The sequence below is a fragment of the Miscanthus floridulus genome, chromosome 12, assembly GCF_019320115.1.
Source record: "Miscanthus floridulus cultivar M001 chromosome 12, ASM1932011v1, whole genome shotgun sequence".
Taxonomy (NCBI): Eukaryota; Viridiplantae; Streptophyta; class Magnoliopsida; order Poales; family Poaceae; genus Miscanthus; species Miscanthus floridulus.
This window is the reverse complement of record NC_089591.1, coordinates 35,151,394-35,223,482: the sequence shown is the minus strand read 5'-3', so window position 1 is coordinate 35,223,482 and position 72,089 is coordinate 35,151,394. Positions and strand designations below refer to the sequence as shown.

At 45.3% G+C, this 72,089-nt stretch overlaps 1 non-coding gene and 1 pseudogene across 1 annotated transcript; both read right to left on the bottom strand.

Moving 5' to 3' along the window:
• Positions 1–56,518: 56,518 nt before the first annotated feature.
• On the bottom strand, positions 56,519–57,434 carry LOC136495698 (crocetin glucosyltransferase, chloroplastic-like; annotated as a pseudogene).
• Positions 57,435–60,175: 2,741 nt separating this feature from the next.
• LOC136498802 (small nucleolar RNA R71) lies at positions 60,176–60,281 on the bottom strand. The gene has a single exon (XR_010769800.1). It is a non-coding gene; the product is annotated as a small nucleolar RNA R71 (small nucleolar RNA).
• Between the last annotated feature and the right edge of the window lie 11,808 nt (positions 60,282–72,089).

Sequence of the window (72,089 nt, the reverse complement as noted above, 5' to 3'; positions counted from 1 at the left end):
ATAGCCCACTCGTAGTCCTCCATTAGGAGAAACTCTAGAGGCGGGCTTCCTCCATCTCGTGGTGAGAGGCCGCCATCTCCTCCTCCAGCACTAGCAACAAGACGATAAGAAGATCAGAAGCAGTGAATGTCAAATAGGACGATGACAAGACAGAGAGAACCCTCACCCATGATATTGGCCTAGGCATCAACGGTCACTACCTATGTAGTAGTAGTCTACACCTCCATGGCGGTGAGCGCAACCCCCATAGCATCGAGGCAATGCTCCAGCCGACCCACCTCATGGGTGGCATCGGAGTAGCACTAGCGGGCCTCGTTCGCTGTAGGGATGAGCTCGTGGAACTCTTGCTAGTCATTCGAGGAAGATGATGACGAGGATGAACTCGACCCCTCCATTGGTAGGATCATAGCATAGGGGGCGTTGGTGGCCCCTCTAGATGTGACATGGGAAATGGCCCTAGAAACTTCACTGATCAGCGCAGGTCAATCATAATCTCAAAACATTGCTCGAAAACTTACCCTTGCCCATGCAGGTAGGCTCGAAGACGTGGCGGTGGCCCTTTGGCTTCCAGTGACTCCTCGCGATGCCGCTTGCTGAGATCCATCTTGGTGGGCAGAGAAGACGCTACAAGTGCACAAGAACATAAACAAGGAAGTGGCGGAGCAGGTGACTTCAAGCGAATGCCTCCCTCATCGTACCATTCTAGTGTATTTATAACCGCGACGGACACCTAGGTAGGTGAAGCGATCGGAGGGAAGGTAGAGCGATGGTTGCCCATGCACCGACATGAAGCCCTACGCATTAAGCCCACATTCTGTGGCGCATGACTGCTCATGGGTGGGCGCCATGACGCCACGATGTGACTAGCGAGGCCAACCGACTGCTGAATCCATGCATAGAACAGCCCATAGCGGAAGAGCGTCTCCGCGCCTTGCCAGTGCGGGTCGTGGAGGTGGCCATCATACTACGCCATTCACCAAGGTGCCACAGGGGCCTTGGTCACCGCCCAACATCAGTGTGGGGGCCTATGTGGGCTAGAGTCGGGGTTCCTGCCATGGTCGTCCTTTTGCGATTGAGAGGACCTCGTTGTCTACTTTCAGCCAGCGAACATGGCCGTCTCGGCCATGATGGATGTACCATACATCATTCTTAATGCTCCCCATGAGTAGTTGGATTGTAATATGCCTTGCATCATGTACAAAAATGTTCATACTACTACTATTTACTATGAGTTTGAACTTTGAACATATCTGTGTTTATTGTTGCCTAGAACATTCCATTTATGTGCCTTTGACACATATGACACCATATGACACAGTCGTTGTTATTAGGTGGTGGTAACATCTTCGTAGCACCCATTCACCACTGCTGGTAGCCTTCACCGCCGCCTATAGACGGTGTGGATGGTAACACTTTCATGTCAATTTCCAAGCCCACGCGTGAGTCCCACGTGTGTCATTTCATTTTTTTAACAGTTGCTATTTTCATGCAACTCACATTCCTATTTTTATTCTATGCATTAATTAAGGAAAAGCAATAGGAAATCAAAAGCTACAGAATACACTATATTTGAGGACAAATTTTAAAAGCCAAAATACACTAAAGTGTGAATTATATTACTAGTCTCTTAATCAAAATTTGCATTAGAAAAAAATGGATTTCTTGGCAAAGCCTACAGTCCTTGCTGCAATATAGAGCCCTAAGTTCCAATTCATCTACAATATTGTCGCAGACACTACCTGCGCATGGAACATCGCCGTGCACCTGTGCTGGTGATGACAATGACAACATGCCCCACGTTGATTGGTAGATGAGCTTGACGACCGGGTGGTGGCACAACACACACCCATTGTTGCTTAGCCAGCTACTAGTTGGTCCACCACCACTGCCCATGATCCTTCCTCGCCCTCAACCCATCTCATGTACCGCCTCGTAGTGTCATCATCACTGACAACGCTATTGTGCCTATAGAGCAATAGGGCGACTAGATAGGTGGTTGGATTGTGCCCGCCATCAGCGACGCTGGTGAGATCATCGAGGCATCGCTGGGGCTATGGTTTTCCATGAATAAGGTTCATATCCTGGTGAAGAAGCAGGCCTCCTAGTTGCTGAGTTAGGTCAGGATAGCATGGAGGGCTTTGTAGTCGATGGGGTCATCCCACGTTGTCCCACATCTGAACTAAACTAGTGATTGATGCTGACCAACGCTAGGATTGCCGCAGATGCTGCGCATGGATGAGCAGGTCACCCATAGGCTGCTAAGGTCATCCATGGGCTATTCTGAGGTCGTAGTGAGGTGGCCGGCGATCTCAATGGCTAGGTCAGTAGGGAGCACCATCAGCAATGTGAAGTGCTGCTTTGCCGCCATGATTGCCGACATCGACATTGCGTGTTGTGGGGTGCGATGAGGCCCACTGAGGGCTCGTGTGGTGGCATGATGGAGCTATGGCATGTGGATGGTGGTGAGTCAGAGGGTTGAAGAGGCGGAGCAGAGTGATCGACATAGTACATTGATTGAGGAGGAGGCGGGGAAGGCGGTCGAGCGGGGTGCTAAATAACCTCTGCAAAGTGGCGTGGGAACTCACAACTAGCCGCGTGGTGTAGTTAATTTTCTCCATCCAACTTTCAACACCGTTCTAGGAGAAGCATGCTCCACTAAGATCATGTGGGAGATGCGGCCTATTTAATGAAAATGAAAGTCCCACTGAGACATGGCCTATTTAATGAAAATGAAAGTTCCACTAAGATCGCTCGAGATCCAATGAGTGGGGATAGTTTGAAATGTGTAGGTGAATGTAAACCACCTCATTTTCCAGTTCCCATCATCTTCACCACGCCATCTCTCATGACCTGCGTGGGTGACCATGCAAGTCATGCATCTTGATGGTTCCTTCCCCGCTCGCTTCTTGAGGTGGGGCTATTTAAGCAAAGGTAAGGCGAGCCTCTTATGTGCACTCTGATCCCAACCTTCTACCTCCCTTACCATCGGACAAACTAGAGAAACCCTTTAATTGCTCCTAGTCTCCCATCTCCATGGCTACCCTAGACCTCCATCGACTCTGGCGCCGCTGGGAGATGGCCTTCAAGATCAGCTTCCGCCATCACCTGGGCACGGCTATGTCCGCTCGTCCTAGGTGTTAAAGGATGTTTCATGAAGGTAGGGAGGAATGCCTCCATGGTATGGTCCCGCTACTGATTGCCATCCATGGTTAGAGCATGCGAAATCAAAACCATGGAGAGTTTTCATTGGAGCAAGGGCCCTAGCACCGGTAGATCTTCTAGAGCTTTCACTGGAGCAAGAGCCTGAGCATCATATGGATTGGTTTCATGAGCCAGAGTAGTTCTAGCTCACCAATGCATTCTAGATGTCAGAATAGATATCCTTGTTGCTCTGCTTCTCCTCTTCCTCCCACTACTCTTAGGGGGATGTTAGAGGAAGTTTCGTGAGGTTGTTCCCCATCTCCATTCTCCTATTTAATTTAGTCTGGTATGGGTTACCCCTATACTTGTAAGGTCTTCGCAAATGGAAGAATATTGTTGCATCTAGCTCCATCATTGATTGAACGTATTAAGGAGATAGATGCAAATGACCCTTATCCAAAGCAAGGCAAGTTATGAGGATCGTTGGAATGCCGTATTTCAATTCCTATACCTATAGATTGTATGTAGGGTATAAGATATTGTTAGAAGATTTATTGTTGAATGTTGGACTTAGTTCCAGTTTATTTTGTACTTAGGCCGGTCTCAGTGGAGAGTTTCATTACGTTGTTTCTAATATGGCCACATCATGTAGAATAAAAATGAAATATGTATGAAACACCCCTTCTCAATGGAGAGTTTCATTCTAGACTTTAGCAGGAGGAAACCAAATAGGCCCTTAATCTAATATTTTTCTAGTTACAGTCGGGTAGAACGAGTGATGGTTTACAATTGGATAGAACGAGCGATGCCCTCAACCAGGCAGCAGTCGCCGCCGTCCGTGGCAATAGTGGCGTGGTGGCTCTTGGAACACCTTCATAGGACCCATTCACCATCACCGGTAGCCTTCACCGCCGCTTGCATACAGTCTGGTCGGTAATACTTTCATCAATTTCCAAGCCCATATGTCTTTTACAAAGTTGTGCATAATTTCCATTCCCGCGTCTTAAAGGTTTTCTTATAAAGCACGCTCCCCATCACCACTCCTTGCTCTGCAATGCTAAACTATGCGACTGCCGCTACTCAGCGGGGTGCAAGCTGCCACTCACCCCCGCTCCTTGCTCCCTAGTGCTAAACTGTGTGACCACCCCTACTCAGTGGGGTGCAAGCCGCCACTCACCCCCAACAAGTTAGTACCCCATGGTGGTATGCCTCACCAGCAAGGCCCGCACAGATCCACCGATGACTAGGCTGCTACTCGTCACCGCCGTGGCCGGCAATCCCACAAGATCCAAAGGCAATGGTAATTCTTTCGTACTTCCCTCCATATTTCTTAGATTTTTATTCCCCTCTTCACTCTTCTGAGTACAAAACAAGCTTCCATTTGTTTACTAAGGATCATCTGATCCAATCTCCACAGGCACTCCTTCTTAGATTGAAGCGACAACACAACCGCTTCCATTGCCGGCCCCGCTCCACCAAATCCTAGTCAAGAACTAAAGATGGAGGAGGAGGCCCCAAACAAGAGGAATGAAGTGGCCGTCCTCATAGACCATGTCTTCATCCTCATCCTCCAATGCCTCATCACCTGCACCTTGTGTAGCTGCATGTGTGTCTGTCGCTCTTGGAACCAGCTTATCTCTGAATCCGAGTACCGTAAGGAGTTGCCCTAGATTGTCGTCGAATTCTTCTAATGTAGCTGGAAAGGCAAACGCAAGTTCATTAGCATCAATGGTAAATACCCCTCCTTGACCTTCTTGCCCTTCCCCATTAAGGATGTTGTGATCTCAGATTGCTGTCGTGGGCTCACCCTATGCTAGTGCGTTGGGTTTCGCTATGTTGTCTACAATCTAGTGACTAACAAATGGTGGTTCCTGCCAGATAACAACCATTCTTTTGGTTTAGCTCACTTGGGGTTCGATCTAACAGTGTCCTCGCACTTCCATATGATTGAATATGGGAAGAAGAGGGCGGGTGAGTCCGTAGGTGTAAGCATCTACTCATCTAAGAGTGTAGCATGGATACTTAAGGAATCTGAATGGGGTGAGGGTGTTGTATGCACATATTCGACAATTGTGTTCCTTAATGGTTCTATGCACTGGCTAGAGTTGTCCCAAATAGTGGTTGTTGATATGCAGGAAAAGACATGGAGAAAAATTCGTAGGCCACGTGGTGAAGCAATCTCCATCCATGAAGCTCAGGGTCAGTTCTATTTATGTACTGCTAGTATGTTCAGGAAATATTAGCTTTGATTCTGGATACTAGAAGACTATGGTACTGATAACTTGACACTGAAGCATAGATGACCATGTTGGAGATATTTGAATGGGACAATATTCAATTTGGTTACGATGTTTGCGATGCGGACTATAGAGTGATTGCAGTTAACCTAGAATGGAATTTGATTTTCCTTGTTGGCAAAGACAAAAAACTGATCGCATATGACATGAACCTTAGAAAAGTTCTTGTCCTCCCTGCCCAGTTCATGCGGTATCATAGACCTACCTAGAGGCTATGTCTAGAGGGACCTCACGATCTTCCTTATGTTCCCTTGTTGATGGAGTCAGTACGAGAGCAGGAAAGTTGCATATGCTATTCTTTCTTCAGGTAGGGAGTTGTTTTGATTCTATATATAGTCCAATTTTGCCTTGGTAACAAAATCAATTGTATGTTGAATATTATTAATGCTGCTGCTTTGTGTAGGTTGTGGAGTCTGAGTGCTTTTGAATGATTTTCCTACAATAGCTAAAGGAGGAAGAAGAGGGGTTCCATGGTGCACTGGCTACCAAGTTGAAGGGAGGTTTGCCTTGCAAGCAGGAGTGCCAATCTGAAGGAGGGGAGCACATCTACCTCATTTTTGTTATGTAAGTCTATAGGGAGCAGAACTTTTATTCTCCTATCTATGTATCGCTTGTGTTAATTCTTGAGTTGACACAGTTGTTATGTTAGCAGTGCTTCTTATTATAAAAGTACTCTTCATTGTGGACATGATGAATGGTGTGTAATGATTATATCTATATGGTGTGTGTTCAGTAAGTTATTAAGGCCCATCTAAATTAGTAAATAAATTGTGAAAACCGGATGCAATTCTGTCACCATCGGATGTAAAGGCCATTGTCTATTTTGTCATCACCGCTGTAACACTCGCCATTGGTGAAGCAGACAGCCAACACCACCACTATTCATCTCATGCGGTAGGGGTCAATAGTGTATCACCACCGAATCATACTACAATGCGGCAGTGACTATTTTTGATGACCAGATGGTTCATATGCTAAAGTGACGGTGATGTCCACCTCAACACATACGCGTCGGGCACCAAAGCGATAGTGAACACGCACTGTACACAATCAGGTCATTGTGCAAGCTGACTATGATCCTGATCATTGGTCAAAACAATGGTGTTAGTGTACACCCACATAGGTGGGTCATGGTACAACGCAATGGAAACAACAACCTAATCATGGATGGATCATAAGCCAACATAGCAGTGTTAGTGTACACCAACACAGGCAGGTCGTACTCCACTGCCATGGAAACAATGACCTAATCATGGACATATCATAAGCTAATATGGCGGTGCTAGTGTATACCACCATAGCCGAGTCATGCTCCAATGAGATGAAAGTAAGGACCTTATCACGGATGGATCACAAGCCAATACAGTGGTGTGGGTGTACACTGCAGACGGTCTCAACTAGGGACATTGATAACTATGACTATCACTGCAGATGGCTTACTACCAAGGCCAAAATTGGACTACGATGGGGGTTATGACATGGCTGTGAAAGGTGCAAGTGTAGTAGTGCAGATCTATCCTCAAGATCCCGAGAAGCAACTCTGTATCGGTGCCAGCATGCCCTAGACATGGAAACAACCCTTATAGAGTTCCTGCACAACAACGCTGATGTCTTTGCATGGAGGCCCTCTAACATGCCCAGCATCCCCCGCGAGATCACCAGCACCACCTCAACATCAAAGCCGATGTAGCAGCGCCTCCGCCGCTTCGATGAAGAGAAGCGCAGGGCGATTGGTGAGGAGTTTGTTAGGCTTCTAGACACCAACTTCATTAGGGAGGTCTAGCACACTGACTAGCTGTCCAACCCCATCCTGGTCAAGAAGAAGAATGAGAAATGGAGAATGTGCATCGACTACACCGGCCTCAACAAGGCCTACCCAACCGGCCCCCTTCCTCGGATTGACCAGGTCATCAACTCCACTACTGGCTGTGAGGCTCTCTGCTTTCTAGACATGTAGTCTAGGTACCACTAGATCACAATGGATCACTCCAATCAGCTGGCTACATCCTTCATCACCCCCTTTGTCACTTTCTTCTACACTTCCATGTCGTTCGGCCTCCGAAATGTCAAGGCCACCTTCTAGTGGTGCATGCAGATGTGTTTTAGGGAGCAATTTGGCCGTAACTTGGAGGTCTACATTGACAACATCATCGTCAAGTCTCGAGTGGCTGCATGGCTAATCGATGACCTAGAGGAAACCTTCTCCAACCTTCACACCAATCACATCAAGCTCAACCCAAAGAAGTGCGTGTTCGGAGTCCCTGTTAGGAAACTCTAGGGCTTCATTGTCTCTGAGTGTGGCATCAAGGCCAACCCTAAGAAGATCTCCATGATCATGGACATGGATCCAATCAAGAACCTAAAGGGAGCCTAGCAGCTCACCGAGTGCCTGGCAGTGCTCAGCCGCTTCATATCCTGCCTTGGGAAATGAGGTATGCCACTATATAAGCTCCTAAAGAAATATAAGCATTTTGAGTGGACACCAGAAGCTCAGGAAGTGCTCACAAGACTGAAGGACTTCTTGTCCACACTATCGGTCCTGACTTCCTCCTCCATGGGGGAGACTCACTCCTCTACACCGCCACCACCCTGCACACTGTCAGCGCAGCTCTGGTGGTGGAACATGAGGAGAAGGGCCTATAACAGAACCGACCAATTATACGAAATTAAGTAAGAAAATCATCCGCCAGAGCAGATGATTTAGCAAACTTAAGCCCGTATAACCCGGTAGTCCATGAAATCACGAAGGATTTCAAACCAACTTCCATTCCAGCCAAGATCGTAATAAGTTTAGCGGTCACCCTCACAAATTATATAAAAGTTCGCAATCTCAGATACATCAGAGTTTCAACATAGTTATTACAAAACCAGTTCGAATAAAAGTAGCGGAAGTCATTTGTTCAAACCACACACACACTCACGCGGAGTTCAAATATAGTGCCAGCGAATGATCATCTCCAACAAAAGCATCAGACGAGATGTAAGGAATGACCATGCCCATGGTCCTAAGCATCACCCATCGTAGGATAAAGGCAGTTGATACAGTAGCCGTAATACATCTGCCCATCTGCAACAAGTGGGAATAAAACCCTGAGTACGAGAAGGTACTCAGCTAGACTTACCCGATATAACCAAAAATAAATGACACCAAGGATTATGAAGGGCTTTATAGTAGGGTAGCTGACTCATTTGCAAAAAGAAGCATTTTTAGCATTTCAAGAACCTTTTTAAAAGCATTATTGCCAAGTTAATTATTATTAACCTGTCGACTAGATTTGCACCTATACTAGAGTAAACATGTGATTAAGCAGATAATGATAACCAATGATCATTAAACAACTTCCATACTGTCATATTCATCATAACTGTCCAAGTGTTCCATAAACAATTACTACGATGAAGTAACTCAAGTCAAGTGCTCACTATCCAGGAGCGATGGCGATTCAAATTGATTCCTAACTAGCTGGTGATTTATTCCTTACACAAACCTCACTCACCTGCTAAAGTGAGATATTGATCAACGAGTCAACTTTCTAGGAATCTTGAGTTTGCCAGGAACCACATGTACCCGGGGGCCGACCGACTGCACTTTGGTCTTATCATCCCGCCCCCGTGTCCTACCACACCTGCTCGGGCACAGTGCGTTGCGGGCAATCTACTTGGCTCGAAAAATCTCCCAGCTTCGCGGTCGGAAGGTACTTTATCCGGCCAGCTAAATGTAAGGCATGCGTTCAACATGACTCGAGGCCCAACAACGGTCGATCCTTAATCGACACAGACGGAAAGCACTACAGTCCAAAACTCTGCAAGTCTCCGTCCGGTCTCAACTTCATTTAACACTTAGTTATACCATGACTTCATAGTCATCCAAGCAGATCCAAGTAACCACCTATAGCTCGCAGGTGACATGAAATCACCCGACTTCTACCGGTCTAAGCCAGCTAAGCATTGACTCGATTGCGGATACCAGGGTAATAAGGATATAGTATAACAAAGGTAAACAAGGTATAATGCAGCAACGGTTGCAAACAACTCCTGAACGTAATGCATCAATTAAAGTAAAGCATTTAATTAAATAATCGCAAACCGGGAGAAAAATACTCCGGGGCTTGCCTCTCTCGAAGGAGCTCGGACGGTGATCGGGGCACTCCGGAAGTTCCTCAACGTCCTCCTCGTCGGCTTTGGGCACTTCTTGCGGCTGCACCTCGAACTGGGTTCTCGGTTTGCGATCCTATATGATGCAATGTGTGTAAGTGCTTATGCAATCGGTGCATCGGATGAGATGAATACAATGAATATGTTTGAATGCAAGGCAGTCAACATCATCCAAGAAAATATACTACAAGCACATGTCATCTACTGCATTCTCTTCTACTACTAATATGTTAAGTCAACACATCTTATTAAATGCTTCAAAGATACACCAAAGCTAACATTATTAACTAACTTGCATTAAAGAGGATTATTTTATTTCATTTTAAACTAGGGCTACAATAGCAACCTATATTTTTGGTGCTTATAAAAATCTAAGAAAATTACAGTAGTATAGTACTACTCTAAGTAGACTACCATAAAATTTTCATAGTATTTGGATAAGTAAAATAGTCTACACAAAAATGACAAGGCATAAGTGCTTAAAAAGGCATAAATAGGAAACCTTAGTTAAAAGTGTCAAGCAATAGATTTCTCATTTTTCCTAGTATCACTCTATCATAAGAATAGCACTCACCAATTTTTACCTTTACTGGGTCCATAGAAAAATTATGAAAATTCACACAAGTATTAATCAATGATAAAAGGAAAATCTATAATTCAAAAACTACACATGCACTAGCTCTGAAATTTTAACCAAAGCTTCCACTAAGCAAGACTAGCATACCCATAAAATTTCATAATTTTTGGACCACAGAAACTCAAGATAAAATTTCAACAAGTTTGCAAGCATCCAAAAACACATTTCAAAGTCCTATTTAATTCATCCAAAATTTCTAAAACCTGTGCTCATATAATATTTTTATTAAATACTAGACATTACCAGGAACTCAACAAAATTGGAACCATATCATTTGGATCTACCAAACTTGATTTACAAAATTTTGAATCGTGCACACAAATCTGTGAAAAACAAAATAAACAAAACAAAGAGAAAACCTAATTAGCTACTGGGCCAGCCCGAACGGCTTAGGCGGCCCACGACTATGCGCGCACACAGCCCAGAACGGCACAGCCCAGCTCCGGTTCCCTCGCAGCAGCGGTGGCTGACAAAAGGGGCCCGCGCATCAGCGAGAGAAAACAGGGGACGGAGGGGGATCGACAGCGCGGCAGCTGCGGAATTCACCGACGGTGAGTTCTCCGGTGAACCCGACGGCACTGGCGTTCTCACCTCGGCCTCCCGCATCCATAGCACTCCTAAAACTAGACTCTAGTGGACTCCAGGGATGCCGGCCATGGCCCACGGTGGCTCGGCCATGGCGCACGGTGGTGCTCCTCCGAACCCCGATGGTTGGTGGCCATACAAGGCGCGCGTAAGCTCTTGGTAAACAAGGCGGACCTTCCTATGCTACGGCTACTGGCTATGGTGAAGCGGTCAGGCGGGACTACGTGAGATCATTGGCGGCGACCATGGCAGCCATGCCACTGTGGTGCATGGTTCGGCAATGTCGCTCACCTACAGCTTGGCTGGCTCCGTGAGGGTGCTGACGAGATCCGTGAGGCGATGGCGGAGCTACGGGTTGGATGGTGGTGGCTGTGGCACCGAGGCGAGCTCGAGCGAGCTCGGCGGAGCTGATGGTGTTGGCGGTGCGCTGCGGCTGTGAATGGGGAAGGCACGGAGGGTTGAATGAGGGTAGAGCACGTGCGGAGGGCAGCAGGGCGCGCTCCTCTTCAAGCCAGCCAGTGCGCTGTGTGGTCAGGGTGAGCTGAGCGCATGGTGGACACGCGGCGGTCACCATCTGACCTCGGTCGGCCATGAACTGTTTGAAGTCGGAACACTGTAGCTCGATTCAGAGAACAAGGAACTGACTGATAGCGCCAAATGATGGTGCTCTATCTCCTAATCCGTTGATCATTAGCGAAAGAATTCAAAACAAAAGTTGTACACCTACATGCCAGCTACAAAACTCATTTAGAGATCAATGTCTAATTCACAAAGGACAGAGAGTAAAATCAAGCCAAAGTCGTGTTCAAGAAACTAAAAAATGGAGTTTGTACTTAGAAATTTCTAAGTGTTGAACCTAACCCAATTTCTGACTTGTGGGACCATTTTGAGCATGTTGTGCACATTTTCATGACTTGGTCACAAAATAACTTTTGTTCCTTATATAATTTGCTACAACTTTGTTTTAGGTTGCTTAGACATGCAAACATTCTAAGTGGTACTTTTTGAACAGTCAAACCAAAGAGTCCTAGGGTCAAAACAAGTCAACCCATGACTTGGAAACTTAATTAGGCAAAATGATCAACATGAACATTGTTCCTAATGACTTTCTAAGCATGGCTAAGATGTTTAACAATATATTTAGCCATACCACACATTGGTCATACAATAATCAAGCACTAAAGGTACTGAAACGATGAAAAACAATTGAAATGATACTTTTGTTTTGTAGTCATGTTTCACATGTTTCATGATCTTGTTGCAATACAATAACTAGCTAGGTTCCACTAAAGTGAATTGGACATGTTGCACTTGGGTGTTGCACACTCTTTAATTCACAAAAACAACACTCATGAAATATACAGTATGTTGCAATGTTTCGATAACATGTTTCATGTGATATATGCTCATGAATGGATGAATGATGCTCATGATCATGAAATGCAAGTGCAATTAGGCAAGACTAACACCAGGGGTGTTACAGCCCTCCCCCCTTATAAAAATCTTGTCCCGAGATTTGGGTTATGAACCATTTGTTATAAAATTCTTCATAAGCTTTTTGCAGATACTCTCCTATTTCCCAAGTTGCATCTCCCTCATCATGATGATCCCACTGTATCTTGTATGTTTTCACCACACTATTCTGAGTAGCATGTTCCTTAGTGTCTAACACTCGAACTGGTTGCTCATGATACACCAAATCTGATTTGAGTTGGATACCTCGAGGTTCTATTCTTTCCTCCGGAACACGCAAACATTTCTTGAGATGTGATACATGGAAAACTAGGAAAATGATACTCATTGTCTCAGGTAACTCTAACTTGTAGGCTATCGGACCTCTTTGTTCTAAGATCTTGTATGGTCCTACGAATCTCGCGGCAAGCTTTCTTCGGACTCCAAACCTTTTCTTCTTCATTGGCGTGACTTTTAGATAAACATAGTCACCAACTTCAAACACAAGGGGTCTCCTTCTTTTGTCTACATAGCTTTTCTGACATGATTGGGCAGCTTTCATATTCTACTGAATAATATGAACTTTCTTCTTAGCTTCTTCTACAAAGTCAATGCCATAATACCTTCTATCACCAGGCTCGACCCAATTTAATGGTGTTCTACATTTTCTGCCATATAAAGCTTCGAATGGGGCCATCTTGATGCTTTCTTGATAACTATTATTATAAGAAAACTCAGCTAACGGTAACCATGACTCCCATGATCCCTTAGAAGACAATACACAAGCTCTTAACATATCCTCCAAAACAGCATTCACTCATTCAGTCTGACCATCTGTCTGAGGATGATAAGCGGTACTGCGAATCAAACTAGTTCCTAAGCCTTTGTGTAAGTGTTCCCAAAAATGAGCCGTGAACTGTGAGCCTCTATTAGATACTATGGTCTTAGGTATACCATGCAATCTCACAATTTCTGTGATATACTTCTTGGCATATTGAGATGGTCGATAATCTGTTTTGACAGGCAAGAAATGAGCGGTCTTGGTAAGACGGTCCACAATTACCCAAATTGAATCATGTCCCTTTTGAGTAGTGGGCAAACCCGTGATAAAATCCATACTGATATTGTCCCACTTCCAACTAGGGACTGATAAGGGTTGCAACATACCGGCAGGTTTCATGTGAATTGCTTTCACTCGACAACATGTGTCACATCTAACAACATAGGCTGTAATTTCTTTCTTCATTTTGGTCCACCAATAACGAGATCTTAGTTCTTGATACATCTTACTACTTCCGGGATGGATAGATAGCTTAGAAAGGTGAGCTTCATCCATGAGTTTATTCCTAAGCTCTCGATCCTTGGGAACCACAAGACGGTCGTCAAACCACAACACGCCCTATTCATCCACTTTAAAGTGTTGAGACGGCTTTTCTTTTATTTTCTCTTTGATGTGGAATATCCCCTTATCAGTTTTCTGGCCTTCTATTATCTTACTCTCCAAAGAGCAACTAATCTAAATACTATGTAACACAGTAGGATGCATTAGATCGAACCCATCTTCAAGTAATGGCTGCACATTCAAGTAATGTGACTTTCTGCTCAAAGCATCTGCCACTACATTGGCTTTTCTAGGATGATAGTGCACATTCAAGTTGTAATCCTTGATCAATTCCAACCATCTGCGCTGTCTCATGTTTAGCTCTGGTTGGGTAAAGATGTACTTAAGACTCTTATGATCCATGAAAATATTGCACACATTACCAAGTAGGTAATGTCTCCAAATTTTTAGGGCGTGCACAACTGCAGCAAGTTCAAAATCATGTGTTGGATAGTTGACCTTGTGATTTCTCAATTGTCGTGATGCATAAGCAATGACTCTCCTTTCTTGCATAAGAACATAGCCCAATCCAGTCTTTGATGCGTCGCAAAACACATCAAATGGTTTCTCGATATCTGGTTGTGCTAGAACCAGAGCAGTGGTCAACAGTTTCCGCAAAGTGTGAAAAGCTGCTTCACACTCCTCTATCCACACAAACTTATGATCATTCTATAGGAGACTCGTCATCGGTTTGGCAATCTTTGAAAAGTCTAGTATAAAGCGACGGTAATAACCCGCTAGTCCTAAGAAACTTCTAATCTCAGGAACTGTGGTCGGTGCTTTCCAATTCATAACTTCTTGCACCTTACTTGGATCGACTAAAACTCCATTCTCTGACAGAATGTGACCAAGGAAAGGAACTTCCTTCAACCAGAATTCGCATTTGCTAAACTTAGCATATAGTTGATGATCCCTAAGTCTAGTCAAGATAGTTCTCAGATGCTCTTCATGATCTTTCTCATTCTCGGAGTACACCAGAATGTCATCGATGAACACTACCACAAACTTATCCAATTCTGGCATGAAAACTGTATTCATTAAAAACATAAAGTATGCAGGAGCATTTATCAAGCCAAAAGACATGACAAGATACTCATACAACCCGTATCTGATGGAAAATGCAGTTTTCGGTATATCCTGTGGCCTAATCTTGATCTGATGATAACCAGATCTCAAATCTATTTTTGAGAACACCTTGGCCTTGGATAATTGGTCAAACAGAACATCAATATGAGGCAAGGGATACTTATTCTTGATGGTCACAGCGTTGAGTGGCCTGTAATCTACGCACATTCTCAACGTGCCCTCTTTCTTCTTCTTCACAAACAAGGCGGGACATCCCCATTTAGACTTGCTTGGCCGAATAAACCCCTTGTTTGATAAATCTTCTAACTGCTTCTTCAGCTCAGCTAACTCATCTAGAGGCATCCGATAGGGTCTCCTTGAAATCGGAGCTATTCCGGGGACTAGCTCAATTCCAAACTCAATCTCCCTATCTGGCGGAAGACCAGGTAGCTCATCCGGGAATACATCCGGGAATTCACATACTACCAGAATCTGATGAATAGGAATGACTGCCGTAGCACATGTAACACTTATCAGGTCTGTTCTCCGAGGCAATGGTACTTGGAAAGTACCCTCACCCAAGGGATCCTTAAGGGTAAGTACTCGACTTCCAGTATCTATGACTGCTCCCCAATCCTTCATCCAATTCATCCCTATAATGACATCCAAAACTAATCTAGGCATAACTATCAAGTTCACTCGGAACTTCCTGCTACCTAATTCAAGGGTTGCCCCTCGAACCATCCGGTTGGTCAAAACATCAGCCCCTGCTAAACTTATACGGTAACCATAACCCAATTCTGTGCATAGTTGTTCATGTTTTTGTGCAAATGCTTGACTCATAAAAGAATGCGATGATCCAGAATCAAATAGAACAACTACAGGGTTTTCGTTGACAGGAAACTTACCAGCAGTGACGGGCTCTCCCTCTGGAATCTCATCCACAGTTGTACTATGCACCCTAGCGTTATAAGTCTGCTGCTTCTTCTTGGGTGGGTACGGACAAAACCTCGAGAAATGGTCGGGTTGATCACAGTTATAGCAGGGTCCTCTCACTGTCTTGGCAGATCCCATAGCTCCCTTGGAACTGCCTTGTACCACAGTTGCGGCTGCTTTGTTGGGCTGTACTGCCATCTTGTATGGCTTCTGAGGTCCATGGAAATTCTGACTTCTTGGCTGAGGTGGCCGGAACCTAGCGCCAGGTGCCGATGGGCGATATGGAGGACAACCTCCCATAGGTGCTCTAGCTTGGGACGGACCACCATCAAAGGCTCTCTTGCGTGTCTTGGCTGTGGTGCTGGCATTGTTATTCTTCTCCTGCTTCAGACAGTCGCTGATGAAGTCATTGAATCTGATGTGGTTGTTGGTACCAACATGCTTCATCATTTTTGGATTGAGACCCCTCTTAAAACTAGCTATTCTTTTAGCATCTGTGTCAACCATGTCGGGAGCATAGCGACACAAGTTGTTGAAGGCATGCAGATATTGCGTCACGGTCTTGGTGCCCTAGTTCAACGCCAGAAACTCTCCCAACTTCATCTTGGTCAGCCCGGGTGGAATATAGACCACACGGAAGGCCTCAGCAAACTCTCTCCAAGAAATCTAAGCATTTGGAGGGAAGGTGGTGCGATGGTGCTTCCACCACATTCTTGTCGGTCCCTGCAATTGAAGTGCAGCATACTCCGTTTTTAGAACCTCAGTCATCCTCAACACATAGAATTTATCTTCCATCATGTTGATCCATTCCTCAGCATCGAGTGGCTCTATTGCTTCCTTGAATACTGGCGGCCTGGTGTCCATGAAATCTTTGAAGCTGCTATATTGGTTCACTCCCATGCCACCGCCTTGATTGTTACCACGTTGAACGTTGTTGGCGATGGTACGCAGAAAATCCTCCATGTTCTTCTGGGATTGTTCTGCATTGCGCTGACTCCCGAGCAGCTGTGCGAGGAACATCTCGGGGGTAAATGGGGGAGGAGGTGGCAAATGCGGTTCATGGGGAGGCTCATTGTTGTTGCCGTGGTTTCCACCACCACCACCACCACCGGTCCCCGCACCGTTAGCACCGGGCTTAGCGGCCTTATACGTGGTTCGGCGAGTGTTTGTCATCTGCATATTTCAGCAACAAGTAATGATTGAGTGAAGCTGTAATAATTGCGAGTGAAGGAAAAATTATGTCGTACTGAATTTACTGGAGAGAATAAATTCATACAATAAAACAGAGGCACAACAATCGCATCCCAATCAAAACAATAGCACTTAATCGAATTACTTCAATGGCAAACATCGCGTCCATACAACCAATTTGCCAGCATACATACACTGGACTTTTATGCGTTTAGATATCGCATTCGAAAATCAGTTCCAACCACATGCCAAGTCTCATACGTTCGAAGCAACATATAATAGGTTACATGCCAACAAAAGAAAGGTCATCGCGATAGGACCTAGATACTAGCGCAAGGCACCTAGCCTACTCCTCGGGGCCATCATCGGGATCGGAGACGTCACCATCGCCCCTAGGTGAAACTACCGGCTCGTCCTGGTTGTCGTCGTCGATGTCCATGCCAGCGGTGTTCGGTGGGGCATATGGGCCAACCCTATTGTAGAGCGCGTGAAACTCCTCGTGTAGGTTGCCGTTGTATTCCTCTAGCTCATCGACCCTCTGCAGTAGAAGGTTTCTTGCGTTCTAGGCTTCATTCCATTCCTGAACCAACTGTCCTATCATGCAGTCTGCATTGTTGTTGGCTTGAGTCAACGTATGCACCCGTTGCATAGCTCTATCACCTCTCTCAACCACCTGATCTCACTGTAAGTTCATATCAGCCAACTGCTCCTACAAGCTAGCTATAGCACGTGCCTGTCTCTTCTTCTGCTTTCTCCCCTTGAGCTTATCCTCACCACGCAAGCCAGTCAAAGTCCAGTAGGTACTCTTGAGACCCTCATATGCTCTAATGGTGGCGAACATAGCACTCATTGTCTGGTTGTTGCTAGCCTGTCCCTCAGTTGGACCTCTAACCAATGCACTACCCTGAGGCTGAACCCAAATGGCATCATGAGGATCATCCCTAGGAAAAGTGCCAGCTAGAGCTGCTACAAGCTCACTGGGAAATCTACTCATAATGTCCCTGATGACACGGAAGGCTGCTCCCTCTGCACCCTCAGCTGGAGTGCGACCCTCAAACTCCAAGTGCCAACCATCCCAATCTAGAGCATCACCGAGAGCAGGAACCGTGATCTCCACCACTGCGAGTCCATCCGCTGCTAACTGGCTCTCATTCCAAGAGTACACCGGCTCTTGACCCTCTGGGTACCCCACATCATGGAGCACTCTCCAAAGCAAAGTTGGCATGCCAAACTCGCTCAAGAAGGTGTCCGTGGTGCGGTGCTCCCTCAGGGCCAACGGACGTCAAGGTGCTCTTCCTTCGGTGGACTTACGGGCGGTCTACTTCGTGCGGGCCATCTATAGCAAAAGTTCTTTCATTACCTCGGGGAAACGTATTTTAGGTAATACAACTTTTATCAAAAGGAGATAATCAATTTATAAGGGGAGGAATGCATGACATGAATGAAATGCACAAGTAACATGATGTATGTACGTGCCGTACGTTCTCACAAACTTAGGAAATAAATAATTTCTAATGACGAATTCGGTGGCATACAAATGATCTCTCAAATACGTAGCTAATACGTTCTACACGATAGTGTTGTTATGTACCTACAGAAGATTCATTTCAGCCCAATTCCTAATGAATGCATAAAAGCAGTAAATTTTATCTACACGCTCTACACGAATCCCTAGATACGTGTACAACGGTAGTAACTACCCGAACCATTGTCCTATTGACGGCATCGCCTCCACAGATGGAAGACCCATACATGAGATACCTTTGTAAAACATGCGTAGAACATGTAATTACTCCAGCATCTTATAAGCATTCACCCTAGATCGGCGGTGTATCCGATCATGCTCTCACAACTCACACTTATCGAGGCGTAGAGGCAAATGATCCATACATTACCACTCAAACAAGTGACACTCATACAATAGCACGCCGTATGAGCGACGAAAGAGAAATATGATGCAAGAACCCCAAGTCGGTACTTAATTAAGCCACCTAGAGTCCTTAACTAGGCATAGAGGATATGATCACTGGCACACTTTATGGTTTGGAAATCACGTTTTTCAAATGCCTTTTTGTTTTAAATACACTTGTGAACAGTAACATGCTAAACCATGCTCTGATACCAGCTGTAACAGAACTGACCAATTATATGAAATTAAGTAAGAAAATCATCCGCCAGAGCAGACGATTTAGCAAACTTAAGCCCGTACAACCCGGTAGTCCGTGAAATCACGAAGGATTTCAAACCAACTTCCATTCCAGCCAAGATCGTAATAAGTTTAGCGGTCACCCTCACAAATTACATAAAAGTTTGCAATCTCAGATACATCAGAGTTTCAACATAGTTATTACAAAACCAGTTCGAATAAAAGTAGCAGAAGTCATTTGTTCAAACCACACACACACTCACGCAGAGTTCAAATATAGTGCCAGCGAATGATCATCTCCAACAAAAGCATTAGACGAGACATAAGGAATGACCATGCCCATGGTCCTAAGCATCACCCATTGCAGGATAAAGGCAGTTGATATAGTAGCCGTAATACATCTGCCCATCTACAACAAGTGGGAATAAAACCCTGAGTACGAGAAGGTACTTAGCTAGACTTACCCAACATAACCGAAAATAAATGACACCAAGGATTATGAAGGGCTTTATAGTAGGGTAGCTGACTCATTTGCAAAAAGAAGCATTTTTAGCATTTCAAGAACCTTTCTAAAAGCATTATTGCCAAGTTAATTATTATTAACCTATCGACTAGATTTGCACCTAAACTAGAGTAAACATGTGATTAAGCAGATAATGATAACCAATGATCATTAAACAACTTCCATACTATCATATTCATCATAACTGTCCAAGTGTTCCATAAACAATTACTACGATGAAGTAACTCAAGTCAAGTGCTCACTATCCAGGAGCGATGGCGATTCGAATCGATTCCTAACCAGCTGGTGATTTATTCCTTACACAAACCTCACTCACCCGCTAAAGTGAGATATTGATCACCGAGTCAACTTTTTAGGAATCTTGAGTTTGCCAGGAACCACATGTACCTGGGGGTCGACCGACTACACTTTAGTCTTATCATCCCGCCCCCGTGTCCTACCACACCTGCTTCGGCATAGTGCATTGCGGGCAATCTACTCGGCCTAAAAAATCTCCCAGCTTCATGGTCGGAAGGTACTTTATCCGGCCAGCTAAATGTAAGGCATGCGTTCAACATGACTCGAGGCCCAACAACGGTCGGTCCTTAATCGACACAGATGGAAAGCACTACAGTCCAAAACTCTGCAAGTCTCCGTCCGGTCTCAACTTCATTTAACACTTAGTTATACCATGACTTCATAGTCATCCAAGCAGATCCAGGTAACCACCTATAGCTCGCAGGTGACAGGGAATCACCCGACTTCTACCGGTCTAAGCCAGCTAAGCATTGACTCGACTGCGGATACCAGGGTAACAAGGACATACTATAACAAAGGTAAACAAGGTATAATGTAGCAACGGTTGCAAACAACTCCTGAACATAATGCATCAATTAAAGTAAAGCATTTAATTAAATAATCGTAAACCAGGAGAAAAATGCTCCGGGGCTTGCCTCTCTCGAAGGAGCTCGGACGGTGATCGGGGCACTCCGGAAGTTCCTCAACGTCCTCCTCGTCGGCTTCGGGCACTTCCTGTGGCTACACCTCAAACTGCTCCTCGGGCTCCTTGGGTATGACGACTGGGTTCTCGGTTTGCGATCCTGTATGATGCAATGTGTGTAAGTGCTTATGCAATCGGTGCATCGGATGAGATGAATACAATGAATATGTTTGAATGCAAGGTAGTCAACATCATCCAAGAAAATATACTACAAGCACATGTCATCTACTGCGTTCCCTTCTACTTCTAATATGTTAAGTCAACACATCTTATTAAATGCTTCAAAGATACACCAAAGCTAACATTATTAACTAACTTGCATTAAAGAGGATTATTTTATTTCATTTTAAACTAGGGCTACAACAGCAACCTATATTTCTGGTGCTTATAAAAATCTAAGAAAATTACAGTAGTATATTTCAACTCTAAGTAGACTACCATAAAATTTTCATGGTATTTGGATAAGTAAAATAGTCTACACAAAAATGACAAGGCATAAGTGCTTAAAAAGGCATAAATAGGAAACCTTAGTTAAAAGTGTCAAGCAACAGATTTCTCATTTTTTCTAGTATCACTCTATCATAAGAATAGCACTCACCAATTTTTACCTTTACTGGGTCCATAGAAAAATTATGAAAATTCACACAAGTATTAATCAATGATAAAAGGAAAATCTATAATTCAAAAACTACACATGCACTAGCTCTAAAATTTTAACCAGAGCTTCTACTAAGCAAGACTAGCATACCCACAAAATTTCATAATTTTTGGACTGTAGAAACTCAAGATAAAATTTCAACAAGTTTGCATGCATCCAAAAACACATTTCAAAATCCTATTTAATTCATCCAAAATTTCTAAAACCTGTGCTCATATAATATTTTTATTAAATACTAGACATTACCAGGAACTCAACAAAATTGGAACCATATCATTTGGATCTACCAAACTTGATTTACAAAATTTTGAATCATGCACACAAATCTGTGAAAAACAAAATAAACAAAACAAAGAGGAAACCTAATTATCTACTGGGCCAGCCCGAACGGCTTAGGCGGCCCATGACTGTGCGCGCACATAGCCCAGAACGGCGCAGCCCAGCTCTGGTTCCCTCGCAGCAGCAGTGGCTGACAAAAGGGGCCCGCGCGTCAGCGAGAGAAAACAGGGGACGGAGGGGGAACGACGGCGCGGCAGCTGCGGAATTCACCGACGGTGAGTTCTCCGGTGAACCCAACGGCACCGGCGTGCTCACCTCGGCCTCCCGCATCCATAGCACTCCTAAAACTAGACTCTAGTGGACTCCAGGGATGCCGGCCATGGCCCACGGTGGCTCGGCCATGGCACACGGTGGTGCTCCTCTGAACCCCGATGGTTGGTGGCCATACAAGGCACGCGTAAGCTCTTGGTAAACAAGGCGGACCTTCCTATGCTACGGCTAGTGGCTATGGTGAAGCGGTCAGGCGGGACTGCGTGAGATCACTAGCGGCGACCATGGCAGCCATGTCACTGTGGTGCATGGTTCGGCAATGTCGCTCACCTATAGCTTGGCTGGCTCCGTGAGGGTGCTGACGAGATCCGTGAGGCGATGGCGGAGCTACGGGTTGGATGGTGGTGGCTGTGGCGCCGCGGCGAGCTCGAGCGAGCTCGGTAGAGCTGATGGCATTGGCGGTGCGCTGCGGCTATGAATGGGGAAGGCACGGAGGGTTGAATGAGGGCAGAGCGCGTGCGGAGGGCAGCAGGGCGTGCTCCTCTTCAAGCCAGCCAGTGCGCTGCGTGGTCAGGGCGAGCCGAGCGCGTGGTGGACACGCGGCGGTCACCATCTGACCTCGATCGGCCATGAACTGTCTAAAGTCGGAACACTGTAGCTCGATTCAGAGAACAAGGAACTGACTGACAGCGCCAAATGATGGTGCTCTATCTCCTAATCCGTTGATCGTTAGCGAAAGAATTCAAAACAAAAGTTGTACACCTACATGCCAGCTACAAAACTCATTTAGAGATCAATGTCTAATTCACAAAGGACAGAGAGTAAAATCATGCCAAAGTCGTGTTCAAGAAACTGAAAAATGGAGTTTGTACTTAGAAATTTCTAAGTGTTGAACCTAACCCAATTTCTGACTTGTGGGACCATTTTGAGCATGTTGTGCACATTTTCATGACTTGGTCACAAAATAACTTTTGTTCCTTATATAATTTGCTACAACTTTTTTTTAGGTTGCTCAGACATGCAAACATTCTAAGTGGTACTTTTTGAACAGTCAAACCAAAGAGTCCTAGGGTCAAAACAAGTCAACCCATGACTTGGAAACTTAATTAGGCAAAATGATCAACATGAACATTGTTCCTAATGACTTTCTAAGCATGGCTAAGATGTTTAACAATATATTTAGCCATACCACACATTGGTCATACAATAATCAAGCACTAAAGGTACTGAAACGATGAAAAACAATTGAAATGATACTTTTGTTTCGTAGTCATGTTTCACATGTTTCATGATCTTGTTGCATTACAATAACTAGCTAGGTTCCACTAAAGTGAGTTGCACATGTTGCACTTGGGTGTTGCACACTCTTTAATTCACAAAAACAACACTCATGAAATATACAGTACGTTGTAATGTTTCGATAACATGTTTCATGTGATATATGCTCATGAATGGATGAATGATGCTCATGATCATGAAATGCAAGTGCAATTAGGCAAGACTGACACTAGGGGTGTTACAGGGCCTGTCCTCAAGGTCCAATGACCGGTGTACTTCATTAGTGAGGTCCTCTCTGACTCAAAGGCTCGTTACCCAAGAATCCATAAACTCCTCTATGCCGTGTTCATCGCCATGCACAAGCTCTGGTACTACTTCAATGGCCACCCCATGTTGGTCGTATCTTCTAGTGGCTTGGGGGCCATTATCAACAACCGGGAGTCCACCAGCCACATCACCAAGTGGGGGCTCAAGCTCATGGGCCTCAACATCACCTACACCCCTTGCATCATGATTAAGTCCCAAGTCCTCACTGAATTCATGGCAAAATGGACTGAGGAGCAAGCCTCCACCGCCCCCATCAAGGCAGAGTACTGGACCATGTACTTCAACTACTCCCTCAACCTCAAGGGGCAGGCGCAAGGGTCCTCCTTATATCCCCTAGCAGTGACAAACTAAGTAATGGGAATGGGGATCCCAATCTTCCATCAGGTAGAGGTAACTATCATTGTGGCAGAGAATGACACACCGATCTAGCTTCAGATTGAAAGATTGAACCCTGCAATCTTAGCACCACAACTCCTCTAGTTATCAACCAAGACATGGATTCGATTGACCTTACCAAGAAGGCTAATTCCTACTTGTGCAATGAAGAACACAAGCAAGAACAAGAAAGAAAGCAACAAAATTGCAGATGATTGATTAATCTCATGAAGTTGGGGTCTCACAAACCGATGAACGGCAAAACTGTTCTTAACAGATTAATCTAAGCAAAACCCAAAACCTAATAACGGCAGCGGCATATGATTATAAAGGTCTTAGGGTCATCACCTACCCTAGACGTGCCCCCTAATGGGCCCAAACAAGATACATGGTCCAACGGACCAAAAGACAGTGTCGCAGCACCCTGGCAGATTCTAGACTCAGATTTGTTTTGACTATTCCTGTTGATTCTGAAGGGATTTTGACGTGATACCACTTGGATTGTCTTCCTTATCAAATTATCTTTCCAACCATATGTGGATCGTCGAAAATAGAGTCCGAATGCGTCCTAGGTGACCAGTTTAAGACAGAGTGGTCCTGGAGGCCGAGGCAGACTCGAACTTGAGTTGCTTTGGGCCTCCACCTCGGGGACTCGAACCAAATTAGCCTCGGGCCACCTTCTTAACTTGGACACCCTTGCTAGCCTCCTACCCCTCCATACCATGTGCCAAACATGGTCATATGCATGGGTGTCATATCCTCATCACTAAGGTACGCCCTTTAGCTTCATTTCTGGGCCACTAACAACGTTGCAGAGTACGAGGCGCTCCTCCATGGCATTAGAGTGGCCATCAAGCTCGACGCTTGATGTCTCTTCATATGAGGAGACTCCAAACTAGTTATCAACCAGGTCATGAAGGAGTAAACTTGCCACGACATGAGGATGAAGGCCTACTATGCGGAGGTCTAAAAGCTAGAGGACAAGCTCGACAACAATGAGCTCCATCACATTCTTCGATGGGACAATGAGGAAACCAACTTGCTAGCAAGGCTGGCATCCTCTCGTAGGCTCCCATTGCATAGAGTCTTCCTTGACGTCCTCGATGCCCCCTTGATCCGCATCAAGGGGGACAACACGCTAGCCCCGGCTAGCGCAGCTTCTACCTCGACCTACGTAATCGAAGAGGCACCATCCCCCTAGGAATGCATGCCTGCATTCACCATGTGTGGCCGGTGGGGGTACTAAACTGTTGGCCTATGTTCACCCTAACCCACTGGCATGCCCCGTGAAGCGCAAGAGACAAGGGTAGGCCGCCCCGACGGAGCTAATGATGACTGGCCTACTAACACCCCAAGGCAACCCTAGGGCAGACAGCCGACACCCTAGAGTGATGGGGCATCCCCCCTTCAAGTCCGGAGTCAACCCACCAAGACATTGGGACCGTGCCGAGCGAGGCCTCTACCTGGTCATCCGAGACATCGGAAGACTAGCGGGCACCCTTCCTCGACTTCCTCAAGTGGGGGATCCTTCCAGCCGATGTCATTGACACCCGCTGGTTAATCCACTATGCCAAGAGCTATCGAGTCCTCCGTGGGTAGCTATATTGCCAGAGCACCTCCAAAGTACTCCTACGGTGCATCACACCGAAGGAGGGAGGAAGCTGCTCCTCAACATCCATGATGGCATCTGCAGACACCATGTGGCACCATGTGCCCTCATGGGGAAAGCCTTTCGACATGGCTTTTACTAGCCAATGGCCCTCGCCGACGACCGAGACCTCGTCAAGACATGCAAGGGATGCTAGTACTATGCCAAGTAGAGTCACTTGTTGGCCCAGGTGCTCCAGACGATCCCCATCACATGGTCATTCATGGTTTGGTGCCTCGACATGGTTGAGGAATTCAATAAGGCTCCTAGGGGCTTTGATCACCTCCTAGTCACCATCAACAAGTTCACCAAGTGGATCGAGGTATGGCCCATCATCAACCTCAAGTTCAAGCGGGTGGCCGAATTCATCCAAGACATTATCCATAGGTTCAGAGTTCTCAATCGTATTATGACTGACATTGGGACCTAGTTCACAGGTCACAAGTTCCTGGACTTCTGTGATACCTGGTGAATCTAGGTGGACTGAGCTATGGCCTACCACCCTGAGTCCAATGGCCAAGTCGAGTGCGCTAATGGGCTGATCCTACAGGGGATCAAAACCTGCATCTACAACAAGCTCAAGATTCATGATGGACGATGGGTGGATGAACCTTCCCTGCTCTAGAGCCTATAGATGAGCTTTAACCACTCAACGGGCTACACCCCCTTCTTCCTCGTCTATGGGGCTAAAGCAGTCATCCCCTCCAACCTCGACTTCGATGCTCTGCGCGTCCACTTCTACGATGAGCAACAAGATGAGGAACAATGCCAAGCGAATGCCGACATGCTTGAAAAGGTGCAGAACACCACCATGGTGCAATCTACTGGCTACCAACAGGGGCTTCGCTGCTATCACGCCAAACAGGTATGCGAGCATTCCTTTGTTGTAGGTGATCTTGTCCTTCAGAGAGCTACCCCATCCAAGAAGGGCCACAAGCTATCTCCTCCTTGGGAAGGACCCATCCGCATCTCATGGGTGATTCGGCCGGGCGCCTACAAGATCAGAACCATGGCGATACACAAGTATGACAATGGGTGGAACATCAAACAACTATGTCGTTTCTATCCATAGCTCGTTCCTTCCCATTTTCGTTAATCGTACCTCTAACCCCCTGGTAGAAGCCTGCCCCTCAGGGGGCAGAAGCAATGTCCCTCCATAAGGGGGCACCGCTCGGGGTTCAAGGCTGGCTCCCCCGAGCTTGAAGGTCGCCCTAGGAAGGATATGGAAGTGTGAGGGACGGTCGAGAGATGAGCCCATGCGGTTGTAGCTAGGATGCCTAGAAGTGTCCTGATTGTTTGAATGAGTGATGTCTAAGTATCGGCCTCAAGCTGCTCATGGTGACCCAACAAGGGAGGTAGCGAGCCCTCGAGCATCGATAGATGGGCTCAGGAACTATATGAGTGGCTCGGTCGAGAAGCCGAGAATCTCCACCCTAGGGACATGACCAAGGCATGGAACGGTCGTAAACTTTGGGTTCTCACCGACTTACCCGCTAGGAGCACGGGCACGACAATCTTGGCCACCGAGGCTATTATCGTGGTAGCCTAGCCCACCGAGGGAACGTCAGCCCTGAGCTGAAGGCTCGTCCGAGCCTATGAAGACTTCGAGGCCCCGGTGGCCTTGGGGGCTGCGTTGGCTCACTAGACAGACTAGCCTCCCCCCCGATCGATGAGCGCTTGGGTGGCGCATCCCCCAAAACCAACCAGCTGCCCAGAGTTGGGTCGGGAGCCACTGAGCAGTGGGCTCAACAAGGGCCCTGTACAAGGCTCGACACGCTCCCTGCTCCCCGATCTATGGACACAGGAGGTCAGCCCTAGAAGGTTGGCTCGAGAGGATCAGGGCCTCCTACCACAGCCCTCAAAAGGGTGTAGCGCTCCAGATGATCAGATGTCCCCAAGCCAGAGCCTAGCGCTCTTGATCACCCGGCCCATGGCATGCTCCGATCAGAAAGGAGGGCGCCCCTGGGCCTAAGGTCGGTGACTCCCAGACGAGTTCATCGAGCCCTCGCTCGAGTCAAAGACCCGTGTGACATAGACTCACGATGGGATCAGCACCATCTTCGCTCGGCCTCGACAGCCGAGCAACACCCATCACATTGGAGAAGAAGGCCCCAAGCAGGGCGCAACATTCTTGTCAACGGAAGACATCCCCGCCAAGGAGGGTTCGGTCACCAAAAGATTGAATTCTGCCCTTCATCACCATCACGCCAAGTGAGGCCACGAAGGGCTCGGGGGCTCCTGACGAGATCCTAACATATGGGTATGTTATGCCTCGTGTCCATTGGTTCCTGACTGAAAAGGATCCTGTTGGTATTTGTTAATGCAAACAGAGAAATCCACAAGCGCATGGATATCGTTGTAACTTTCACCCAGGAGTATTTCAGGGTATTGTATTTATCCTCAGGGAAGCAATGGTTAAATATCTTGATAGTCAACCATCATGTATCTACTAGCTAGTATACCGACTAGACCAATGTGGGGGTGAGTGATAAAATATAGGAGTTTTTCGATAAATGAGACACACATGAGAACTTCATGGTAAGATAAAAGAGTAGACAAGCTAAGCTAGGAGGACAACAGGGGGATGACAAGGTTCCTTTATACTGCTCTATTATTGTGGTTATTTTCTAGAGCAAACCAGAGGGATTAACTAAGCAAGGGTAAGATATAGCGATCATACCCTAGCACTTTGGAGTAGCAGTACCTTTCTGATCCTCGAAAAGACTGGGAAGGGGTGATCAGGGGAAGGCTGCCAAAAGCTCTACGAAAACACCAACCCGAACGCGGTGTACTACAAAGGCCTGGTCGGAGCTGTCACCTCCCGAGCTACCACAACTATCCGTAGGGTTGGACGCAAACTCAGGTAACCTATAGTCAGACACCATGTCTACACTATCGATTACTACTCTAGTTTCACGTAAAAACTAGAGCACTCGGTTGAGCGGAGTCCCATGCTAAGGTGTAACCACTATACTAACCATGCTTTAGCTAACCAATTGAGGCATGAACTAGATATCCGTGAAAGAAGTTCAAGTAATTAGAGAAGATAAGTATAAAGTACTTGAGTCTTACAAAGGATAGATATAAGATTTACCGGACCTCCTAGGGCTCTTCCGGAACTTGCACATCTCTCCCTAACTCCAACTAAACTATACTACAATTACATCTTGAAAAATAGAGTGGAGAGCCTACTTGTGGTGTGTGTTTGTAAGTATAGAGGACTCTTCAATTTATAGGTAGAAGGAAACTTGAGCAAGTGGAGATGCTCCCTAGGATCCCTGAAATATTCCTGACACCCTGCCAGGAACCGACGTAGTGAGGTCGGTTTGGCAAGCCTCCACCGCCTGGGTGCCGACGTTCGCAGATGGGCCAGCGCCGTTGACTCCCACTTGTGTTGCGTGCTGGCCCTGCGCATTCCTTCTGACCGTGGAGCAATCTAGTCAATGGGCTGGTTGGCTTGGCGCACCTGCTGCTGGATCGGCAGCAGTGGCTTCCTGTGCCTCATTCCTGCGGGGACCGCGGGTGAGCACCTGCACCGTGGTGATCTGGTTGCCACCGTTAACTTGCTGGATGTGGGCTGCATGGAGAGCAGCGGGCCCCACCTGCCCCTGCACAATTTGCTGAATGTCCTCGATGAGATCTTCTTGATGGTGCACTCTAAATATTTATTTGAGACTGTTTTGCAGCATCCAATATTTTAATATATTTTCTTGTCCAAGTTCCGCCTAGTTGTATGTATACTATATATATTATCTTTTGAGTCACATTTTGAGAATATCTGTCGACACAGAATTTTTGTTCCGTGCCGAGGACACACGCAGCAAGTCGGAAGGGTCCGCTCGATGGAGCAGATCTGCCTAGCTTCAGCGCAGGGGTGGTCGATCCTGCGCGATCCTCCTAAGACGTGCCAGTCGATTTGACCCTGCAATTGATAAGGAGAGAAAGTTCATCAGTAATTAAGGGCGAAACTTGTCGATGTTGCCAGACAATCCCGAATGTGCGGCTATGAAAGCCGATATGAAAGGAGATCGACTAAATAGTCGATTCCAGTATATTCAGGAGAATAAATCAATTAGAGCTCATGGAGTTGTGTAAGAACTATCGGTTATCATTCAGGATAAATATTATTAATCGAACAGATATTAATCAATGGCAATAAGATGTCAACAATGATCGGTTTGTGCTGAGCCAATGATTATAATTAACCGAACCCCTTTTATATAAAGAAACAATTCAACACCACTTAACCGTTTAATAAAGATAAATCTAATGAACATGTTAGATCTCATCTATCATCATGACCAGTGGGGCATGAGGCAGAATCATGCAGGCTGTAGAAATAACAATAGACTCGATGACCCTAACTCATCACTAATATCAGTGGGGCATGAGGCAGAATCATACAGGCCGTAATACAATAATAAGATTATGGGGCTAACATATCTTTCAACCCATCTTTACTTCAACGATCTCGTGATGCGAACTGTTCGTGTAAGCGCTCGATATCGGCTAAAACAGCCGATTCAGGCATAATGCACAGTTAAAGTCGATGCCTTACCAGGAATAGATCTACTAAATAACGATCCCCACTCCATGGTGCTAACAGTGGGGTGTGAGACAATCACACAGGCCATGATAACGGGCCATGGAACGGTTCTCGCTAGCCAATAGATCTACTCAAGACTCAACATGCTTTAACCGCACGTTATTCACGATTAAGATTGATGTAAAACAACCGATAAAACATAACTCATCATTTAAGGTATAGATTAGATCAGTTTTATGTTGGCAAATGATGGGTTAAATAAGATATAAGGCCGATCTAAATCAATCTCAATCGGGCAGAGTGATATTGTTGTAATTAGATAAACAATGAAAGCAATAAGCAATATCGGTAACTTAATGAATCTACCAAAGACTGTCATTCTAAGGTAGAGCCGATAACTTGACCTCGATCTAATTCAAGCAGTGGGGTGTGAGGTAGAATCATACATGCCATACTCGAATTAAACAAGAGTCGATAACTAGCTTATACCAGAGCCGCAGTGGGGGTCGACCGGATTGATGCAGCCATACGAATAGAGGTATAAACCATGACGGTACTTACAAACAAGCAGTGGAGGTCGATCGGATCGATGCAGCCATACTCGCTGAAGAACTCGTTGAGATCTACTCTACTCCTACTCCTAAGGGTGGCCGGAGCCGAAAAAGTAATTGACTTGTATTTGGATTGATTGATTCTTCTACAATAGCCGGGGTTTGGTATTTATACCCGGACCCTGTGCATGACTCCTGTCTAAGCATGACTTATTACAATTTTTGACCCTAGAGAAAACATTCCTAATTTAAGATAACTTGGACTCTAATCTTTCCCTTTTTGTAGAGTCCGGCATGCTTTGTCCTGGCGCCGAACATAGCCTTTGTTGTTATCTGTTGGCGCTATCTGTGGAAAGCCGATTCCATTTTCTGCATCTGAATCAGCTGGTCCCGATCTACACGTAATTGATTCCTTGGTGACATGATCTTGGGAGCTTTCGAGTCCCTGCAACCTCTTCTTCCAAATTTTGGTGTAAACGCATGCCCCCCAATTTTAGGATAAAAGTAATTTTATTCCAAAATTATCATGTCTATATTCCTGATTGGTCCACAGTCACGGGTAGAGAACCTTGATCTAGGGTCCACTATTTGTCGTTGCCTGCGTCCACCCATGAGCCTATGCCTCAAAACTTTTCACAAGAGAGTCGCTGCTTCACGGGCACTTGGATTCATCTTCCTGAGCTGGCTATAAAAAGCTCATCTGACCCTAGTGAGAGCAGCTCAACAATTCAGCCATGTTTTGCTTCCATCTACTCCCTAGAGTGCCTCTAGTTTCATTGGACCCTACATGGTCCATTCTCTTACCATGAAGATCTTGAGCGGTTAGAAGAATTCTTGTATATAGGGCGATTGTGTCTCCCATCTTAGCACCTTGTCGAGCAAGAGAATCAGCTACTACGGTTAGAAGAATCCTTGTGATATCACCTGGGTTTTCTCTCTATGCTCGCAGAGCTATTCTAGTGTTTGCAAAGGCTAAAATGCGTGGACACTTTCCCCTTGTTTGCTCAATCAAATGCCCACTGGGAAAGCCACAAGCTTCTTTCCAGCAACTTCGAGAAATCAGCTGGGCATTTGCTAGACAAGTGGCCTTTTTCTTCCCTATCGCAATTTTATTAACGGGCCGATGTGACTTGGTTTATGATGACTTTTTGGCCCTATGGGGATTCAAACTCCCTTCAATCCAAAGAAGCCTTAGTGGGTTGATTGCTGGTCAATGTAAATCTTTTGATCTATCCCATGGCATTCTATAATTTGGGAGAGCAATAAGTCTAAATCTGTTATCTCTTTGTTATCTGGTCCCTGAATTCTCTAAGTGTCGATCCTTTTCCGTATCTGATTTCAATTTCACACCGCTGGTGAGATCTATCTCTCTACCCTCCTGGGCTATATATACAGGCCATGGCTAGGGATCAAAAAACAACTCGCTTCACCTCAAACCTTCCACGTCCTTAGTATAGTTCCTGCTTCTTCGTAGGCTTGAGATCATGGAGAATAGCAAGAAGTTCGCTGAGGAGGCCCTCAATGGACCTACATCATTGCATCAGCGCATTCATCGGTAGGAGGGTGCAATTCGTGGTGCCCCCACTGCCTCAGAGAATATGACCGATTCTGTTCGGCCTTTAGGGTCCTCTTATTCAATAGCTTGTCACCAACTCCCTTGTTATCAAAGGAGGTGGATTGACAATGAAGATCTGCTTGCCTCCATTGATCGGTATGGCCAGAATCTCGCTGAATGTCTCTCCCTCGCAGAATTGGCTCTGGCCATGGTTCGATGTCAATCATCTTTTGAGGCCGATGATACAATAGCCAAAGTATTTTTTGGTCTGTAGTTTGTAATATGTGATATCAACAAACAATTCCTCTGTCTTGAATGATTTCTTCTTTTGTTTCGTACTCCATGTTACGTGCATCACTTTGTTCATGTTTGCTTTGCTCCTATGGGTGACACATGTTGCACCGGCTTTTACCCTTCTGGGTTCATTTTTGCACCAGAAGCGATACCCTCCTGGTACCGGCTATTAGAGCTGTCAATCGAGCAAATTAGTTGCCTAATATTAATCCAAACATTAGGGTAATATTCCTTTAAATATTCCCCATTCGATCACTCTGCTAAATCCTTCTTTAGTGTTTCTAAAATGTAAATATTACCCAGCACACCACGCTTGATCCGATAAGGTTCTTCTCAATTAGTCAACTATTTTTGCCAGATTTGCTATCCTCTGACCTGATCGGCAATTTTACTCTCCAAACCAAACCTCCCTCAGAGAATTGCTCATTCCTGACCTCTCAATCATAACATCACAATCCTTGGTTCGTAGGCTTCAATGCTCTTCAAGAGCGCATAGCCGAAGGCAGCACAAATCTTCTAAGTTATCTATCATAAAATTCTTGTAAACTTCGGCATAATGCACCTCAATCTGGTTTAAACTTCCCAAGGAGAGACTGTACTATGGCTATGTGTGGGTTTATAGGGTGACTCCATCAGCCCTTTTACCCTTAGTCATTAAGGGTAATTCATTTCTAGCCTTCCTGAAAGTCATTCTTTGTTCTGACTGAAGAACCGATTTTGAAAATAGCTGATTCCAGACCTTTGGCTTTAATTTTATCTAGGTCTAAAAATATGGCCTTTATTAAGGGAGCCTTTTGATCTTCCATCCTTAGTCATCTGGCATCGTATTCTCTTCGACATTGGTGAAGTGGTGTTTCGCCTTCTATTAATTGCAGTTGCCTTTTGCGTGCCCCGAGGCGTCCACCTCTTCGCTTCATGTCTTCAAATACAAGCAGAGGGCTTTGGCCACAAACACATCTCTATCTACAAATGATCCTTCACTTCCTTCCATCTGCTAAAACCCTACAGCGGTTCCCTTCCTCTTTTTTGTAGATCCAATCATTTCTCATGGCCGGCGAAGGTAATCGAGGTAAGCGCGCGGCAGAGGAGATCCCGGTAGAAGACATGCCGATGAACCAGCATCTTTGATGCATGAGGTGAGATTGGCAACCTCTATTCATGATGATGATCTATCCTGACTCGCCTATAGGTTCATTGTGAATGACAGCCTTCATCCTTTTCCCAGGACTGACAAACCCGCTAATGCTGCATCTTCCGTGCTGGCTTCATCGTCAGGTTCTTCCAACTCATACGATGGTGATGATGCCCGGCGCTTCTTCTGAGAATGGAGGGCGGCCGAGGATCACTATTCTGAGGCGATTCGGAACAACTACCAATTGGAGATTCATCTAGGAGTCCTCTAAGCAGCTCTTAATGCGGCTGAGGAGGAGGCCAACACCGTTCGAGCATGGTTGGCTGAGTCTGACACCGCGGTAGTAGGTAGGATGAGCTCCATGAATGTTTCCATTCTGGTTCCGTTGCCTTTGTCTTGATATTCTTCTACAATTGCCAGCTCAAATGGTGCAACTAGAATCTCTCCAATCGGCAGCAAACATGGCTGCGGACGCCGTCAATGTGAGGGATTCCCCCATTGACTCTCGTCTCCAAGACATCCTAGCCCACGCCTAGGAGATTGCTCTTCACGATGTTCATCACGGCGCATCAGTGGCGCTAACTGCGGCATAGGTCCAAACCAGGCATGATCTCCATGCCATGGAGACTGGTTTCCCTATGGGCGATGGCCCTAAGGAGCACGAGGACCTGCTCGAAGAATTCACCATGGTAGCGGAGGCCATAGTAGACATCACATCCGCTCAGGATGTGGTGAATAAGGTCTTTGATTAGTTTGTACTTAGGGTAATCTGATGAACAAAGACTCCTGCTCTTTTATGAATGTGCCTTAGTGCAATGCCCTTGTATATGATTGCTTTTGTGCTTTTTGCTCTATAGGTGATACATATCGTATCGGCTTTTATTGTCTTTGAAGATTTTCATTTTTTGAACTAGAGGCAATACCCTCCTGGTACCGGCTATTAGAGCTGAGAATGAATCAGCTATCAAATGTTGACCGGGTGTCAGAATAACGTACCACAAAACTTTTTATATCAAAGGTCGAATGATTAATGAACCTAGGTCAAGCATCCTATTAAGCGAAACAAAACTTCTTAAGAAATCCATTAACTCCAAATCACACTCACACTTTGACTTAGCATTCACATACGTCGGCCTAAATCCATCTCCAAGACTCAACGCTTATTTTTCCTTTAATCCAATGGCCAACGTGAAGTCGTCATTTTTCTACTAAAACAAGCTTTCAGAGCCGATCGCTTGCATCGGCTATTGGCTTTCATTGCTGATCTTAATGAAGCCTCCCCATGACTTGCCAGAAAAACATTCGAAGTCTCCTAGTTCCCAAATCACTAGATCAGCTGTTGCGACGCTCATGGACTCATCAGCACGAACCAGTTTGACATCATCTCCATGCCATTGAATCAAACACTGATGCATGGTCGATGGTATACAACAATTCGCATAAATCCAATCATGACCGAGGAGCAAACTTTAAGACCCTTTCCCATTGATGATGAAGAATATAGTGAGCAGAGTCTCGCTTCCGATTGTTAGCTCGACGTTTATTGCCCCCCGAGTCTTAGACGTATTACCTCTAAAATCCTTAAGTATCATGTTAGTCTCCATCAGATTTTCTGGTCCTTTGCCAAGTTTACAAAAAGTAGTGTAAGGCATAAGATTGACAGAAGCACCTCCATCCACCAACATCTTGTTCATCGGCTTCCCATCAACAAGACCTTTCATATATAATGCCTTTAAGTGCCAATGTTTGACTGGCTTATCAAATATTGCTTGCTGTACAACCATCAACTTGGCAACTATGTCCTCATACTCTAATTCATTGAAATTCAAATAAACTTCTTGATCTGCCGGAGCTCTGAAATTCGATGGCAATAGAAAAGCCATTTGTATATTAGCCGATGGTTGCATTCTATCGGCTATCTATTTGGTATGCCACACTTGAGTCTTACCGGATGCCTGACCTTGTTTCATCTCTTTATTCCTTAGGCGTTGCACCCTTCTCTTCTAGCTTTTTGTTAAACCTCCTAGGCACCACTGGCTTTCCTGCCACACATATCTTCTTTCAGTGCCTTCTTCTTCATGATCAGCCCAGTCCTAATCAATGACTCTTTTTCCAAGCCGATCATGAACACTTTTATTATTTAAGCACCGATCCATATTATTATGATGATATGTATCTTGAGCATGGATAGACCGGTGGTTGGTTTGAGACTGCCTATACTCCCAATATTGATTGCTGCGTTCTGGACAGTCATGTCTGATAGGCAATTTCAAACCTTCATTCTAGCAATGTCTGAAGAAAGGACAATTCCAATGTAATTTAGCTTGTTCCCTTTCATACCTTTCTTGCTTCAATTGATGCTGGTACGCTTGATCTTTTAACCACCTCTAATAATCCTCTTCCTTCTACCACTGCCACTTATTCAATAGAATCTGAGATGTGACCCGTGGCTTTATCGTCTCTACTTTTGACGTCCTCCCCTGCTCATATCGGCTCTTCTGCTCGGCATGATGTCTCCTAATTTCTCTATACTCGTCAGCCGATATTTGCATCTTAGGATCGACTGTTCCAGCTCCTTTTGATTTGGTTGATGTTAGGACTGTAGTTTTTCCTTTGAATAGCCCAACATCAACCATGTTTTGATCTCCTGGGAAAGGATTATCATCAACTTTCATTTTCTGAGGCGTATCAAATTTAAGTTTCCCCTGCCGCATAGCTCTCTGTATATGCTGCCTGAAGATTCTACATTCATTAGTGGAATGAAAAGTAGCATTATGGAACTTGCAAAACTTCTTATTCTTCAACTGATCAGGGGCAACATGACATGACCATCGGGCAACTTGATCTACCCTTTCTCCAACAAGAAATTGAAGAGTTTATCTGATTTGGTGATATCAAAGTCATAGCTCTCCTCGACTCCTCTTCCCCAAGGATTTGACACCATCACTGTCTTCTTGTCCTAATTCCATTTAGCTACAGCAACCTCTTCTTCTTCATCTTCATAGCCGTCATTGACTGAGTATGGATCATAAGCTTCGGCTACTGAGATACTCTTCTAGAACCGGGTATCTCTATGCATACTCTGAAATTGGCTATTAAGCGCTGCTACTCATTGAGCCAATTGTCCCAAGTTGTCAAATTCTTGTCCCAGTAGCTTTTCTTTCCACATCAACATCATTCCTTGAATAGCTAAAGCAGCTAGTTGATCATCAACCAAGTTTAAGGAGAAACACAAGTTCCTAGTCTCTCAAAACCTCTGAAGAAATTCAGTGCCCAATTCATTAATCTTCTGTCTTATGGTTGTCAGATTGGTAATCTTCTTTTCTCCAGTCCTAGTATAAAAATATGTATGAAACTTCTTCTCTAGGTCAGCCCAATTGGTAATGGAATTGACTGCAATGATGAAAACCAAGTGAAGGCTGGCCCTGATAAGGACAGAGAGAAGAAACAAACTTGATGGGCATCTTCAACTGATGCTTCGCCCAATTGTGTAAGATACCGATTGACATGTTCTATCATGCTTGTACTGTCTTGGCCAGAGAACTTAGCAAATTCTGGGAGCCTATAATTTGTTGGAAGAGCGACCAAATCATACCATTCTAGATATGGGTATTTGTACAAAAAGGTCAGCCCTTTTGGCTTCAGACCAAACTAATTTTTCTTCATCTCAGTCACGCTTAGCAATAACTCATCAGCTTGTGGATTTGAATTCCTCTGTACCAACTGACCCATCTGTGAATTGAAATCCTGCATGCCTTGATATCCTAGATTTGGCAACATGTGGAGGGTGTTATAATCTGTGCTATAGTGATACCCTTATAAAATCTCAATCTGCTGAGTCCTTTGCTGGCTTGCTGCTTGAAGTCTCTGATTATAGATATAAGGATCTATATTTCTACGGATCCTTTGAACTGACGGTGCTATTTTTTGAGCCGACGATGGTATGTGGCCTGATGTGCCAAAATTGATCACCTAGTTACGACTTTGCCCTACCGGCTGTTGCACATGCTGTATTGGTGGTCCAGGATGGTACTGTGTTTGATTTGTAGTAGTTCCTTGAGTTTGTTCAGATAAACCATGAACGTCTGGACATCACCACTACCAGCCAGTGCTGCTTCTTGATGGCTGGTAATAACTTGATTGGTCCCCTGGGTCGACGGATCTAGAATGTTGTAATCAGCCGGTCCGCCTTGACCAACTACAAATCCATGAATCGTCTCTTTCAAGGGGTTATGGAATACATCCATGAAAGCTTCATTATGGCTCGACATGGCATCACGAATAGATTTGTCCACAAACTCTTTAAAGAAATGCCTGTCTTTAGCTTCATTTGTGTCCATCTGCCCGTGTAACAGAACTCTTAGTAGTAGAAATTTCTGAACAATTGTGTTCTCACGTGTTTTGGTGTAGGACAACAAACATTTGTTCTAAAACTCTTCTATAGCTTTGCTGATGATACCCTTATCCCCATCAGGTAGATCTTCATAATGTAGCATAAGGATATCATCGTTGTTGTGAACTGCCATGATGATTGTGGGGTCCCACCGGGCATGCTAGAAATGTGTGTTGACCTATAATTTTCATCCCATGCCGAGGACACAGGCAACAAGCCAGAAGGGTCCTCTTGATGGAGCAGATTCGCCTAGCTTTAGCGCAGGGGTGGTCAATCCTACGCGATCCTCCCAAGACGTACCAGTTAATTTGACCCTACAATTGACAAGGAGAGAAAGTTCATCAGTAATTAAGGACAAAACTTGCTGATGTTGCCAGACAGTCCCGAATGTGCAGCTATGAGAGCCGATATGAAAGGAGATCGACTAAATAGTCAATTCTAGTATATTCATGAGAATAAATCAATTAGAGCTCATGAGGTTGTGTATGAAGAATCGGTTATCATTCAGGATAAATATTATTAATCGAACAGATATTAATCAATGGCAATAAGATGTCAACAATGATCGGTTTGTGCTGAGCCAATGATTATAATTAACCGAACCTCTTTTATATAAAGAAACAATTCAACACCACTTAACCATTTAATAAAGATAAATCTAATGAACATGTTAGATCGCATCTATCATCATGACCAGTGGGGCATGAGGCAAAATTATGCAGACCATAGAAATAATAATAGACTCGATGACCCTAACTCATTACTAATATCAGTGGGGCATGAGGCAGAATCATGCAGGCCATAATACAATAATAAGATCATGGGGCTAACAAATCTTTCAACATATCTTTACTTTAATGGTCTCGTGATGCGAACTGTTCGTGTAAGCGCTCATATCGGCTAAAACAGCCGATTCAGGCATAATGCACAGTTAAAGTCATGCCTTACCAGGAATAGATCTACTAAATAACGATCCCCACTCCATGGTGCTAACAGTGGGGTGTGAGGCAGAATCACACAGGCCGTGATAACAGGCTGTGGAACGGTTCTCGGTAGCCAATAGATCTACTCAAGATGCAACATGCCTTAACCGCACGTTATGCACGATTAAGATTGATGTAAAACAGCCGATAAAATATAATTCATCATTTAATGTGTAGATTAGATCAGTTTTAGGTTGGCAAATGATGGGTTAAATAAGATATAAGGCCGATCTAAATCAATCTCAATCGGGCAGAGTGATATTGCTATAATTAGATAAACAATGAAAGCAATAAGCAATATCGGTAACTTAATGAATCTACCTAAGACTGCCATTCTAAGGTAGAGCCGATAACTTGACCTCGATCTAATTCAAGCAGTGGGGTGTGAGGCAGAATCACACAGGTCATACTTGAATTAAACAAGAGTCGATAACTAGCTTATACCAGAGCCGCAGTGAGGGTTGACCGGATCGATGCAGCCATACAAACAGAGGTATAAACCATGACGGTACTTACAGATAAATAGTGGAGGTCGACCGGATCGATGCAGCCGTACTCGTTGAAGAACTCACCAAGATCTACTCTACTCCTACTCCTAAGGGGTGGCCGGAGTCAAAAAAGTAATTGACTTGTATTTGGATTGATTGATTCTTCTACAATAGCTGGGGTTTGGTATTTATACCCGGACCCTGTGCATGACTCCTATCTAAGCACGACTTATTACAATTTTTGACCCTAGAGAAAACATTCCTAATTTAAGATAACTTGGACTCTAATCTTTCCCTTTTTGTAGAGTCTGGCATGCTTCGTCCTGGCGCCGAACATAGCCTTTGTTATTATCTGCTGGCGCTATCTATGGAAAGCCGATTCTGTTTTCTGCATCTGAATGTCATTGTGTAAGAAGAATTGGTTATCATTATGAATGTCGTTGTTTAAACAAATACTGGTCACTGGCAAAAAGATATCAACAATAATTAGTTCATGCTAAGCCAATGACTATAAGTAACCGAACTCCTTTATAAAAGAAACAGTTAATCATCATTCAACCATTTAATAGAAATAAATCTAATGAACATATTAGATCTCATCTATCGCTATGACCAGTGGGGCATGAGGCAGAATCATGCAGGCCATAGAAACAACAATAGACTCAACGATCCTAACTTATTACTAATATCAGTGGGGCATGAGGTAGAATCATGCAGGCCGTAATACAATAATAAGATCATGGGGCTAACACATCTTTCAACCTATCGCTACTTCAACGATCTCGTGATGCAAACTGTTTGTGAAAGCGCTCGATATTGGCTAAAATAGTCGATTCAGGCATAGCGCATAGTTAAGGTCATGCCCTCTCAAGAATAGATCTACCAAATAACAATTCCTACTCCATGGTGCTAACAGTGGGGTGTGCGGCAGAATCACACAGGCCATGATAACAGGCCATGGAACAGTTTTTGCTAACCAATAGATCTACTCAAGATCAAACACGCCTTAACCGCACACTATGCATGATCAAGATTGATGTAAAACAGCCGATAAAACATAACTCATCATTTAAAGTACAGATTAGATTAGTTTTTAGATAAACAAACGATGGGTTAAAAGGATATAAGGCTGATCTAGATCTGTCCCAATCGAGTGAAGTGATATTGCTGTAATTAAATAAATAATGGAAGCAATAAGCAATATCGGTAACTTAATGAATCTATCCAAAGGAACGCCACCGTTAGATAGAGCCGATAACTTGACCATGATCTAGTTCATGCAGTGGGGGTCGACCGGATCGATGTAGCCATATAGGCAAAATCGATAACTAACTTATACCAGAGTCGAAGTAGAGTTTGACCGGATCGATGCAGCCGTATGAACAGAGGTATAAGCCATGATGGTACTTACAACATGCAGTGGAGCTCGACCGGATCGATGCAGCCATACTTGCTGAAGAACTCACCGAGATCTACTCTACTCCTACTCCTAAGGGGTGGCCGGAGCCGAAAAAGTAAATGACTTGTATATTGGATTGATTGTGTGTCCTTTACAATAGCCGGGGTTTGATATTTATACCCAGGACCTACGCATGACTCCTGTCTAAGCACGACTCATCATAATTTTTGACCCTAGAGAAAACATTCCTAATTTAAGATAACTTGGACTCTTTTTTCCCTTTTTGTAGAGTCTAACATGCCTCATCCTGGCGCTGATCATAGCCTTTGTCGTTATCCGCCGACGCTATCTAAAGAAAGGCGATTCCAGTTTTGCATCTGAATCAGCTAGTTCTGATCTGCACGCAATTGATTCCTTGATGACATGATCTTAGGAACTTTTGAGTCCCTGTGACTCTTCTTCCAAATTTTGGTGTAAACAGCAGTCACACTTCCTCGAGCTCTTGGTGTCGGGCCTTCGGCTGCTCCACCCGTAGGTGAGGCGGGGCCCCTGCATCCCCCTGACCTCATCATCGAGGTCATTCATTAGGGTAGCCTCTTCCTCGTGGATGCTTTCGATGTGTCCCTTGGGGGTACCTGCCATGAAACACTCACGAGAGAGGTGATGGCTCCCCTGCTAGAGTTAGAGCTAGAGGGCAACTCTGATTCTCCTGTGAGGAGGTTGTGGAAAGACTCTGTGACATATTCAGTCATCCCCATGAACTCGTCGTTCACGGGGGATGGAGGGGTGCGTTGCGCCCCAAGGTGGTCAACGGTCTTTGTGGCATTGCGAAGACCGAATAGGAGCTCTGTCATGGCGCTCTAGGGGAGGTATTTAGGGGAGAGGGGCTCTCCCCTAGCAAGCTATGCCATGACATTGGTGAACGAGAAGATGTGGTGGCATAGGTCCCCCTAGGATAGTCGGGGTCCTAGGGAGGCGTTGAGCTAGTGCTCTAACCTCCCGTAATTGAAGCCGAGGAGCTCGTCACTCCTAGGGGTGTGGGCCTCTAGTGCATGCAGCTGTAGCTCCTCTAGCACCTTGGTGATCGTGCTGAGGCCGATAGAGTGGAGAGATTGGACGGTGGCGGGAGCCTACGCCAACTCTCCTTCTATCATGATGATGATGAAGTCTAGGTCCCCAAAGCGCACGTGCGTGCCTAGGACCCAGCTGATGTTGCGACTAGCCATCTAAGGCCTGGTGTGGATGTTGAGACACACAAAAGGCCCCTACCTAGCACGCCACTATTGGTGTTTCGAGTTACCACCAACAAGTAAATTTCTAATATTGCACGTCTAGCTTAGATGGTGTGCTTAGAGGACATGAGGTTTATACTGGTTCGAGTAGAATGTCTCTCTGTCTAGTTCATTGTTGTTGCTCGTGTTACTAGCACTAAAAGTTTGTAGTAGGGGTTATAAGCGGTCGAGAGAGGGACAAGTCCTAAGTCTCTAGCGAGAGGAGCGAACGGGTGCTGAGAGCTCGATCGCTTCTTGGCTATGTGCTTGTGTGTTCTGATCAGTTTAGTGTTTGATGGGTTCGAGTCTCCTTCATGGGATGCCCTGCTTTCCCTTTTATAGGCCAAGGGAAAGCACAGGTAACAGTGGAGGGAAAAGAGGAGCATGAGAAGGAGAAGAAGTCCTCCAAGATCGCCGGTTCCTTCTTTTCCTTCACACGAGTCCCGCTGACCTCGTAGACATCAATAGGGATAGCTCCACATCGTGGCCATATCCATCACTGGCGCCATGTGTAGGCGTTATCTCCTAGTCATGGCGCTGCACTCCATCCTGGTGGACGTCGTGGTGAACTAACTCGCCTGTTAGTGCTCGTACGAGTGTTAGGCAGAACAACACTGGTATGCCTGACACTGTTCCTGATGTGAATCCCTAGGTATGGCCCATCACAGCCATGGGTTATATCAGAGCATGCCGATCGACTCCCTGGTGTTAGAGCTTTGACCTAGGCCTATTTGCTTGGACCTAGAGTGGTTGGCGGTGGTATGGGTCTCCATCGGGTGAGACGGATCCCCTGGCCTTAGGGTAGGTCGAGGTAGAGTCCCCCCAGAGGCCGAGTGAGGCAGAGCGCAAACCCAAGGGCCAAGCAAGGTAGAGCCTATCCCTAGAGGTTAGGCGACATGGAGCTCACCCTTAGAGGCTGGGCAAGGGGGAGCCAGCCCTTAGAGGTCAGGCGAGGAAGAGCCCGGCCTTAGAGGTCGGGAGAGGTGGAGCCATCCCTCAGAGGCTGGGTGAGGCAGAGCCAGCCCTTAGAGGTCAGGCAAGGCAGAGACTATGGCCTCGGTGTTGGGCGAGGCAGAGCCCACCCTCAAAGGTCAGGCGAGGCAGAGCACAAACCCAAGGGAGCCCACCCTCAGAGGTTAGGCGAGGCAGAGCCCACCCTCAAAGGCCGAGCGAGATAGAGCCAGCCCTCAAAGGTTGGGTGAGGTGGAGCCTATGGCCTCGATGTCGGGCGAGGTGGTGCCCACCCTTAGAGGTCAGGCGAGGCGGAGCACAAACCTAAGGGAGCCCACCCTTAGAGGCCAGGCGAGGTAGAACCAGCGCTTAGAGGTCAAGCGAGGCGGAGCCTACAGCCTTGGTGTCGGGCAAGGCGGAGCCTACCCTCAGAGGTTGGGTGAGATGGAGCCACCATCAGAGGTCAGGCGAGGCGGAGCCCATGGCCTTAGTGTTAGGTGAGATGGAGCCCACCCTCAGAGGTTGGGTGAGGTGGAGCCCACCCTTAGAGGTCAGGTGAGGCAGAGCCCACGACATCGGTGTTGGGCGAGGCAGAGCCTGTCCCTAGAGGTCGGGTGAGGCATAGCCCACCCTCAGAGGCTGGGTGAGGCAGAGCTAATCCTCAGAGGTTAGGTGAGCTAGAGCCAGCCCTCAGAGGTCGAATGAGGCAGAGCCCATCCCCAGAGGACAGGCAAGGCGGAGCTTGTGCTCCTAGGGGTCGGTTGGAGCTGTAGTCATGCTCTTGACTGCTCGGATGAATCAATGTTGATGGTTATTAGCTCCTCCTCTTTGGGTACCCTAGTATTGGTCCCCAATAATGGGTACTTTGATGCTCATCTAGAGAAAAAAAGAAGAGACATGAATAAGATAGCCCCTGCTCTCTAGCAAATATTTTTAAGTTTTCAAAAGAGAGAGATAAGTTTTCAAGGAGCAAAGTAGAATTAGGTTAGCCACCATAAATATCCACCATATATCCACACACACACACAATGTAATCCTAAACTCTAAATGGTAAACAGTTGGTCCTTGTCATTTAGCCATTATTCGATCTAAATGGCCAATTAAACAGGCAAAACGGCTGGTTAAACGGGCTAAACATCTAATTAAACGGAAATGGTGTACCACTGTGTAGCATTTACACAGTGTGTAAATGGGCTAAACGACCGTTTAGGCAAATAGTGCACACACATGCATATCTTGATTTGATTGTATGACTCAACTCTCTTTGGATCCGTTGTTTGACTTTATAATATATGTATCGCAAATATGCTCTAGCTTTCTCCCTACCTATGAACTCCATATAAGCCTTAATGGTAGGAAGAGAAAAAGGCATAACATCTTTATTGCCTAGGTGAGGATCCACAAATACCATATATATTGATAGACTTGAGAGTGTCATACAATGGAATCTCTGAGTTTTATTTTGAAAACATATAAAAACTCTGAGAGCAATGGTGGAACAAAGAACTTGAGACATAGTGCTTGGCTTGATTGTTCTATCTTTCAATTGCTCAAGACCCAAGTGAAGGCTAAGAAGGCCGATGGTTGAAGGTAATATGGGTAAGTTTGAAAGTTAGATCAGTTTATTCTAATCTAGAGGAGAATTCTTGATTGAACACATGTGTACTTTTGAGGCGTGAAAGCATTGTAGCAACTCCTGATCCATTGCTAAGTTTAGCTTTGCTTAGGGACGAGCAAAGGTTAAGCTTGTGGGAATTGTTGACGGTCATTAACATCAATTATAAACCATAAATATAACCTACATATATGCTTAATTTCATCACCAAACATAGGTCTAGGGGTTTAAACTAATAAATTCCATGAGCTTTGGTGAATATGTGACTGCAAGAGGATTTCATCAGAAAACTGTCAAGGTGGACGTATTCATCAAAGTAAATCATGTTTATCCACGATGGTACCCACTTGGGAAGAATCCAGAAGACTCTCCACCAAAGATCGAGCCAAGTGGCAGACATGGGGGGCCACCGGCCCCACCACTAGGCCTGTCGGCCTGTGGGCCCCACCTGTCAGGCTCTTCTTTGTATGTCAGTTTCCCACCACCTTAAAGAACAAATCTACGCCATTGTTTTAAGTCAGTTTAATCCGAGAGCTCATAATTGATGTCTCCCCCTATATATAGTAGCCCCTACCCCCTCCCTAAAGCCATCCAAAAACCCTAATTCATATCCTCCTTATCAGGATCAGAGCCAGCTATCAAGAGAAGATTAGTCCTCCATAGGATCTAGTCTTATATTAGAAATAGAGAGATAGCGTGTGGGGGAAGAGTTTGGAGGAAGTACTAGCCTATTGGTGCCCTCTCTATGGCTTGTACCCTAGTGAAATAAAGTTCTTCATGAGCTTGCTTCTGAGATTTCTCTTGTAATCAACTTCTAATTCAAGTAAGTAATTTGTTTATTTTGTCCTTTAGGTTTGCGACTCTTTTTTAGTACTTTAATCCTTGTCATTCCTAGGTTAAAGTAGTATTCATAGTGTAAGCGTGGTGCATAGACTTGGCTACTCATAGATGTATCCCACATTCCAGATCGGTGGTAGCTCACAAGGGTGACACTTATAGCCTCGTTGAATCCTCTATAGTCCACCTCCCGTTTGTAGGCCAAGTAGGATTTAGTTACTATAGGAAACATACTCTGCATGTGTTTCCCTTAGTAATATTCCTAGAATCAAACAATAGAAGACATAGCTTACCGAAGTTAGAACTAGAAGACCTTAGTGATCTCCTTTATACTACTGTTATCTTAAGTCTTGTTTCTACTCCGGGTTAAGTTAGATGTAGTTAATCTCATATGTTTCCCTATGGATATGATACTTAGAATACTTCTGGGTGAAAGCTACAGTGGTATCCATGTGCTTGCAGATTTTTTTGTGTGCGTTAATAAATACCAACTCCAACCTCAAGGATAAAAGAGAAAGAAAGAATAAAGAATGTTCCTAAGTGGAGCAGGCTTGTTCTAATATAGCCATGCAAAGAATAGGTGATGATCATACAAATTACATGGTTAGAGCTAAACCTCAGTGTAAGATGGATGGGGAGACCTCTGGGCACTGGTTTGCTAGCAAGCATGGGAGGCTTTACGAACTCCTATATGAATACCTGAACATAGGGGATTACAAGGGACGATAGGGCTATCACCACCTGTTGTCTACCCCTCAACCATGAGGCACCATCACATCCGAAGGTTCCCATATACCCGAGCACCATGCCCATGTATAAAGAAACTACCCATACCAACCTAGGACTCTGACCCTATGGATCAACAAGCATAGGACATGGGCAAACCCAAAGGAACGATGAATTGCCACCTTAACTTAGCTCTAACTCTAATCATATAAGTTATATGAATGGTTAAGCATAAAGTTATATATGCAAAGTTCATAACATAGAAACTACATGCTAGTTCATATGCTATGATCATGACATAAGAACTATACTCTAGTTCATAAGCAAGTCTATATTGATAAAGTGAGAACATGACAATGGAAGAACTATTTATTTTATTCATACCAAGAATTCTCCAAGGAGTCAAGCCCTCCAAGGTAGTTTTGCCTTACTCAAAATGACTACTAAAAGTACAAGAGTAGCTAGAGAGGTGTGAGGTGTTTGGCATAAATGGTGTGTGTTTAGAGAGACGCTGTCCCCCTTCTTATATACAAGCTATAGGTCAGGTTTGGGGGGTATAGATGGAAACTCCCCAAACCGACCTCTATGTGCATTGATTGCATCGCTAGAGGAATGTGGGGCCGAGGGGAGCTAGGGGCAGTGCGCTCGCACCCCTAGTGCGGCCGCACTAGGGCCAGCCCACCTCGCCACCACCTTTGCATGGTGGATCTCTAGTTGGGCCTAAGCTCTTCCCTTGGTGGTTTGGTGCCTAGATCTTCAAGGTATGTAGGTGTGGGGGGTCTAACCCTAGGTACCCACGATGATGCGCATGGGCCACACCAATAGGGATGGTCTAGCCCACAAGATGAAGGCTTGCAGTGCATGGCATAGCTCGGCACATGCTTCAAGGCATCTCGGTGGCATCCTGAAGATTGCGTAGAATTTATTAGGATATGTCGAATGTATGATTCCTTTTATAGATTATCTCTTACCCGATCGGATTCTAACCTAATCGGCATGTAACCCTACCCTCGAGCTATATAAGGCATGTAGGGGACCCCTCAAAAGATGCACATTCATATATGATAGCCAATACAAACCAACGGGACATAGGATTAGGGTAGCACGTCAAGCTGATGGACTAAACTTGTATAAATCTTATGTCTTGTCACCATCTTGCTCCTGATCTCGCTCACCTCTCTAACAAATCTACCATCGTGGGTAGCCCCTTGGTGGACTACTAAGCATATTTTGATGATAGTTGGCATGCTAGGTAGGGGTGTGCGCTTGATCCCATGGCGAGTCAGATGGTACATTTTTTGACCTCTCAGTTCGCTCCTAGGCCCAGCCAGTCTTTTACTGATTGGTTTCGTCACCTGGGTCATCAACATCGACTGGCAACTAGTGAGATCATCCTAGCCAGCGCAAGTCAACCTTGTGATGGTTGCGCCCACATCTATGCCAACAAATCTGATCTTAGGAGCTCTTTTGGGGTCATTTTCCTTTCTGATGACTCGCCCACCATTGCCGCGCTGGTAGAGGAAGCCCATCTAGCAGGACGATCTGAACTTCTCCATAGATCGGGTTGATGAAAAGCTAGTTGAGTGCTTATTGCTCGTAGAGTTGGTCATGCATCAGACTCCACACGACAATGAGTCTCCGCTACTCTAGCATTTCACGACGGTTTCGCACCAAGCATTCCACTAAATCGTGTTGCCCGAGATGGCAAGAATCAGATTTGATCATCACGGCGACCCCTAGCGAGGTGCACTAGTGCAACACCAACTACTCCCTAGGCCTAGTCCACCTAGAGCCGGGCAAGAAGGTCTAGCATAGGACTCTATGTCTGCCCAGCCCTATGGGCTGGCCAACATGGCCGCCGTCAATCAAGACGCCTTGCGTGAACTTTGCACTGACTAGATCTGCCATGTTTACCCACTCTTCAAGCATGATCTGCACATCGCCAATCAATTTGCTCCAGCGGTCAACATGGTCTAGATCTGGTAGCTCGACAAAGACTCTATACTCCTCATCTTGGAGGAGGAGCCAGGGGCAAATCTGAGGGCTCCACCAAGACCATCATTGACATCACCGCTGAAACCCCATCGTCACCTAGGTGTTTTCTTGGGGAACTTTTCTTGGTCAGCTGTGAGAGCCCAAGATGGGGAAATCAACTCCTAGCACACTGCTCGAGAGCACAAGAACACTGACCATGCCAGACGTCGCATAGTGGAAGGTGCGGCCGCAACTGCCATAGTGGGAGAAGGGGACATTGACAAGCAAGGCGGCCATCGCATCATGCACTAATCTTGATGATGAGTTCCTACAAGTTGATGGGCACCTAAGTCTAGCTGAGCGCCAATCTCGCAGTGGCCATGAACAAGCTCAGTAAGCTCCAATAGAGCCTCAAGCTTGCCAAAGCCACCACCATGCATAAAGTAGTGGCGATCTAGGTCCTCAAAATCCACAAAAATCAAGCTCCATCTCACTCCATCAAGTCCAACCGGTCTAGGAGGTCATGGTGGTCTCACCCCAACCATCTAGGTGGTAGCCATTTCTAGGCTAGCGGCCCATATCTCCAAGAGGGCTCATAAGGCAACCAGATTGTTAAACCTGGGTAGCCGCCAAGCTACACCAACCCTAACATCAATCAAGAAGTCAACCACCCCATGGGGGCGATGCTCAGAGCCACCTCAACAAGCTCCATGATGTTCGTTGTCACATTGAAAGGAACCACAACTCATGACACGAGGGCGAAATTCTCTGCTAGCAAGAGTATGACCGAGAGTGGGGAGATCTAGAAGTCGCCCTACAACTGCTTGAGTTGGCTCACTCCGGCAATGCTCCTCGGCCTGCTGCCAGTGCCGCCACCCTATGAGCTGCTGGAGGTGCCACCCCACATGCCATTGCTGATGGCGCCATCATCACAGATGGCCCATGAGCCTTCACGAATAGGCTCCATGCCATGCAGTGGCCCGCCAACTTCAAGATCTATGGAGTCCAATCATATGATGGCCACACCAATCCTAAGCAGTGGCTAACGAGATATGCCATCACCATGAAGGCTAGCAGCGGCAACCCTGATGTCATGGCAAATTACCTGTCAATCATGCTATAACCCGCCACAATGAATTGGCTCACTAGCCTCTAGCCAGATATCATTGATTCTTGGGACGACCTCAAGAATATGTTCATTAAGAACTACAAGGCAAATTGTGAGTGGGCGGCCATGAAGCATGACCTGGTAAGGGTCTACTAGAGGGTAGGAGAGCTCCTTCGGCCCTACATCTGTTGTTTCTTAGAAGTAAGGAACAGGATTCCTAACATCCTTGAGACCATGGTGATCACCTACTTTGTCTAAGGGCTCCATCATCATGACAAGCTCTAAAGGAAGTTCAATAGGAAGTCACTAACATCAATTGGTGAGATGTTCTAGATGACCAACCAGTACGCCGATGCTGAAGAAGCCAAACAGCGCCATAGGGAAGAAATCGGCCGGGCTCCCTAGACCGATTTCCTTGCACGCCGCGATGATGACCATTGCAAGGATAGATGTCCCTATGATCGTGACCATCGTCTTGATGATTGCAAACTCTAATATGCTGACCGTGACCACCATGATAGGCTAGAGGGTTCTTGGCAAGGACAATTACGATGCCACCAACTAGACAACATCATTGCTTCCATCGAGCAGCCTCGCGCCAAGCATAATTATAGCGCGTAGTTTGACAAGATGCTCGATGAACCATGCCTAGTTCATAAGGGCATGAAGCACACCATGAGGGAGTGCATGGGCCTTGCCAAGGCCCTACTCAACAACTAGAATAAGAAGCGCAATGACCATGATGATGACACGGTAAGGATCATGAGTCACCCAGGGATGTAGGCAATGCTGTCCAATAACCTAGCAAGACTATCCATACCATCTTTAGGGGATGAGTGACTACTAAGAACAGGCATGACCTAGAAGCTCACAGGGTGCCTAGATCTTAGTCATCAAGGCTACCAGCACCATCGCCTGATCCTGGGTACCTCCCCTGGTCAGAGCAGCCCATCACCTTCACCTAGGGCTGACCAGTGGACAGAGATTCCTTACTCTAGATGGTTTCCACTCGTTCTAGATGCCATCCTCTAGAAGGTGCGGTTCACAAAGGTCCTCATCGACAAAGGAAGTGCCCTTAATATCCTATTCACCAATGCCCTAAAGGAGTTGGGCCTATCCATTCTGGGGGATTGTCCTAGGCAGGGCATCTCAGCCTCTTGATGAGATTACACTGCCTATGCAGCTTGGCACCTCCGACATGTTCTACATCGAGTACATCACCTTCCTGGTTGCTGAACTTTGACACCACCTACTATGCCATTCTTGGTCGACCAGCTCTCACCAAGTTCATGGCAATTCCTACACTATTCCTATCTAGTGCTAAAGATGCCAGTGACTAGGAGGAGTCCTCTCCCTGTAGGCCAACCTCGCCAGTCACCTATGACTATGAGAAGGAGAGCCTCACCCTCACTGAGGCCTTTGACCTCTCTGTGCAAATGGAGGTTTACCTCACTGAATCCAAGAAGGTGCCCGAAGAAGATCAGGAGATCCCAATGATGGAGGTGCCTTAGAAAGCTACCAAGGCCAAGGACATGAAGGAGGTGAGCCTCAGCCTCACCGACTCATCGAAGACCATGAAGATCAGGGCCCACCTAGACCCTAAATAGGAAGACATGCTCATCAGCTTCCTATGTACCAACGTAGACTGTGTTTGCATGGAAACCTACAAACATGCCTAGGGTACCAAGGGAGTTGAATCGAGTGCTCCTTACATGTCTCGCTGACCGCCAAGAAGATCAAGTAGAAGCTCCAACAATTTGTGTAGGACTAAGAAATAGGCTATTAGGGTAGAATTAAATAGGCTTTTAGCAGCCTAGATTTATCAAAGAGGTGTATCATCCTAAGTGGCTGGCTAACCCAAGTGCTCAGTTCAAAAGAAGAATAAAGAATGGAGAACGTGTGTTGATTACACCGATCTCAACAAACATTGCCCTAAAGACCCATTTGGTCTCCCTCACATCGACGAGGTCATAGATTCCACTGCTAGTTACAAATTGCTTTCTTTCATAGATTGCTATTCTAATTATCACTAGATCTCCTTAAAGAGGAGGACCAGATCCAAACGTCCTTCATCACTGCCATTCGGTGCTTATTGTTACACCACCATGTCCTTTGGACTCAAAAATGCTGGTGCTGACATATTAGAGGACCCATCAAATGATGCCATAAAGATCAAATAGGCCACAACATTGAGGCCTACATTGATGATGTAGTAGTTAAGTCGAAGACCTGCCCATAACTTAATCGCCGACCTTGATCATACGTTCAAAACCCTCAAAGTATACCGATGGAAACTGAATCCTACCAAGTGTATATTTGGTGTCCCATCCGGTATCCTTCTAGGCTACATCATCAGTGCTTGGGGGATCAAGGCAAACCCTAAGAAAGTCTCAGCCATCGCCAAAATGTAGTGGCCGACCTGTGTAAAAGACGTCTAGAAGCTTATGAGATGCATGGCGGCCTTGAGCCGCTTCATATTGCGATTGGGTGAGAAAGGTCTCCCATTCTTCAAGCTTTTGAAGGCTAATGAGCGTTTCAAGTGGTTGAAAGAGGCCGACAAGGCCTTCACCAAGCTCAAACAGTTCCAGACTTCGCCTCCAATCATGACTGTGCATAAATCCGATGAGACTTTACTAGTTTATATCGCCATGACCACCCGGGTTGTTAGCTAGGCTATTGTCATTGAGCTTGAGGAGGCTAGGCATGCATACAAGGTCTAGTGGCCTAGTTTATTTCATCAGTGAGGTCCTAAATGAGTCCAAGACTCGGTATCCTTAGGTCCAAAAGTTTCTGTATGCAGTCCTGATTACATCCCACAAGTACCGCCATTACATCGAGTATTACAAGATCGCCATAGTCACCAAATTCCCTCTTGGTGACATTCTCCATAACAAAGAAGCTAGTGGACGCATTATCAAATGTGCGGTCGAGCTTGGAACCTACTCCATCAATTTTAGGAGCTGGCCTACAATCAAGTCACAAGTGCTGATAGATTTTATGGCCGAATGGACTGAGAACCAAGAACCGATCCTAGCCAATAGCCCTGAGCATTGGCAGATGTACTTTAATGGGGCTCTCAACATTGAAAGCGCTAGGGCAAAAGTACTGTTCATTACTCCCTCCAAGGATGAGCTCCGCTATGTACTCTGGATTCACTTCCTAGGCCTCCAATAACACCGCCTGAATACAAAGCATGCCTTCATGGTCTTCGTATCGCTGTTGAGCTCGGCAGTCAAATGCCTCATGGTCTTTGGCTACTCTGCCTTGGCCATCAACCAGATTAATAAGGACTGGTCCTACACCAGCGAGAAGATGGACGCCTATTGCGCCGAGATCAAAAAATTAGAAGGGAAATTTTACGGCATCAAGTTTCGACATGTCATTTGGGATGCTAATCAAGCTGCTGATCGCCTATCTAAACTAGGGTCTTCTAGAGCTAAAGTCCCAGCAGGGGTGTTTGTTCAAGATCTAATGACTCCATCCATCAAGGAAAGGCAGCTAGTCGATAAAATGCCTCCTTTCGAGTAGTTAGTCCTGGCATTGCCTACCCCTAGCCCTAATTGGAGAGAGCAGTTCATCAAGTACATCACCATAGCCGAGGTCCTGAGCGATAGAACAAAGATGGAATGCCTCATCCATTGTAGCAAGCACTACATATTAGTCAGTGGTAAACTCATGTGGAAGACTGCCAAGGATGAGCTATTGCAGAAGTGCATCACCCAAGAGGAGGGTGAAAAATTACTGCTCGAAATCCATGCTGACTCATGCGATAATCATGCTACTTCGAGAAATCTAATCGACAAGGCTTTCCGAGCTGGTTTTTATTGGCCATCCATCATGGCAGACACCGAGTCACTCATTCGACGTTGTGAAGGTTGCCAATTTTTCACCAAGCAGATACATATGCCAGCACAAACAAGCCCTTCAGACCATCCCCGCATCTTGTCCCTTTGCATGCTGTGGACTAGACATGATCGGACCCTTCAAGCCAGCTTCAGGAGGTTTCAAATAGGTATATGTCGCTATTAACAAATTCTCAAACTAGATTGAGTACAAACCTCTTGTCACCGCAACCGCCAAGAAGGCAGCAGAGCTCTTTGAAGACATCATGCATCGCTTCGGCTTGCCAAATAGCATCTTAACCGATCGGGGTTCTACTTTCACCGACAATGACTTCTAGGATTTCTATGATGACCGATGTATCTCTATCAAATATGTCTCAGTAGCCTACCCTAGAGCCAATGGCCTAGGTCAAACGGACAAACGGCGTGATCTTAGATGCCCTTAAGAAGAGACTATATAAAAAGACGAGAAGTACCCTGGGTAGATGGCTAAAGGAGTTGCTAGCCGTTGTCTAGGGTCTTCGAACTTAGACTAGTCACAACACCAGTGTCTCCCCATACTACTTGGTTTATGGCTCCAAGGCCGTCCTACCAGCTGACATTGCTTTCCGAGCTCCACGGGTTGAGAATTTCAATGAAGAACAATCGGTTATTGCTTGGTAGGAAAATATTGACCGTTTGGAGGAAGAACACCTGGTTACATGTTTTTGCATGGCTATGTATTTAGAAGGCCTACAACGATATTACAATCGTAACATTTAAGAGTGCTCCTTTGCGGTCGGTGACCTGGTTCTTCGACAAAAATAGAAGACCGATGGTTTGCACAAACTATCATCACATTGGGAAGGGTCGTTCATCGTCAAGGATGTCACTAGACCAGGGTCTTATTGGCTCTATGACTCCAAGGGGATTGACATCCCAAACTCCTAGCGCATCGATCTCCTTAGGCATTTCTACCCTTGAAACAAAGATATGTATTTCTCCATATTTGATGATTCAATAAAGATTTTGCCTATTATGTTCTCCAATCATGTTCTCCATTATTTTCGCAGCTACAAATAGTTTCTCCATAGTTTCTCTAGTTTTTTGTTTTATTTCTCCAAACATTAGATCTCTATTCACTCTCCAAAATTTTAACAACTCCACAACACGCTATTCACCGACTCTCTGTGAGTTTCATCGCTGATAAATGCTCTATTGAGCCTGCCGAACAGCTACATTTTTATCGATGCCATTCAAAAGCGGCCCTAGTCTTGACTTCTTCCTACACATGCATGAGCCATGCTTTGTGCTATGTAGAGTCAGCAGCGGCTCCCTAGCGACACTCTCTTCTCTTACACGTACACGGGTGCCTACCACTCCACTGCTATAGAGCTCTAGAGCTAGTCATGGCTTGTGATGCGATACAAAACTAGTTGGAATGCACATACATCATATCTAACAAATAGACTAAACATAGTTCATTGTTCAACAAAAGTCGCCAAAAGTCGCTAAGACACTATGTTAACGGTAGTTAACAAACATTATAAACCATCAATATAACATGCATAAGGGCATAAATATAATCACCAACGAAGGTCTAGAGGTTTAAACTAATAAATTCCATGAGTTTTGGTGAATCTATATTTTCTGCAGGGTTTATCTAGAAAAATAGTCAAGGTGGACCTACATGTCGGAATTAATCGTGCTTATCTATAGCGAAACGGACACCAAAAGACTCTAAAAGACATGAGAGGACTCCACACCGAGGCGGAGCCTGAGTGGCTGCTAGGTGGGCCCAGCCGGCCCCACCTGTAGGCCTCCTGGCCCCTGGTTCTCACTGTGAGCCTCCGCGTCACAATGTTAGTTATCCATCGCCTCCTAGGTTGCATCTACACCGTCCATTAAGTCAATTTGATCCAAGGGCTCATGATGGACGCTCCGGCCTATATATGCTAGCCCCTACCCCCTCCCTCGGGCAGATAAGTTATTTGAGAAGATAGAAACCCTAACCATCCTTAGAGCTCCATCAATTCTAGAGCATAGCTAGTTAGGCTAGGTCTAGAGGGAGGCAAGAAGGCTTCGCTTGGATTCCTGATCATGTCAAGAGTGTGGTTTGGTATAATCTTTATTAGAGGTTTGTCACGCTCTTAAAACCAAGATCACGTACACACCACACAAATATGCACTAGTCCTACACTGGGGGTAGGTGCAACAACATGCCATTCCATCTAGATCCACCCAAAAATGTTTTACTCCACTAGAAAAAACACCAAAAATATTCTTGATAGGATATCCACCAAATAAATGCTCCAAGTTCTTGTTGCTATCTCTCAAAAGTTTTATTACAGAAAAAAGACATGGGGCTATGCAAAAGTTATTCATAAAAAAGAAAAAGGAAGAAAAAAAGAGAAAAAGAAAAAAGAGATGAGAAAAAATGGACAAGTGTCCGAGATATTTAAAACAATAGGTACTCAGATGCCCGCTTGAAAAAATTAGAAGAAAAGATGAATAAGATAGACCATGTTTTCTTGCAAAGTTGTTTCCAAGTTTCAAAGGAGAGATATGTTTTCAAGGAGCATAGTAGAAATAGGTTAGCCACCATATATATCCACCACATACATCCACACACATGCACATTTTGATTTGATTGTATGACTCAACTCTCTTTGGATCCGAGGTTTGAATTTACAATATATGTATTGCAAGTATGCTATTTCATGCTTTCTCCACTCCTATGAGCTCCAAATGAGCCTTAGTTGTAGGAAGAGAAAGGCATAACACACTATTGCCTTGGTGAGGATTCCACAAATACTACATATATTGAGAGACTTGAGAGTGTCATATAAAGGAAGCTCTGAGTTTTATTTTAAAAAGGATTAAGTCCACTTTTGGCCCTCAACTATTGTGTTGGTCTAATTTTTACCCTCAACAACAAAACCATCTACTATCGGTACCCCAACTATCAAAACCATTCACTTTTGGCACCTGGGCGGGGGCAAGGCTGTTATGACCGATGTTGAGTGGTTTTGACCATGCCATGCTGGCATTGACCGCCACATAAGACGTTGGCCTGCATCTCAGCGACACATGGGGCCCACTGCATCACCCACTCATTCCCTCCCTCTCCTTCCTCTGGCTCAAGCAGCTTTAGTCGAGCACAGGGCGCCTCGCCCTCGCCGCACAACCAAGTCCTCTCCATGGCGGCGTCCTTGGTGCACTACGACTGCATGCGTGAGTACAACACACACAACCTCTTCGGATTCCTAGAGGCGTGCACCATGCATGGCGCGCTGCTCGCCGATACCGGCCGCTGGCCCTTTGTGCTCAGCCAGTCCATGTTTATGGGGTCCAACCGGTACACCGCACACTGGACTGATGACAACACCACCACAGTGGGATGACCTCTGCTACTCCATCAACACCATGCTCAGCTTTGGCCTCTTCAGCATCCCAATGGTTGGGGCTGACATCTGTGGCTTCAGCGGCAACACCACGGAGGAGCTCTATAGTCACTGGATCTAGGTACAAAGCTTTGCATCCACTCCAAGCTAAGGTAGCCTATGTCTACTAGCATGCCAAGTCCATTGACACATATGAGCTGAGCTTTCATTTTTGCTCATGAAGCTTGGTGCATTCTTGAGCTCATCGTCAACCTTTGTCTCGGCGTCCATGAGTAGTGCGGCCTTATTGTCCTTCCTGATGACATAGAGGTATGGCCTACCTGCTCTCCTCAAGACCCTAGAGCAGCTTGTCAAGATGCTCCATCGCCATCATGGCTAGGCTACAGAAGGAGACATACACCATGGAATTCACCGGCTTGGCATCGAGCCACTCCATGTACCTAACGTCGTTGTCCTGCTCAAAGATGCTAGCATCGTCAACCCTAGATAGGAACATCGAGCCGATGGGGAGCACATCGTGTGCCTATGTCCCCATGGTGGTGAGCACACCCACCTCGAGCACGTGTTGACGAGGAATGGTGGACTTGGGCCTTTACTTGTCAAGCATCTCGATTAGGTCACGGATCATGGTGAAGATGTTGTGGAAGAAGTCGAAAGGGTCGGTGGAGTCAATGAGGAAGAATGGTAGGTTGGTGACCATCTATAGGGCTAGGACTGGTAGCTCCATGACGAAGGACGGGTCATGTCAGTGTTCAGTGACGGTGCCCGCGTGGCCGTGGAAGTAGTGGTGGTAGATGGCAAACACGGTGACCGGCTGGATCTAGTAGAGCGCAGATGGGATCCTGCCCTCCCATATGACATCGGTAGCCCATGGGAGCATGACCATGTACACGATGTGGTAGACTGGGTGGCCCCGCGCCATGAGCTGCCCAAAGTTGCGTGCACCCGTGGCGTGGAAGGACGTAGCTGTGCGGTGAGGGCAAGGCACCCATGCTCGACTAGAGCTGCTAGAGCCAGAGGAAGGTGAGGGAGGGAATGAGTGGGTGACACGCAGGCCCCACATGTCACTGAGATGTTGGCTAGCGTCCTACGTTGCGGTCAACGCCAGCATGGCATGGTCAAAACCACTCAATGTCGGTCAAAATAGCCCTGCCCCCACCCAGGTACTAAAAGTGAACAGTTTTGACAGTTGGGGTACTGGTACTAGATGGTTTTGTAGTTGAGGGTTAAAATTAGACTAACACAATAGTTGAGGAGCCAAAAGTGGACTTAATCCTTTTGAAAATCTATAAAAACTCTAGAATAATGGTTGAACAAAGAACTTGAGACATAGTGCTTGACTTGATTGTTCTGTCTTTCAATTGCTCAAGTGAAGGCTGAGAATCCTCATGGTTGAAGGTAATATGGGTGAGTTTGAAAGTCAGATCGATTCATTCTAATCCAGAGGAGAATTCTTGTTTGAACGCATGTATACTTTTGAGGAGTGAAAGCATCGATGCAACTCCTGATCCATTTACTAAGTTTAGCTTTGCTAAGGGACTAGCAAAGGTTAAGCTTGGCTGAGTTTGTTGACGATAGTTAACAAACATTATAAACCATCAATATAACATGCATAAGCACATAAATATAATCACCAATGAAGGTTTAGGGGTTTAAACTAACAAATTCCATGAGTTTTGTTGAATCTATATTTTCTATAGGGTTTATCCAGAAAACCATCAAGGTGGACCTACATGTCGGAATTAATCATGCTTATCCACAACAAAACGGGCACTAGAAGACTCTATAAGACTCAAGAGGACTCCACAGCTAGGTGGGGCCAGGCTGGCCCCACCTATAGGCCGCCCTAGCCCTTGGGGCCCACTATTAGCCTCCGTGTCACAATGTCGGTTCTCCACCGCCTCCTATGTTGCATCTACGCCGTCCTTTAAGTCGGTTTGATCCAAGGGCTCACGATGGATGCTCCGGCCTATATATACCAGCCCCTACCCCTCCCTCAGGTAGATAAGTTATTTGAGAAGACAAAAATCCTAATCATCCTCAAAGCGCCATCAATTCTAGGGCATAGATAGTTAGGCTAGGTCTAGAGGGAGGCAAGCAGGCTTCGCTTGGATTCCTAATCATGTCAAGAGCATGGTTTGGTATAATCTTTGTACCCCATCTCTTTTGTATCTCCATTACTTTTATATGCTTGCTACAATTGTTATGACAATATTAATATTCATCTCATTTATGTTCTTCATTATAATGTTCATTGTCTACTTTGATTATATGCTTAGTCTAGTTGGATTATCATCATGTTCATGCATAAGTTCGTATAGCAATCACTAAGGATCCATGGGTGGGTGGTTGACATTGTGTAAGCATGGTGTTTATATGTTGTTTACCTGTGTATACACCCTATATTCTAGGTCATGTGGTAGATCGCGGATGTGACACTCCCGTTGAGTCCTTTGTAGTCCACTCCCCTAATATAGGTATGCACGTAGGATGCGGTTACGAAGGAAGACAAGCTTTGTTCTTAATCTTCCTTAGTAATATCCCTTGTGTAGATATGAAGATGATCATAGCAATGACTACTAGGTATAATTGCACTAATCATTGTATGCTTTGACTTGTAATCTAGAATGACTTAGGAATTATCCCTCTAATATTCTACCTGACCATGCTAATGCCATAGAAAGGAGTACTCTGAGTGATTTATCATTATCATTGATCAATACTTATCATATATATATATATATATATATATAATCCTTTGACTTACCTCTATTATGAGTAGAATATTGGTTATTGTTTACTTCTCTGTCAATAGTATAAGTTATCAATGCATATCCATGCTAGACCTTCCCTATGGTAAAAATATAAATAACGATACCTGGAATACTCTTGGGTGAAGTGCTTCATTGGTATATTATTTGTGTGCTTACAGATTCCTTTCCATTCATATCTATATTCTTTCTAGTCACATGAAATAATAAAGAACTGCTTACTATTATTATAGTAGTAATACTAGGAAAAACCAACAAGCATCTCTAGCACCATCATTAGGGATGACAACCTAGTACAAGTAATGCTAGGAGATGTAGGCATATCATAGGTGACTACTAAAACAAGTGACAAGTTAATAAATACCAGTAAGCATTTCTGGCACCATTGCTGGGGAAGGTAGCTAGGCAAAGGAAGTATTGATAAACTTATACTTATTGATGTGATCGAAATAACCATTGACCTCTGCTCAAACCGACTTACCCTTATTTTGTCTACTTTTATATCTTATGCAGGGTAATGTATGATTGGTTTTGATCTTTCGACAAACTACATTGACTGATCTAGAAGCATTAATCGGGAGGACTAGAGCTAAACTCAAGAAAGTCCTAGCTTTAGAATCGGAAGACAACTAGATAAGGCGAAGCTTAACACCAGAATTTGAAGCCATGGCTAACAAGAGTCTCTGTGAATTCCCTGCTCCAACTACAGCCAACATTCATACTACACCAACAGTCAATGTTGGGGACAATGGATTCTAGCTCAAGCAAGCCCTCATCAACATGGTGCAAGCAAGTTAGTTTTGTAGAAAGGCACATGAAGATGCGAGTGCACATCTCCAATACTTCTTGGAGATCTATAGCACTTTCACCATCAAGGGAGTGACCCAAGATGCCATACTACTTCACCTCTTCCCATTCTCACTCTTAGGGGAAGGCAAAGCAATGGTTCTATGCCAACAAAGATAGAAATACTACATGAGATAACTGCTCCACTACATTTCTACCAAAGTTCTTTCCCACAGGTAAGACCAATGCTCTGCGTGGGAGAATCTCAAGCTTTTAGCAAAACATGATGAATCTATCCCTAAGGCATGGGAATGCTTTCAAGATTACATATCAGAATGTCCCCATCATGGAATGGAGAATTGGCTACTCATGCAAACTTTCTACCATGGGTTGACCAACAATACCTGTGAGACTATGGATGCTGCTGCTAGAGGTGCATTCATGTCACTCACCATACTAGCTGCTATAGCTCTTGTGGAGAAGATGGCCTCCAACCAAGGTTGGAATGAAGAATGTCTTCAGACCCACAAGAGAGGTGGAGGTATGCATCAACTCAAGGAGGTAGACATGATGTCTGCCAGGATGGACCTATTGATGACGAAGCTCAAAGATCGAGCCAATGAGAAGCAAGAAGTCTAGCACATTCATGATTCCCGCATGATGTGTGAAGAGTGTGGAAACACTGGGCATTCAGGGAGCAACTGCCCTAAAATTCATGAGGATGTGAACTTTGTCAATAACAACTACTTTTGTCCTCAATAGAATCAAGGATGGAATCAGCAACAGAGATTGAACTACCAAAGTAACTAACAAGGTAATAATTTTAATAATTTCAATCAACCACCCTTGAGAAAATTAATTGCTAGCCAATCCAAACTTATGGAGGGATTATCTAGATAGGTAGCTACCAATGATAAAATTTTAGAGAACATAAATAATAGAATGGATAGCTTTGCTTCTACCATTAAGAACTAGTATAACTTTAATAAAATGATAGAATCACAAATAGCTCAGCTGGCAGCTGCTATTACTCCATCTGACAAAGGTAAGATTCTAGGGCAACTAGAAGATCTAGAAACTGTAGATCTTATTGATATTCATAATGCAGCATATTACTGTATACAACCATCGACAAGAAGGTGGATAGAGTATACCTTGCCTAAGAAGAAGAGCGATCTAGGGAGACCTGTCATCCCCATCGCCATTGGACCTCATATTTTTCAACAAGATGTCTATGACTTTGGAGCAAGTGTCAACATCATGCCTAAGGTAATTTATGATCAAATTAATAGAGATACTTTGTTGTACACAAATATGCATTTGTAGCTTGTAGATCAGTCACTCTGCAACCCCAAGGGAGTTCTTCAAGATGCCATTGTTCGAGTGGGACAATCATATGTTCCCATAGACTTTGTAGTTTTGGAAACAGGTGGAGATGTAAGGGCACCCATTATTTTGGTCCTACCTTTCCTAAGCATCGCAAAAGCCATCATCTACACGGATAGTGCCAAGATCTATTTCACAATCAAGGATAAAAAGGAAAAGTTTTCTTTCAAAAACTGCATCCTGCATTATCCTAGACATCCACAAACATCGTACCTACCCAAAGAGACAACAGTGACCAAGAAGAAGAACAATAGGAGAAGAAGGAAGAACAAGGCTAGGCAGCCACAAGAAGAATCAGTTAACATGATTAACACACTCCGATCAGAGTTCGGCCACCTCCTTGCTTCACCATTCCTTGCTAAGAAGGATGATCCAAGCGTACCAATGATCGAGTGTACCATTGGACAAAGAATCTTCCACAAGACCTTCTACGACATTGGATCAGTTGTAAACATAATGTCCAAGGTAACATTTGAATATTTATTTCGTAACAAACCTTTGTTCCCTACATATATGTTATTGCAGATGGTGGACCAATCAATCAGATTCTAGGAGGGAATAGCAAAAGATGTCATGGTAAGAATACATGACCAGTTCACCCCTGCTGATTTCATGGTTTTGGACATGGGATAAGAAGAAGACGATACACCCATCATCGTGGGAAGACCGTTCCTCAACACTACCAACGTGATCATCTACATCAAATCTGGACAAGTCTACTTCCAATTCCCTGGAGAGAAGGTACACTATTATTTTAATAGTTACACCACTTATGAACTAGCCAAAGAAGTCCTACTCCTAGGAGGAGACATCGATCATACCAAAACCAAAAGAATCAATCTGCAAAGAAAAGTTGGAAGGAAGATGAGGAACATGAAGAAGTTGTAAAAGATGAACCCACTCCGCCTAAGTCAAGCCCACAGACCAAGCAGGTATGGAAAGAGAAGGTGACATCACCATCAGAGACACCATCGCAAGATGTGCATCCATCTAGGTCTCCATCGTTGAGACCAGATGATGCACCCGAAGAGTGAAGGACTTTTCTCCAATCAAGTCATGTATGGAGGACTTAAAATTCCTGAACCCTCGCTGAGAGGTAACATCGGTAGTTATCCATATTTACTTTCTAGCATTGTATGAATTACTTTTCACTTTAGCATATTTACTTTTCTACATTAGCATTGCATTTAGAAAAGGAAGATAAAAGTTTCATGACTACATTACATCATTGCATCATAAATTCTAAGCCCCATGTGAATAAATCTACGGTGTAAATACCCGTGAAAATATTCACTATGGTGGCATAAAAATTTAAAAATACCATACATACATATTTCTTGCATGCATATAAAAATGGAAAATCCAAAAAGATATTAGAAAGACATCCTGTTAAAAATCTACCAAAACAAAAATATTTCTAACCACAAGAACAACTAATCTCTGGACGGCTGACTGCTAACCCTTTATCCGTTCCATGAGTTTTAGTATTCTTGTTGATATTTGGTAGGATAATGCACAAAGATCAAGAGCAAATTCACCCGATTATCTTCATCTCATTCTATCTCTTAACATGGAAATGATGAATAGTTGCTCTATCATAATTCCTTTCAAGTACCTAGTTTTCAACCTTGAATTCTCCTGAGTTTTGGATACAACTATTTTGATATAAGAATTTACTCTACACTTGAAACTCGTGGGTAGCATATGCTTGATCTAAGTCTAGGTAATTGACAAATATGATATGAGAAGGTCTGACCTATTGTTTATGTTGTTCCAAGTGATACTAAAGTTCTGGAGATTTACCTTTTGAAAAATATGAAAATCCTACATGATGAGGGCATGTATGACAAAGCTTGAATTCCTACCAAAGCCATACATGATATTTAGATTAGGAACACCTTCAACATATATGCTGCTTGTTTTGCATTGAGTTTAGTCAAGCTTTGTTGACCCTTATTAGAGGTTTGTCACGCTCTTCAAACCACGATCACGTACACACCACCCAAATATGCACTAGTCCTACACTGGGGGCAGGCGCAACAACATGCCATCCCATCTAGATCCACCCAAAAATGTTTTACTCCACTAGAAAAAACACCAAAAATATTCTTGATAGGATATCCACCAAATAAATGCTCCAAGTTCTTGTTGCTATCTCTCAAAAGTTTTATTGCAGAAAAGAGACATGGGGCTATGCAAAAGTTATTCATAAAAAAGAAAAAGAAAGAAAAAAAGGAGAAAAAGAAAAAAGAGATGAGAAAAAATGGACAAGTGTCTGAGATATTTAAAACAATGGGTACTCAGATGCCCGCTTGAAAAAATTAGAAGAAAAGATGAATAAGATATACCATGTTTTCTTGCAAAGTTGTTTCCAAGTTTCAAAGCAGAGATATGTTTTCAAGGAGCATAGTAGAAATAGGTTAGCCACTATATATATCCACCACATACATCCACACACATGCACATTTTGATTTGATTGTATGACTCAACTCTCTTTGGATCCGAGGTTTGAATTTACAATATATGTATCGCAAGTATGCTATTTTATGCTTTCTCCACTCCTATGAGCTCCACATGAGCCTTAGTTGTAGGAAGAGAAAGGCATAACACACTATTGCCTTGGTGAGGATCCACAAATACCACATATATTGAGAGACTTGAGAGTGTCATAAAAAGGAAGCTCTGAGTTTTATTTTAAAAAAGGATTAAGTCCACTTTTGGTCCCTCAACTATTGTGTTGGTCTAATATTAACCCTCAACAACAAAACCATCTACTACCGGTACCCCAACTGTCAAAACCGTTCACTTTTGGCACCTGAGCGGGGGCAAGGCTGTTATGACCGACGTTGAGTAGTTTTGACCACGCCACGCTGGCATTGACCGCCACATAGGACGCTGGCCTGCATCTCAACGACACATGGGGCCCACGCGTCACCCACTCATTCCCTCCCTCTCCTTCCTCCGGCTCAAGCAGCTCTAGTCGAGCACGGGCGCCTCGCCCTCGCCGCACAACCAAGTCCTCTCCATGGCAGCGTCCTTGGTGCACTATGGCTGCGTGCGTGAGTATGACATGCACAACCTCTTCAGATTCCTAGAGGCATGCGGCATGCATGGCGCACTGCTCGCCGATACCGGCCGCTGGCCCATTCATGCTCAGCCAGTCCACTGTTCGTGGGGTCCGACCGATACACCGTGCACTATACCGGTGACAACACCACCATGTGGGATGACCTATGCTACTCCATCAACACCATGCTCAGCTTTTGGCCTCTTCGGCATCCCAATGGTCAGGGGCTGACATCTGTGGCTTCAGCGGCAACACCATGGAGGAGCTCTGTAGTCACTGGATCTATGTACAAAGCTTTACATCCACTCCAAGCTAAGGCAGCCTATGTCTACTAGCATGCCAAGTCCATTGACACATATGAGCTAAGCTTTCATTTTTGCTCGTGAAGCTTGGTGCATTCTTGAGCTCATCGTCAACCTTTGTCTCAGCGTCCATGAGTAGTGTGGCCTTATTGTCCTTCCTGACGACATAGAGGTATGGCCTACTACTCTCCTCAAGGCCCTAGAGCAGCCGTCAAGATGCTCCATCGCCATCGTGGCTAGGCTACCGAAGGAGACATACACCATGGAATTCACTGGCTTGGTATCGAGCCACTCCATGTACCTAGTGTTGTCGTCCTGCTCAAAGATGCTAGCATCGTAAACCCCAGATAGGAGCATCGAGCCAACGGGGAGCACGTCGTGTGCCTGTGTCTCCATGGTGGTGAGCCCACCCACCTCGAGCACGTGTTGACGAGGATGGTGGACTTGGGGCTTTACTTGTCAAGCATCTCTATCAGGTCACGGATCGTGGTGAAGATGTTGTGGAAGAAGTCGGAAGGGTCGGTGGAGTCAGTGAGGAAGAACGGCAGGTCGGCAACCATTTATAGGGCTAGGACTGGTAGCTCCATGATGAAGGATGGGTCATGTCAGTGTTCGGCGACGATGCCTGTGTGGCCATGGAAGTAGTGGTGGTAGATGGCGAACACGGTGACTGGCTGGATCTAGTAGAGCGCAGATGGGATCCCGCCCTCCCACATGACGTCGGCGGCCCACGGGAGCATGACCGTGTACACGATGTGGTAGACCGAGTGGCCCCACGCCGTGAGCTGCCCAAAGCTGCACGCGCCCACGGCGTGGAAGGACATAGCTGTGCGGTGAGGGTAAGGCACCCGTGCTCGACTAGAGCTGCTAGAGCCAGAGGAAGGAGAGGGAGGGAATGAGTGGGTGACACGCAGGCCCCACATGTCGCTGAGATGTTGGCCAGCATCCTATGTTGCGGTCAACGCCAGCGTGGCATGGTCAAAACCACTCAATGTTGGTCAAAATAGCCTTGCCCCCACCTAGGTACTAAAAGTGAATGGTTTTGACAGTTGGGGTACCGGTACTAGACGGTTTTGTAGTTGAGGGTTAAAATTAGACTAACATAATAGTTGAGGAGCCAAAAGTGGACTTAATCCTTTTAAAAATCTATAAAAACTCTAGAATAATGGTTGAACAAAGAACTTGAGACATAGTGCTTGACTTGATTGTTCTGTCTTTCAATTGCTCAAGTGAAGGCTGAGAATCCTCATGGTTGAAGGTAATATGGGTGAGTTTGAAAGTCAGATCGATTCATTCTAATCCAGAGGAGAATTCTTGTTTGAACGCATGTGTACTTTTGAGGAGTAAAAGCATCGATGTAACTCCTGATCCATTTACTAAGTTTAGCTTTGCTAAGGGACTAGCAAAGGTTAAGCTTGGCTGAGTTTGTTGACGATAGTTAACAAACATTATAAACCATCAATATAACATGCATAAGCGCATAAATATAATCACCAATGAAGGTTTAGGGGTTTAAACTAACAAATTCCATGAGTTTTGTTGAATCTATATTTTCTATAGGGTTTATCCAGAAAACCATCAAGGTGGACCTACATGTCGGAATTAATCACGCTTATCCACAACAAAACGGGCACTAGAAGACTCAAGAGGACTCCACACCGAGGCGAAGCCCAAGTGGCTGCTAGGTGGGGTCGGCTGGCCCCACCTATAGGCCGCTCGGCCCTTGGGGCCCACTATTAGCCTCCGTGTCACAATGTTGGTTCTCCACCGCCTCCTATGTTCCATCTACACTGTCCTTCAAGTCGGTTTGATCTAAGGGCTCACGATGGATGCTCCGGCCTATATATACCAGCCCCTACCCCTCCCTCAGGTAGATAAGTTATTTGAGAAGACAAAAATCCTAATCATCCTCAAAGCGCCATCAATTCTAGGGCATAGATAGTTAGGCAAGGTCTAGAGGGAGGCTAGCAAGCTTCGCTTGGATTCCTGATCGTGTCAAGAGCATGGTTTGGTATAATCTTTGTACCCCATCTCTTTTGTATCTCCATTACTTTTATATGCTTGCTACAATTGTTATGACAATATTAATATTCATCTCATTTATGTTCTTCATTATAATGTTCATCGTCTACTTTGATTATATGCTTAGTCTAGTTGGATTATCATCATGTTCATGCATAAGTTCGTATAGCAATCACTCTAAGGATCCATGGGTGTGTGGTCGACATTGTGTAAGCATGGTGCTTATATGTTGTTTACCTGTGTATACACCCTATATTCTAGGTCATGTGGTAGATCACGGATGTGACACTCCCGTTGAGTCCTTTGTAGTCCACTCCCCGAATATAGGTATGCACATAGGATGCGGTTACAAAGGAAGACAAGCTTTGTTCTTAATCTTCCTTAGTAATATCCCTTATATGTAGATATGAAGATGATCATAGCAATGACTACTATGTATAATTGCACTAATCAATGTATGCTTTGACTTGTAATCTAGAATGACTTAGGAATTATCCCTCTAATATTCTACCTGACCATGCTAATGCCATAGAAAGGAGTACTCTGAGTGATTTATCATTATATATTATCCTTTGACTTACCCCTATTATGAGTAGAATATTGGTTATTGTTTACTTCTCTATCAATAGTATAAGTTATCAATACATGTCCATGCTAGACCTTCCCTGTGGAAAAAATATAAATAATGATACCTGCAATACTCTCGGGTGAAGTGCTACATTGGTATATTATCTGTGCCCTTGTTGATTCCTTTCCATTCATATCTATATTCTTTCTAGTCACATGAAATGATAAAGAACTGCTAGTATTATTATAGTAGTAATACTAGGTAAAACCAACAAGCATCTCTGGCACCATCATTAGGGATGACAACCTAGTATAAGTAATGCTAGGAGATGTAGGCATATCATAGATGACTACTAAAACAAGTGACAAGTTAATAAATACCAACACACTATACATAACATTCAAATGTAAGATTTTCTCCTAATCTACTAGGCATTTTTTGGTCTTTCACCGAACAGGTCAACGTCGCTGGCAAGCTTCACCGCTGCTTCCTCTGCCTCGTCTTCCAGCTTGGTGATTTTTGCCGCATTCATCCCTTAGGCATAATAGGTCATTATCACTTTGGGTTTCACCGAAGGATAATGCAACCATAACACCGCAAGCGCATGGATGATGGCTCCTTGGGTGGCACTATTCGTGAACTCCTTGAAGTCCGCCCAGGCCCTCTGGCACTGATCTAGGATTGGCCAGGTAGGCATGTTGTCGGGCAGCCACGTCAACCCCTCAGGTGGCTCAAGGCAGACGCAGTCAAGCACGGGTTTGATCCCTACTATTACCACCTCCAACTTATCCTCCCGAGCCTTCACTTGGTCTCCGAAGACCTTGAATTATGCCTGGGCATTATATCGGTATTCTACAACAAGGCATTAACATGTTAGAACATGTTCTAGCACTACAAAAATGGATTCTACAAAAGATACTCTCACCTTCAAGGTCCCTCATGACCCACTCAGCTTTCTCCTTTGCCTCTTCCTTCTCCTTCTGGAGTTGTGCGACAGCCTCATGAGAAAGGCCAAGCTTTGTCTCTAGCTCTGCATAAGAATGCATAAGCAAATAACGATACCAAACACTAATAGGGTGAGCGCAAGAGGTCTTAACCTTTTGCTGGTCATTGTTACAGCTACACCATTTAGTCAACGACCGGTTCTCCGCCTCTAGCAGTTGGTGCTCTTTCTCCAACGCTTTGACTTTAACCTTTAGGTCCTCTTCTTGATGGCGTGTCCGGGTCAGCCTCGCCTCAAGGTCCTTCACCATCGCCTATAACTCCTTGTTCTCCACAAGGACCAGAGCCATCTCATCTAGTTGTCGTTGGTGTTGCTCGAACATTTTCATCATGTTCTATAGACGCAATTGGTCAAATAACATATTCATGACATCACGCTGCGAACAACATAGTTATATACTTACCTCAATCCAGCCCATCATCACCGATGGGTCGGCTCTCAACCTTTTTACCTCTGTTGTCGCTTCCTCCTCTTCAAGCATGTCAAACTCATCTCCACGCCAGATGACCTGTGCGGAAAACTTAAGGAGGTCGAGTAGGCTCTCACGGTATTTCTTCAATTTGTACAGCAGCTATCCATGCAGGAGACCTCAGATGCTGTTGTGCCTAGACAGAACATCTAGAGCTTAGTTCCATCACTGGCGCCGTCTCAAGCGCCGTATGCTCCATGGCCGCGCGAGGATCCTACGTTGCATTTCCCACCGTGGGCCCATGCGGTCTGTGTTCTAGCTCTAGAAGAGTCCACCGGCACGCCCACCATATCCCACACCCTTTCATCACCTAGTGCATCCGCAGGGTCACCTTCATCATGCGCCCCGCCACCAGGGGAGGTCGGTCTGGTGGCCGGTGGCCCTTACACAACAGGGACGACTAGGTCTGCTCCTGCTTGTCCCTGTGCAACCCTTCAGTGGTCTTCACGTTGTGTCAATGGCAAAGTTTCATCAAACAACAATATAAACTTAACGAAGTAATGCAATGACAGTAACACTTACAACTATGATTCTCGCCGAGCTATCCTAAAGCGGCACGCCTAACTAGAGCCGCCCTAACCAGCAGTAGGGCCGCCTACAGTCTCCACATTCTTTGGGCTGGTGGTTCTAGCTGATACTCTCAAAATCGCCTCCATGGGCCCAGGGACTCTCCTGGTGGTCTCGGCCGTTGTTGTCGGGGTCGCCCGAGCAGTTTCAGGGGACTATGGCTGCTGCCTCGGCCGTCGTCGGGGTTGCTCGAGCAGTCTTGGGGACTATGGGCACCATGTCAACTGTCGCTGCCCGAGTCATCTGAGCACACTCAGGAGCTATGGCTGTGGACTCCTATGCTCGGACACCTCTCCCTTGTCTCTGGTCCTGGCCACCGCAGCTAGCAGCAGCGCTTCAGTGCTTGGAGGAGGAAGCGTCATCGCCTCATCGAAAGATGTGTCTAATAGGACCATCTACCACCGTTGGGGCTACGCGGCACCCCCAATATTCACCGGACCCTCCACACGATGGGAAGAGCTTGTCTTTTTCTTCTCTTTGGGGATGGCTCATCCTATGTAGGCCGTTTTCCTCGAAGTTTCTCACGAACATATGTAGTCTGTGCATCTGCATCTCTGTCGCCACTGCCGTTCGACCTCTCCTCACCAGTCCTCGAGCTAGACAAATACTAGGGACTATTTGGCTAGGCGTCTACAGCCCTTGGCCAATCTTTGGATGGGACCGCCAAAAAGTACACCGCTCGGTACTACCCATGGATCTTTATGAACGCAAATGAATGCAATGTATGATGTTGTCTTCAATTACGTGTTGCAAGCAGAGTCTTTCCACTGGGGGAAGGTTCGCAATGCTATATGCCCTTTGCTGGTCGTTGATCGATGCACGCCCCACAAGGTTGAACGGCATGGCAACATGCCGCATGGCTTTGTTCTGGTCGATCTCCTCAGGCACCTCATGGGTACTATCAGTATCTTCCCAGAATTCATATCTAAGATGTGCCCTTTCTTTGCAGGGCAAGATCCGGCGGAAGGTGAAGTTCGTCACCACCATGACTCCATCTAGCCTCCTGCGATTTATCAGTCTCAGGAGCTCCCTCACCTGTTCCATCCCATCGGAATTGGGCCCCTCCGACCACTTGGGGTCACTCGCTAGGACTTGATCAACATCATACGGCACATAGGGCTCCACTAGCCTGATGTACAACCATCTACAGGACTAGTACTTCACATTCATGTTAAGAGGGATGTCAATGTACTGGCTTGCCATCCCATCCTACAGCTGCAGATAGACGCTGCCAACCACCCTAGATCTGGATCCCCCTAATTTTGAGGTAGATGAAATGGCGGAGCAAATTGAAATGGGGAAGGATTCCCTAATATGATTCACACATATTGATAAAAATCAGCAACGTGCAATATGGAGTTTGGGGAAAGATTGCACAAACTGATGCCATAAAACACAATCAGATTGCGGAGAAAAGGATGAATAGGAACACCAAATCCATGGAAGAAATAATCTTCGAGCACGACCAACTCGTCAGTTCGGGGAGTGGGAAAGTCCTCACTGGCCGTCGGGCCATCCAGCCACCATCCCGCCATCACCCTATTGGGCAACATGCCATAAACCACCCAGATTGTTGAGTGTTGCTTCATCACTGATGGATCACACCCACTCTTCACCGCGGTTGACTTTGTGTGCCGCCTTCTTCGAGCCCTCATGGTTTCTCTTCGATGCCATTGAGCAGATCTGGGGAGTGGAGGTGGCTTGAAGCTTGGTTTTTCTCTAATGGCAGAGGGGTTGCATATGGTGGAGCATGCGGTGAGAGGAAGACGAAGGGGTGAGTGGGGAAATGGGGCGTCCATTTTGGAACTGCGGATGGATTTATAAAGACTTGCCCCCACCTTTTTCGTCTCTAGGATTTTGGGTAACTATGCCATGCCCGCCTGCTCTCGTAGTCCATGCCATGTGTGCATGTTAGTTGCAGTAATTGTGCGTCTCTGGGTTTTCTCCGCCTCTCCACTATTGGTTCATTCAACGGGCCGTTGTGCACCTTCATTAGGAAGCCATCAACAGGTGGCCTGCTTTCTCCATCTACTCTATTAACAAGTACATGGTGCATTGATGTGTGACTTCTGTCACTGAGGGCGCGTTTAGTTGGCAAAAATTTTTGGTTTTGGCTACTGTAGCACTTTCGTTTGTATTTGGCAATTAGTGTCTAATTATGGACTAATTAGGTTCGAAAGTTTCGTCTCGTGATTTCTCACCCAACTATGCAATTAGTTTTGTTTTTCGTCTACATTTAGTACTCTATGCATGTGCCGTAAGATTCGATGTGACACTTTGGGGTGAAAATTTTTGGAATCTAAACTAGGGCCTGAGTATAAGATTTTCTCCAGTCTAGTGGCATATCTTTAACATTTTTCTTTGACCCTGGTACAAGATTCATTCTTTATCTCCTAGCAGGCTTGGGGACTAAGTAGTGTACACTTCACCTTACGGTGAATGCTACTATTCCTGATCACTTGATTTCTCGGCTACCCTGGGGACTGAATAGCATTCTCAGCTACACTGAGGAACTATTATTTTTTCTTCAAGACCCTGCACACTAGGTGTATTCTCCACCTAATCTCAGGCTCGGGGACTACATTGTGTACAATACACCTTGTGGTGCATGTGTTGTTTCTCCATGATGTTTTGGTTATGCTAAGACTGTTATGAAAATACCTCTACTCTGCTTTGGTGACCCCGTCATCGGTGCAATCACAGCTGGTACTTAAGTGTATACACTTCACCGACCAAGAATTACCAATTTTTTGTCTTGAGCTCCTTACATCCTAATT